We start from the raw sequence: 72,089 nt of genomic DNA on the forward strand, positions 1-72,089 counted from the left end.
CAAAATTCTACAATAGACTTTTTCCAAAATCACATTAACTTGAGCTTAAAGTAGAAATATACAAAACTTCAACTAAGGAAAATAATTATATCATGCATGTGCTATTGGTCCCTATTGTAATATAGCTATGGATTTATAAAAATACAATTAGACAATACTAGCAATAAAGATGCATTATTTATGTATTTTTTCAACTTTTGGTTTTAGGATATTTGAAGAAGCGATCTGGAACAGTTACATAACTCAAATTTGCCCCAAATTTTGTAACTTTTGTTAATTTTAAGTCTTTTAATAAATAATTGAATATTTCCACAATTTCATCTTTCAGTGACTAGTGATTTTATCCATTCTCTTTCCATAGTGGCACCATATCACCTGGGAAACTTTTTAGTCTTAATTTGACATGTACTAAATTACTGAGCTATATTGAGCAGACTTTTTAAAAGTATTTTTGACACTTGAAAAGTGATCCAATATCTAAAGAAAACTTGACTGAGTCTAGTTAGGACATTAGAAATTGAATGCACTTGACTATGTCTGACATAAACTCTTTGTTTTACTGACGAAGCAACAGAGAGATTAAGGGAGAATTTAGTAAATAAATGATACTAGAAGTTATCCGCCCTTTCTTCTCTAATTCTAATTTAATGTGTTTTTCTAATGTAGTTATTTAGTGCTAACAGTTCATATATTTTTTTAAGATTTTATTTATTTATTTGTCAGAGAGAGAGAGGGAGAGCACAAGCAGGGGGAGCGGCAGACAGAGGAAGAAGCAGACTCCCCACTGAGCAAGGAACCTGATGTGGGACTTGATCCCAGGACCCTGGAATCATGACCTGAGCCAATGGCAGATGCTTAACTGACTGAGCCACCCAGGCATCCCTAACAGTTCATATTTTTTAAGGTTCCAAGTTTACTGCCAGCATCTTTTATCATCATGAATGGGTCTTATAAGAAGACAAAGTTATTTCAAACTCTATAACCAAGCAACAATTGTGGAAATTTTTGAAATAGCTTAAAAATGCTAACTCATTTCCACTTAGAAAACTCAATTTTTCATATTGACCAATGATGCTACATTAGCATTATTTGAGTGCTGATTGCCGCTAAATTAAGGGAAAAGAAGACGAATATTTTGAAAAAGCAATGCTAATGGATTATAACTAATATAATTAATGATACTGCATTTTCCATTTATTATACCTATTTTCCAGTTATTCTTTCTTATAAATTGTTTATGAGACTGGATGATCTTTTATTTTTAAGTGCATGGAAGAAATAACCAGAAGGCTTGAGAAATCTTAACCTACTATAGAAAAACAATTCTAAATGTGTGAAGAAATTGTGATCAAATTTCTTTCTATGTCCATTCTAAAATAATGGAGAAAAAAAAACAAAAAACCTCTCTTTTTCTTAACATCTCCAGGCAAATAACAGACCTGAGAGATGAGATTTGGAGCCAAACTAAGGTAAAGGAGAAATATGGATGAAAATACCAGTCATACTCATTCTATTTATTTGAATTTTTTTTTTAAGATTTATTTATTTGAGAGAGCGAGAATGAGAGAGTACATGAGAGGGTAGAGGGTCAGAGGGAGAAGCAGGCACTTCGCTGAGCAGGGAGCCCAATGCAGGACTCGATCCCGGGACTCCAGGATCATGACCTGAGCTGAAGGCAGTCGCTTAACCAACTGAGCCACCCAGGCGCCCTCATTCTATTTATTTGATATTGGTGGGTCCCCATTTTATCATTAATAAAATGAAAACAATTGTTCCTGCTAAGCTACAGTATTATGAAGTTTAACTAAGATAATTTTTGCAGGAATGTTGTCCATACAATTATATAATAAGCATTTTAAATATTGACCAATATTAGATTTGGTATGGTTCTTGGAGGTGACATCACCCAATGCTTTACTTAGCATGTGGCACACACTCTCTGCTTTTAATCATTAATTGCCAATGATTGATTTCTGGTGTGACATACATCATTGATATTTAATGATCTGTGTATGTTTGGCTGTTGTCTATGTTATTATCCAGCTGAATAAAACATTATTTAAGTTTTTATAAAGCTTACTTATATACTTAAAATTTTAATCTCACTTCTATCATAGCTCTTAAAAAAGAATCCATCTATTTACTAGAGTAAAATAATGGTGAGTTAAAGATTACATGTTACTTATCTTAGTATTTCCTAAGTCACCACAGAGGCCAGCACACAATAGGTGCAAACACATGCTTGTTAATTTAGATAATAACATCATAAACTCTTTATAGTGAAATATATATATATAGAGAGAGAGAGGGAGAGCGAGCACAAGGAACAATCAAATTTTTCTTTTAAAAAATCCTGATGAGATTTTTTAGATATCACTGATTGGTTAAAATGGACAATATTAAAAGAGAATATTTACATTATGGGACAAGTTACAAATTCTCAGATGGACTCATGTCATATTGAATTTCAATCTGCAATGTGTTATGATATAGCAGAAGTCCAGGATCTCAAGTGTTCCGTGTACTGCCTTAGCGGATTTTCAGCCAATTAGTGGTCACATGTCCAATTTTTTTCAGAACATAAAAGATCACCAATGGGCTTATATTTGTCCACTATAGTATCAACATGTGGCAAAATGTAACTTCAAAATTCTTTGCATGCATAACAATTTTAATAGTAACTACCACAATTAATGGTTTTAAAATACAAAAAGAAGAGAATGGACAGTAAAAAACTTGAAATTGTGAACATAATATATGGCATGCATTTTATTTTTTTTATGCTGAAATACACTCCTTCTATTGTGGAATAAAAATTTGTAGTTTGCTTATCAGAGCAGAAAGCATTCAACATGAATTGAGAGAATATTGTTAAAAAAACTAATGGTCTAGCTGCCTAAAACTTCAAGAACAACATCTGACCCAAACTGGCATATGACCAAAGCACTAGGACTTAATGGCCCTATATCGTTTTTGTATTTGTTTTTGTAAAAATTGTCTGACGTTCAGTATTCTTTTTTTTTCTTTTTTTAAGATTTTACTTATTTATTTGACAGAGAGAGACACAGCGAGAGAGGGAACACAAGCAGGGGGAGTGGGAGAGGGAGAAGCCGGCTTCCTGCCGAGCGGGGAGCCCAATGTGGGGCTCGATCCCAGGACCCTGGGCCAAAGGCAGTTGCTTAACCACTGAGCCACCCAGGCGCCCCTGAAGTTCAGTATTCTTATTTCACATTGAAATAAAGCTCCATTTTCTATCAGATGAGGGAAAAGATGCAAAGTTATGTTATGAACCATATGATAAATGTGAAAAAACACTCTGAGATTTAACACTGATAGTCTCTCTTATCTACCTAAGTTCTTTTACTGAAAGTAGTATTATTGAATGAAGACCCAGTGAGTCTCATTGGATTTTCCTAAATATAATGGGGCAATTTTTGGAATTTCCTGGGCAAAAGATGTAAGGTTAATTTATTTTAATTTGTATTTCTGTCTTTTTCTTTTTTCTTCCTTCCTTTCTTTTTTTTTTTTAGTAAGAAGTGAGTTCTACCTCAGAATATTGCACTCTGAATTGCTAGCTATAGCAACAATTTTACTTCAGTGCTATCAGAATTAACTTGTAAATCACATACATATAAATGTATGTGATTTATATGTTTTAAAGTGCACACAGTCACACATGCACACAGCCTCGTGGGAGTCAATGCTGAAAAGAAAAATGAGGCTTAGCACTATTCAGAGCTGGAGGGATCAGTTTCATGGACCAAATCCCATCACTTATAAGAATTCCAAGGGGCTCAATAATTCCCAAATGGTTCACTGTTAGGAATTTAACCTGAGGGTTTGATGAGAACCTAGGTTGGTTATTAAGGGAATGTGATTCCAGGATGAGGAGAATAGGGTATTCAAATGAAACAAAATTAATTCTACTTGTTGTAAAGTGGCAGGTAAACACAAATGATGTTGATTAGGTATTTGAGTAAAGAAAGACACACAATGATTGTTTTAGAATATTTCTTATTCCTCTCTTAAAGGAACATTTTAAGAATATTTTTGTTTACTACTTTGTTAATATGTTTGTTTATCAAACATGTACAAGAAAAAAAGAGAGAAAGAAAGGAAGAAATCCTAGAATCTGTAAAATGAAAACTAGAGAGACAAGGTGGAAGTACACAAACTGGCTAAAGAATATTCCAAAGTTATGCATCGTCAAGGAGAAGATGAAGTGATGTCTACTCCCAGCTAATGATGAATAGAAGTCACTGAAGTAAAAGCAATGCTATGAAACACTGAATGATAAATTAAACTAAAAGCTTAAATGTCGCTCATGCCCTGTTGACCAATTCATGAAGGTGAAGAGGACTGTACCTGGACATGTCGTCTTTCTCTTCCTTTCTTTGTGCAGTAACATTTCTGAAACATCCAGCATTCTCATTAGGAACAAGCTGAATGACCTAGATGTCACTTTTCTTTTTCAGTAAGTTCTTAATTAATATCTTCGATATAGTAATGTGGTTAAGAGTATCAGCATCAGATGTACCCAGACTAGAACATCATCTTGGACTCTACTATTTACTGCCTATAATGCCATTTTATGAGTTGTCTGACCACTGGAAACCTCAGTTTCTACCAAAAACAAATGAAGACTTGAATATTTGTGTCCTTGATATTTTAAATAAAATTAACTTCTTTAACAAGACACCTGTTAGCATGGATTAAGTTGTCAATAAATCGCAATCATGATGGCTATTGCTGTTTGTTGTTGGGTTTTCTTTTAATTCTTTCTTTTGTTTATTCTAGTTCATAAGATTTTTTGAAACAAGCAAAGCAAAAGCAAAGGCCTTTCTGATTAGGTCTCTCATGCTAAATATCATTACTGAGGGCCTCACGGTTTACTCTGCAAACTGAGGTAGCTCTTTAATAACTATTGTATTCTTTCTTTTTCTTTTCATCCATTTATTTTTTATTAACATATAATATATTATTTGTTTCAGGGGTACAGGATTCATCTGTATTCTTTCTAAATTAGTTTCCTGTGGATATGTAGCCTGGCTTCTTGCTAAGCAGAGCCCATCCCATTCACAATCAAAAAATCACAATCAAAAACTGCTTTAAAATAATCACAGTTTGTCCTGACTCAAAGGGAAGTACACCATCTACTGAACCTCCAAAATATCTCCTGGAGCACCCCAGGGTTTGGTTAATTTTGCCATTTTCTACTCTTTAGCTTAAGGCCATTACAAAGGTGAGCTGGCAATGAATCAATAGAAACAAACTCCCTGAAATCCTGGTGGAAGAATATTAGGAAATTTAAAATCTGGAATATTATTCTGCAATAATGGCACTTGAAATAATTTTGAGCTATTAACCTTGTATTATTATGCCCATTAACTTTTTGTGCAAGAGATGTTAAATGACATTTACTCTTCTTCTTTGTAACTCATTTCAAGACAATAATTTTTATGTTCTATTAATATCTTGCTTTGACTGCTCGTCCCCTCTGGGCCTGTATGTGGAGTGTGTGCTATGTGTTCTGTGTGTGTGTGCAAGTGTAGGAGACCTATTATTATCAAAAGGCCAGCAGCACCAAGGGATTGAATTGGTGACCTGGAAGGTTAAATTCCACAGCGGTAATCACTAAGCTGTTCTCCATTATAGTTGCATTAAAAAGATTGAGACTACTGACATCTGGTACCTCCCCATCTAAAACCTTTTAAACCACTTGGAAAAAAAGGCTTTATTTAGGAAGTGAACAAAACTCTAGGTGTGTGTCACTTAAAGATCTGGAAATTTCCTGTAAGATACACGGTTCAAAGATGCTCAGAACACATGTGTATTGGGATAAAATGTTAAACCACACTTTTTCATTTCTATGCTTCTTTTCTTGACCTATACAAACAATATAAAGAGTGTATGTGCAGAAAAATCAAGTTTCATGTATTTTGAAAACTTCCTCATAAAAAAAAACATATTTGGTTTGATTGTCAACATCTGAACTCAAAATGACAAAACAAGATTAAAAGACAAAGTGTATTAATTTATATGCAAGAATAATAAGCAATGACTCTTTTTGTTAGTATAAATGTTTTAAGCAGTATTCCTGGTATCCTATGCACTTAATTTCAAAAATGTTTTACTTAATATAAATTTCTTAATTGGATTTGCAAGTTCGAGAAAATATTATTAGCAAACAATAAATAGTCATGAAAATTCACGATGCATTTCTCAGTTTAAGGTAAAAAAGCATTTTATTAAAAATTAATTCAGGGGCGCCTGGGTGGCTCAGTCGGTTAAGCGACTGCCTTCGGCTCAGGTCATGATCCTGGAGTCCCGGGATCGAGTCCCATATCGGGCTCCCTGCTCAGCAGGGAGTCTGCTTCTCCCTCTGACCCTCTTCCCTCTCGTGCTCTCTCTCATTCTCTCTCTCTCTCAAATAAGTAAATAAAATCTTTAAAAAAAAAAAATTAATTCAGTACTTCACTATTAATATTCTATGATATTATAAGGATTTGCCTTTTTTAAAAAAATAGAAAAATTTAGAAATTTACAATAACAGAAGTTATAATCCAGGATATAAATTTCCTCTGAAACATATACATAATTTTACAGCTTTCAAGGACTGTGTTTTCATTTCCCAAAGGTAGGTTAACAGTATACATACACTCACTCTTCTGTTTTGAAATAACAGGATAGATGCCAAAACTCCCAATAAGCAACAATGAAAAACTACCCCTTGCCCTTAATGAACATATTAGAACTTTGCAGACAAAAATATACATGCATAAATTACTTAGGACAACTAACAGAAGCAAATAATGGACAAATGTCAAGTACAGTATAGACAAACAGATGGAATAAATCCATCTATCTGCTATTGTGAGCGATATATTCAAATTATATGCATACGTTGTGTCCTATTTATTCCTTTACTCATTCAACTTATTAATTGAATCGCGATTATATGAAAGTTTGTGTAGTACACACAAACATCAATTTTGCCCTCAAACGGTTCGCATCAAAAAATTATAGAATCATTTAATTTGGGACTGAAAGACAGAACTTGATTCTTGGTTTTGCTCCTAATTCGGGGATCTAAGCAGATTGACCACTCCTCTGGGTTAGAACTAACAAAATTAGTATGATAACCACCTCCTCATGTGGCTGTTTTAGATAAAGAATGAGATGTATATAAAAGGCTTTTATAAACTGAAGCATTCTGTGTACTTAAAAGCTATTCTTGTTCTTGACATAAATAATTACATTAGAAAGTAAAACATGCTTTAATTAAGAGAGACAGTAAAATAAAATGTAGAGATAGAAAGGCAAAGAGTTTTTTTTATCAAAGAAGAAAAGTAAATGCTCCATAGAGAAGGAGCATTTTAGCTATACCCTGAAGGATTTCTATTTACATCTAACTTCAGAGAATGACCACCATTAGGAAGATTATTCTAAGAGAAAGTTATTCAAATGGAATTTTGAATGAGATAAAAAAAATATGGCCTATTTCATATGAGGAGAACAAAATTAGATTCGAAATAATACCATGTTCAAAGGGTTGAGAAAGAATCTTCCAATTCCTGTATAGGGAATGGCATATAAATGTGCATGGTTCAATATAAAGGGGACTTATACCCTTTAAAAATGGGTTGAGACTGAAAAAAATACAAGGAATTTATTCAACTCCTTTAGAAGAAGTGTTTTTTTTTTTCTAATTTTTTCCTATTGAGCAATTTTATAAGGATTGGAAAAATTAAAGGTAAACACGGAGTGAAATATAATATTTATCATTTGCCTCACTAGAGATATTCAGAAGTCTTAGCATAGTTGGGAAATATATTTTATAGTTATAATGTATGAAAAAAAATTCATGAATTCTACACCATGGCTATGGTAAAGAGAAGAACAAAAGTTAGAGGAAGAATGAAGGAAGTAAGGATCACTTAAATGTGGACTTTAGAGTCTTTCTGTTCAGGAATCAATGATCCTGGTGTTACTTGTCTATTTGGTCAATTCATAACACTCTTCCAATCCTCCATTCTCATTAAATTTACCCTGTGGTTTGGACTGGAAAGCATGAGTTTCCCATTTTCCTGGGCATAATTAGACACTTGGAACATTTCAGTATTATTCTTGTATTAATACTCATCTTACTCAAACTCAGTTACTTACTTCCTAGCTTCTATTTCCTCCGTAAAGAAAAGATGTCTTACGCCCTAGTAGATTTAGATCTGTTTTCTCTCCAGTGCCTCTCTGTCGTAGTCATGAATATATTCAGCTCAGTTTCAAGAAAGAACTTGTCAATCAGCTGTAAGGAGTACAGTTAGCTGACATCATACAGCTGTCGGCTTTCAAGATCTACCGACGTATTTGAGCTGAGACCATCTACACTCTTCTCTTGCAGCCTCCTGGCAATGCCTGAGCACGATGGGGAATCTATGATCTGGTCAATTCTGCCCTCTGTGGCTCCCTTGTAGGAAGTCCTTTTGCTGACGTTCCCCAGGGGCTTATAAAAAATCTCTGAGAGCAGATTCAAAGAACAAGGCTCTTCCTCACAATCTCTCTTTCTTCCTCCTCTCTTTGCACACTGCCCTATAATCTAATAGATTTCCCAGCCTACTTCTGCTCTGCTTTTGTCTTTCACAAGCATTTCCCTCAATAAATCTCTTGCAATTCAAATTCCGTCTTAGCATCTAAAAACCCAACTGATACCTGAAACTTACTTAAAACATTTTTTGTGAAGTAAATGGATAGATGGATGGATGGGTGGATGGATGGACCAGGAGAATAGCTACAGGTTAGGAGTTTATTTTTGGTGGTGTTATTTCAACTGAGATCTTTCACTGAGACCTATAACATTATATTAATTTCAGGTGTACAGTATAAAATGATTTAATATATGCATCACTTGGGAAATGGTCACCACAATAAGTCTAGTTAACATAGTTAAATTTTTTTCCTGTGATGGAAACTTTTAGGATCCACTCTTTTAGCACCTTTCAAATATACAACATGGTATTATTAAGTATAGCATGGCATTATTAAGTATTATTAAGTATAGCTGTATATTATATCCCTGGGTCTTACTCATTTTATAACTGGAATTTTATACCTTCCATCACCTTCTCCTATTTCTCTTGTCTTCACCTCACCCCTCCCACCCTGGCAACTATCAATGTGTTCTCTGTACCTGTAAGTTCAATGTTCTTATTGTTGTTGCTGTTTTTAGATTCCACATCTAAATGAAATCATATGGTATTTGTCTCTCTGACTTATTTCACTAAGGATAAAATTTTAAACATGAAGAAAGAAGTGAAAAGATCAACTTTATTTACTTGCAAAACTTGGATAATAATAACCTCATCCATCGAAAACACCCAATCCCTGTTTCTACTACTGCTTATTCTTTTTTTTTTAAGATTTTATTTATTTATTTTAGACAGAGAGATGGAGAGAGGGAGAGAGAGCACACAAGTTGGGAGAGGGGTAGGGGGGTGGAAAAGGAGAGAATCTCAAGCAGACTCCTCGCTGAGCAGGACTCCAAAAAGGGGCTCGACCCATGACCCTGAGATCATGACCTGAGCCAAAATCAAGAGTCATTTAACCAACAGAGCCACTCAGGCACCCCCACCTATTCTTGATAGAGAGGTGAAAAATAATTCATAATATAAAAGATCATAAAGAAAATATACAATGTATAATTTCCCCATATTCTTGCAATTGATAGCATATATACATAAGCACCATATAACATGAGATATAATTTAATCTATACAACAAATCTGGAAAGAAATTGAAACTCAGAATTTTTAAGTAACAAGCCAGAAGTAACACAGCTAGCAAGTTGAAGTGATGGAATTTCTTTCTTCTCTTTGATCCCAAAGATTCAAGGGCAAACCTCTTAATAAGGCACATTTCAATGCTTTATGGTTTAAGTTAGAAATTAACCACAGTAAAGAAGATTGGAGTATGACTATATCTACATGTGTTGACTTCATTCACCAGACTACAGGGACTCTCATCTGTTAAAAAGAATTGTAGGGAAAAGTCATCTTATTTTCTTGTTTTGCCGCTAGTAACACTTTAGAGACATTGCCATTTATTGCTAGGATATCTTTGTGATTTCCCCCCTACTTACATTGTTTCTGTAACATGACAAATGTCTGTTTTATCACCTGTCCACTTCAAATATCTCAAGGTACAATTTTTAAAAGAAATACCCCCACATTTGTTTTGGAATACCACATCACCAAAACAAACACTGAGAAATTAAAGGACAATGTGATGGATGGCAGTTGTTTCTAAGTAAAAGAGTCTTAAAGCTAATGTAATTACACAAATGCTCATTTTATTACACCCTGTGTTCCTGAATTTTTGAACAGATGCAATAAACGGTCAATTACTTCAGTGACTGGTAACACAAAGTAGCAGCTATGAAGGAATATGGACTGTGTTTCTCCAAGCAGACCTTTGCCTCCAAGCTGAAAGTACAGGCAGCACTCTTGCCCTATTTACTATTTTTCAATTAATCATATGTTAATTGACTTAGTAAGAAACGTGTTGGCCGTCTAACTCATTTTGAATTATTTTCCAGAGCTGCTGGTGAAACCAAATGGCTCTTCCCTATCACATGCATGCTTGATTAATCAGTAAGTCAGTAACCGTAGCCTTGCTGATGACATAAATGTGTCAGTTTTTTCCATGTTGTTTTAGACAGACACTTGAAATCTGGGGAGATAAACTGGTTTAAAAAAATGCAGGAGACTGATGCGTTTAGTTTAGAAGCAATTCCTTTTTTCTGCCTTTGATTGTATTAGACTTTAAAAATAGCAAAAGTCTATTGAGTGCCTGATAATAAGGGGATGTTTGCTGATTACAAACAAGAGATACTGGTTTTGTGTCTGTTTTTGTGGGTAGCACAGTTCTATTTATCTCTCCATGCTCCCCTTAAGTTTGAGAATTTTCTATTTCTCCAAAATAGTCACAGATGGAGGCAGACAATTACATGATAGTAGGTTTTCCTAAGCAAAGTCTTGGAACGCCAAAACTTACGCACTGACTTGCTGAGTGACTCACCTTGAAGGGCTATTTTATTTGATATTCTGTGACCCAGAGTCTTGACATGGCTATAATTCCCAGAGAGTGTGAGGGCACCAGGAATCCGTCATTCACATCAGCAGTAGGCTGGCCTGCACTATATTAAGTCACATTCTTCTCTCTTGCTCTCTCTCTCTCTGTCTTTTGAAAGTTATTTTATAAGAAAGAAAAAAAATCATTGAGCTCAGGCAAAAGGTACTTTCAAGACATTTTCTCTAGTTATGACATCTATATGTTTTAAGAAAGTTAAATCGGAGAACATGATTAAAACAAATGTTAAAATAGTATATTGCCAGCAGGTTGATTTGGATAAAGAACAAATTATATCTAAGTCAACAATGTAAATGTGTCATGTTTTAATATTTCTATTTGGGATGTACATGCAAAACCATGCTCGTTAGAGGTGTCTTTGCTTATAACAACAGGTTCGTTTCCATGTACAATAACAAAGAGCTACTCAGTGTTTTAAAGTGATTAACCGAAGGACTACATTGATTAACCAAAAGAAAAATGGGAGTACTTTCTTGCAATATAGTTAAGCAATTCCCAAAGTAGTTTATGATAGATGCGTTCAAGGAATAAAATCAATTCCTTAATTAACTTAATTATGCACGCTATTGCACTTGCTGCTAAGAGGGTGACGGCAGGAAGGTAAGTAATGCTTTTTGCCTTTCTTAAACATAAAATTTGGATACAGAAACAATGTATACATGAAATTTCCAAAAACAAACATAAACTCCAGGAACCTGATACAGTTCACTTTTTTTTTTTTTTTAAGTTGGTCAGGGAAGGCTTTAAAGAGAGGGTAGGTGATGGATGAGAAGAAAGATATTCTGGTACTATTCCACAGATGAAATTTAGCATGAATACTGTGGGATATATATGTGTGTACGTATATGTATCCTGATTTGTAAATTTTCACTCAAAGATTTAAAACCTTGTATACGAAGGGGCGCTTGGTTGGCTCAGTCGTTAAGCGTCTGCCTTTGGCTCAGATCATGATCCCAGGATCCTGGGATCGAGCCCCGCATCGGGCTCCCTGCTCAGCGGGAAGCCTGCTTCTCCCTCTCCCACTCTTCCTGCTTGTGTTCCTGCTCTCGCTATCTCTCTCTGTGAAATAAATAAATAAATCTTTAAAAAAATTCCTTGTATACAAAACACATGTGTGTTCACGTGTGTGTGTGTACATGCAGATACACATATATGTCTTTAATAATGGGTGTGGCAGACCAGGTATATAACATTAAAGGTATTGAAAAAAAAAAACAAAACCCAATTTGGATATTTTTCCCTGGCTGATTGTTGCTCTGTAATAGAATATGATCAATGCTACCAAGTTTTGATTTTTTTAAACCACAAACGTGCAGTCTGGTTAAATCTCATCTGTAGGACATTATAGTCATCTCTACTTTTTTTTTTCATTTTGCAGTTAAAAATAACCAAATAATTATCATTATAAAAAAATCTAACTTGTAGCAAAAATTGGCTTCCAATATTGGAAAGACTAAGTTACAGAAGATAATGACCAGTCAGGCTATAAATCTGTGGAAGGAGCTAGCATTGAAATTGAAATTGCCTCTTGGTTTAGACAAGAAGTAGCATACACAACGAGTAAGAGCATGGACTCTGGAGTCAGAGGGCTTACAAATCCAGTTCTATCTTATCCTAGATTTGTGATCTTGAAAAATGATTTAATGTCTCCTTTCTTATACACAATGGAGATAATTATAGTAGCTCCCATAGGTTTGTTCTAAGTTTAAATGGGTTAATATTGCTAAAGAGTTGAGATAGTATCTAGATCAAACATGTGTCTGGCTGTGCATGTCTTTGTAACATAAAAATACATCTCAAAACCCTTGATGTCCACATAAAGGTTATGAATCTCCAACAGAGAGATGGAGTGTTCACTATTTCTCAAACTTAGTTGATCATACAGTGTATTTTTGGATTACAAGATTATAAATCAAAGGTGTTCTATTGTACAAGTTTGGAAATACTGGGAAAGTAGATAAACCATGATTGCTTCACAGTTGTCTTCCCAAGTTTACATTCTAGAAAACCATGAAAAGATAAAAAAGGTAACAAAGAAGATACTACTAAGGGAATGTGATCAAATATCAAATATATTGCAACAATAGTGCCATGCTTGTAACTCTCAGTACTATCACTAATTTCCTCTTTCTTTCTTATTTGTATGTGTTTTAAAAAATTGAATTAAGAACTCTTAACACCAAGATTCTTATAGCAGACCTACTTATTGAAACCCAATGACCAGAATATCAAATAGAACATTATCTCAAACAAGTTTAAACTTCTATTTATTTGGTCACCCCAGGCAGTCTCTCAATAATCCTGTCTTTCCCTTGAATATTTACCTTACACAAAGTATTACAAAACATGAATGTTCAATGAATGGTTAGTATTTACTTATAAAGCTCACTGTGTACACACTGTATATATTATTATACTCATAAAAATCATTAAAGGACACAAATAATACAAAGAGTGAGGCACATATGAAGGTTAAAATTCCATAAGATAAGTCTATTCTGGGGCGCCTGGGTGGCTCAGTTGGTTAAGCGACTGCCTTCGGCTCAGGTCATGATCCTGGAGTCCTGGTATTGAGTCCTGCATCGGGCTCCCTGCTCAGCAGGGAGTCTGCTTCTCCCTCTGACCCTCCTCCCTCTCGTGCTCTCTATCTCTCAAATAAATAAATAAAATCTTTAAAAAAATAAGTCTATTCTGTAACAACTTGGTTGAGACAGCACAATTCTAGAATCTCAGTTTTGAAAACCCAGGGAAAGTTTTTTTTTTTTTATTTTATTTTATTATGTTGTATTAATCACCAAACATTACATCATTAGTTTTTGATGTAGTGTTCCATGAGTTATTGTTTGCATATAACACCCAGTGCTCCATTCAATACGTGCCCTCTTTAATACCCACCACCAGGGTAACCCAACCCCCCAACCCTCCCCTCTAGAACCCTCAGTTTGTTTCTCAGAGTCCATAGTCTTTCATGGTTCGTCTCCCCCTCTGATGCTCCCCTTCATTTTTCCCTTCCTAATATCTTCTTTTTTTTTACATATAATGTATTATTTGTTTCAGAGGCACAGGTCTGTTATTCAACAGTCTTACACAATTCACAGCACTCACCATAGCACATACCATCTCCAATGTCTATCACCCAGCCACCCCATCCCTCCCACCCCCCACCACTCCAGCAACCCTCAGTTTGTTTCCTGAGATTAAGAATTCCTCATATTGGTGAGATCATATGATACATGTGTTTCTCTGATTGATTTATTTCGCTCAGCATAACACCCTCCAGTTCCATCCACATTGTTGCAAATGGCAAGATTTCATTATTTTGATGGCTGCATAATATCCCATTGTGTATATATACCACATCTTCTTTATCCATTCATCTGTCGATGGACATCTTTGCTCTTTCCATAGTTTGGCTATTGTGGACATTGCTGCTGTAAACATCAGGGTGCACGTAACCCTTCGGATTCCTACTTTTGTACCTTTGGGGTAAATACCCAGTAGTGTAATTGCTGGGTCTTATGGTAGCTCTATTTTCAACTGTTTGAGGAACCTCCATACTGTTTTCCAGAGTGGCTGCACCAGCTTGCATTTCCACCAACAGTGTAGGAGGGTTCCCCTTTCTCTGCATCCTCGCCAACATCTGTTGTTTCCTGACTTGTTAATTTTAGCCATTCTGACTGGTGTGAGGGTGTATGTCATTGAGGTTTTGATTTGGATTTCCCTGATGCCGAGCGATGTTGAGCACTTTTTCATGTGCCTTGGCCATTTGGATGTCTTCTTTGGAAAAATGTCAGTTCATGTCTTCTGCTCATTTCTTGATTGGATTATTTGTTCTTTGGTTGTTGAGTTGAGACGTTCTTTATAGATTTTGGATACTAGCCCTTTATCTGATATGTCATTTGCAAATATCTCCTCCCATTCTGTCATTTGTCTTTGGTTTTGTTGACTGTTTCTTTTGCTGTGCAAAAGTTTTTATCTTGATGAAGTCCCAGTAGTTCATTTTTGCCCTTGCTTCCCTTGCCTTTGGTGATGTTTCCAGGAAGAAGTTGCTGTGGCTGAGGTCGAAGACATTGCTGCCTGTGTTCTCCTCAAGGATTTTGATGGACTCCTGTCTCAATTTAGGTATTCCAACCATTTGAGTCTATTTTTTGTGTGTGGTGTGAGCAAATGGTCCAGTCTCATTCTTCTCCATGTGGCTCTCCAATTTTCCCAACACCATTTGTTGATGAGACTTTTTTCCGTTGGACATTCTTTCCTGCTTTGTTGAAGATAAGGTGACCATAGAGTTGAGGGTCCATTTCTGAGCTCTCTATTCTGTTCCATTGATCTATGTGTCTGTTTTTGTGCCAGTACCATACTGTCTTGATGATGACAGCTTTGCAATAGAGCTTGAAGTCCGGAATTGTGATGCCGCCAGCTTTACTTTTCTTTTTCAACATTCCTCTGGCTATTCGGGGTCTTTTCTGGTTCCATACAAATTTTAGGATTATTTGTTCCATTTCTTTGAAAAAAGTGGATGGTATTTTAATAGGGATTGCATTAAATGTGTAGATTGCTCTAGGTAGCATTGACATCTTCACAATATTTGTTCTTCCAACCCATGAGCATGGAATGTTTTTCCACTTTTTTTGTGTCTTCCTCAATTTCTTTCATGAGTATTTTATAGTTTTCTGAGTACAGATTCTTTGCCTCTTTGGTTAGATTTATTCCTAGGTAGCTTATGGTTTTGGGTGCAATTGTAAATGGGATCCACTCCTTAATTTCTCTTTCTTCTGTCTTGTTGGTGTATGGGGATGCCACTGATTTCTGTGCATTGATTTTATATCCTGCCACTTTACTGAATTCCTGTATGAGCTCTAGCAGTTTTGGGGTGGAGTCTTTTGGGTTTTCCACATAAAGTGTCATATCATCTGCAAAGATTCAGAGTTTGACTTCTTTTTGCCAATTCAGATGCCTTTTATTTCTTTTTGTTGTCTGATTGCTGAGGCTAGGACTTCTAGTACTATGTTGAATAGCCATGGTGATAGTGGACATCCCTGCCATGTTCCTGACCTTAGGGGGAAAGCTCTCAGTTTTTCCCCATTGAGAATGAATTTCACTGTGGGTTTTTCATAGATGGCTTTTTCGATATTGAGGTATGTACACAGGGAAAGTTTAATGGATAATTTAGATGAGTTGAATTTTGAAAAAACAAAAGTACAATTTAAGTAAGAAAAACATAAAAGAGAATAGTGGGCTTTGAAAATAATCAGTTTACATAGGTGAGGAAATTAAAATGTTTGGGAAAGTATAATATATAACTCATTCTAAAATAGATTGTTAATATAGAACTGAAGATAAATTTGATGTTATAATGGAGTCAGAGTACAGTTTCAACACCAGTAGTTGTCTGTGTACTAAAGATTTACAGTGTTGAACACCTTTTGTGTGCAAGGCACTATGGTGGGAATTTTATAAAACAAAACAATTAGGTGTTCAAAATGCAAGATTTTTTTTTTCTCCACAGCTCCTAAAATCACACAGCAATTCACAAGAAATTTACCTTGATTTGGAAGAAACAGACACATTATTGTCACTGCATTTTAGATCATTACATTCTTATGTTCTGATTAGGTTTGATTTATGAATGTGGGTGAGAAACACTACAATAGGATAAAGAGTAGCTCAAGATGGTCATGTATTTTATTTAGACAAGCTTTGGTTAAGGTTTCAGTGGCAGGTAACTTTTGCTCTTCATCAATGTCTACTTCATAGTCTTCATGTTCTCTGGTGACAACAGTCATAGTTCCTGTTACACTGACCTTTGAAACATCATTTGTTCACCACACAATACTCTGAAAGTGAGATTGTCTTATCTTTTGGGATTGGTACTGGTGTCTCAATTTGTTGACTACTTTTTCATAGAGTGTCCAAAAGCTTAAATGGTGAGAAAAGGCAAAGAGTTCTTTCATGTGTTAACCTTGGTTTACCATGCTCTCTTTCTCTCTTGCTAGTAATTTAGATGCCATTGGTAACATAGTCATTATTCCATTTTGGGTAAGGAGACTCAAGGATAACTCAAATTATTCATTTTATAAAAAATTGTGTTTTATTAGCAGATAAACTTTATTTCTATGGTGTATGTTTCTGCCAATGTTGTTTATTAACCACATTATCATTCAGAATATCTGATTAAGTTATTTCTCATGGGCTGCATATATAGGTAGAATATGTTAAAAGATATAGTTCTCCCTCCCCTGTTAATTTGAAAGGCAATTTGTTAGACCCAATAGGAACTTGAACCTCAGAAATATTAAGACAAGGAGATTTCTTATAGATGAAAGATAATATTGTGCTCATCATTGGAGAGTAATATGTAGAGAAAAAGTTAGAAAAAAACAAAAGCTATTATTTATATCGGTAAGATATGCACATATGTTTCTATTAATAAATTGGCATATGCTAGTTTCTCCTACACATATTTTCCTAACTTTGAAGTGCCATTACAGATGGCCAAAGAAGTGGTTACCTTATTTGACAGTCCATGGGTCTGCTGAGCTTTGCTGTGCTACCCGTGTTGGGTGAGCAGTCACTCAAAGACCCCATCACTTGGGTTGTTAAAATTTGTGCTTTTCCAGGAAAGAGAATGTTTTCAGTATAAAGCTGAGAGCCATTATCTTTCATGGAATATCCTTTATTTCTACAGCTAATATAAAAACCAGAAAAAGATGTTAAGATTATAGATAAGAAAATGCAGTGGAGGGGTGCCTGGGTGGTTCAGTCAGTTAAGCCTCTGCCTTCAGCTCAGGTCATGATCCCAGGGTCCTGGGATCAAGCCCCACATTGGGGTCCCTGCTTGGAGGGAAGTCTGCTTCTCCCTCTCCCACTCCTCCTGCTTGTGTTCCTGTTCTCGCTATCTCTCTCTCTGTCAAATAAATAAAAATCTAAAAAAAAAACAAAAAAAACAAAAAAACAAAAAAACCAAAAAAAAGAAAACGCAGTGGAGTGGGTATCAGGAAATTTTACATTTACCTAACTTTTGTCATTAACCAAATTTTTAACAGCGGATGTGTACCTTAATCATACTGGGTTCCAGTGTTGTTATGTATAAACTAAAGACATTGTAAATAATATATTTTATATATATATATAATCAGAGGAGAAGACGAACCATGACAGACTATGAACTCTGAGAAACAAACTGAGGGTTCTAGAGGGGAGGGGGGTGGGGGGATGGATTAGCCTGGTGATGGGTATTAAAGAGGGCACATACTGAATGGAGCACTGGGTGTTATACACAAACAATGAATCATGGTACACTACATCAAAAACTAATGATGTAATGTATGGTGATTAACATAATAAAAATTATATATATATATAAATAATTTTAAAATCCAAATTACATGACATGTTTGTTGTAGGTTGAGCTGATATTGACAAACCAACCAGAAAAGTAATTGAGATTTAAAGAAATACATTCGCTCTTGTAACCTTTGAGTTATCTGGAAGTGGATTGTTACACGCCATTTGGTATATTATTAAATGCAAAGGCTCCAGTCTAACTTATCCAGAAATCCCAAGACTTCCTGAAGATATTCCCAAACTTGTTCTTGCCTTGTATGCTGTTTGGAGAATATATTAATCTCAGAATAGAGCAAAACTTAGATTCTGATATGAACTATGGAAAAGCCAAGAAGAGAATTTATTTTCTCTATTAATTTTCATTTTCTAAGGCACACAGAACAATGGAAAATTATAATACATTTTCAGAGAACCACAAAGAGGTAAGTGAAAATTAAGGAGTCATTTTTTTTTAAATCCATGGACAATAAACATTCCTCTTACATAGAATGTTTCTGCTTGAATTAATGTTCTATGTCTCCATTTATATTAACCAAATACGAAAACAAAACAGAATGGAAGAAAAACAAAGGGGAAAGGAAATGAAGGAGGGAGCCAAACAAAGAAGGGAGGGAGGGAAGGAAGGCAGGAAAGTAGGGAGGAAGGAGAAAGAGAAAGAGAGAGAGTGCTTTCAATCTGCTTAAAATAAATCTTACTTGAAACTTCTTACCCTATATATTAATGTTAAGAAAGTTGATCTCTCCTTTTACCAATACTAAAATTATATTTTTATACATATAAATAATTAAGAAAGGAATAAAATAATATTTTATTTTCTGGTAATATTTGCTTAAGTAAAATATATCCATTAAGCTGTATTTACTAAGTCTGCTATATTCAGAATGCTGTAATGTTCAAAGATTATTGCGGTGTGTTGCATTTTGCATTCCCAAGATAGTATTTTTTTCCACAAATGCCCTTTTTAAGCACAGCATATACTCTGAGGGCCCCTATAAGAATATAAATGAGAATTCTTCAGAAGAAATAGTGTTGCAGAGTATTAACATTTAAACCTCTACTAATCCCTGAATAGCACCAAATATCTTTTCTTTTGCATCAGGATACTATATTATTCCCAAAGAAAGCAAAAATGAGCAAGTAGCTTGGAAGGCATAAATATAAAGCATTTGGGTAATTATAGAATTCTAGTCATGTCACCACAACAGAAGTTAATCCAGCTATAGGATTTTGGTTATAAACTCTGATTTTCCTTTGGCATATGACCTGAAAGCTACTTTTTTTCAACTGAGCTGAGAATTGTCATAAAGAAACTTAACTAATAAGATATATATCATTAATTTCCATTCCTTTTTTTGTGGAGTGGAGACTGATTCCTAACATTCAATTTGGGGCTATTAAATAAAAATGAATTACTAAAGATGTAATACATTACAGTGTTTGCTCTTTAACTCAAAACATGGAATCATTTTTTTAAAATGAAACTTAATGTAAATAAATGAACTTTTAATGGTCTTATTTATAAAGTTCACTAGGAATGGCTTATATTTTAACAAATAGAGATACATAAAATATTTACATTATTAAATATTTTGAAATAAGCTATTTAGAATATGGTTTAAATGTAATCCCCCCTCCTTAATATACTACAGTCCAGAGGTAACTTTCTCCCATTGATATTTTAATTTCAGTTTTTGTTGCCGATGTACCTTGAAATTTGAGGAAGTCTAAGAAACATTACAAATATTTGTATCCTTTGTTTTAATGTCATTATATTTGATATGAAACTGACAAGGGATAATATTACTATGTAGAAATATACAAATTCATATAATCATAATGCAATAGGAACAGAAAATATATGCAATCATTTCTGTGCTATTACTCCATTCGGCAATGACACCATTGAGATAAAATTCAAAGTGAGTGCTATAACCAGAGTAGAAAGTCTTACAATGCTTTCTGAAATAAATGTCACAAAATTCGATATATGCAACACATACTACTCGTATGTAAATTAGCATATGGGGAGTATGTGTGAATCACTACTTCTGACATTTATTTCATGATGCTCTATAAAATCTTTCAACTCTGCTTATTGTTCTTTTTTATTTCCTTCAAATGAACAAATCTTTCTCAATTATAGGGATAAGTTCACATTAAAAATACTGACACTCTGCATGTCTCATTTGTTTGAAGTGGTCTTAAAAGATTGTTCTAGCTTTCATTTCACTAAATTTTATGTCTTAAACAATTTTATCTTTTGATTAATTATTAGTTTTAAATCCCTTTGTTATTTCAGTATATAACATTGTATCATTTTTTAAAAGATGTATTTATTTATTTTAGAGGGGGGGAGGGGCAGAGGTAGAGGGAGAGAGAAACCCAAGCAGACCCTGTGCAGAGTGTGGGGCCCAACACAGGGCTCGATCTCATGACCCGAGATCAGACCTGAGCCAAAAGCAAGAGTTGGATGTTCAACTGACTGTGCCACCCAGGCACCCCAACATTGTATCGTTTTTAAGTTTACTGCCTACTTACTCAATGTTAGTCAAAATTCCCTTTTAAGAAGAAACATGTTCTTCTTTTGTTTTGTCCTTAAATAATTAATCATCTCATTATCTCGTACATATTAATTGCTTTTATTTTATTCAATTCATTAAAGTTATATTCCAAAAACTTTTTGTGACAGACTTCTTCTCATAAGACCCGGTGTTATGAGACAGAGGAGACTTATGTAGAGAAGAAAGACATCCTCCCTTCTCAAGGATCTTGAGATCTTTTGTAGGAAATAAGACAAGTATTTAAATTATAGAAAACAAGGAAGAGTGATCTATTTCCTCAGGTGATTACAGTGAGCTGAGAGGTCTGGAAAGGCAGTTATTACAGAAGAACTTAGAAAATGAATAACATTTTGATTATGTGTTACTTTTTTTCTAAAATATAAGGAACATGGAATCATGATAGTAAAATTCTGGGAAAAAAACTAAATAAGAGATTAGAATAATGCATAATAGTTTATACCATGTACATATAAAAAACTTTAAAAGTAAATTTTGGATGATACGGAATAAAGTAGTTTGTTCTCTTTTTGTTCACCATAACTTTTAATAATGGCCATGTCTAATCACAGAGACTTGAAACAATGAAGAAAAAGTGTTCTAAGTGAAGAAAAATTTAAGTAATGTTGAGGAGGCAGAAAATATATTTAGAAAAGTGCAATTGGGCCAGTTTGTACAAGTTGAGGTGTAGTAAGATATGAATGGGAAGGAAGTTAAGGCCATAATTTGGATGATTTTAAATGTGGTACAGATAAAATATATTGAATACAGATAGATATGAACAGCCAAAGGAGGAATTTTTTTTTAAAGATTTTATTTATTTTTCGAGAGAGAGAGAGAGAGACAGCGTGAGAGGGAACACAAGCAGGGGGAGTGGGAGAGGGAGAAGCAGGCTTCCTGCTGAGCAGGACCCTGGGATCATGACCTGAGCTGAAGGCAGACGCCTAACGACTGAGCCACCCAGGCATCCCCCAGTGAAGGATTTTGAGTATGATATAATATTAGAAAAAATATAATTTTAGAGAATTAATATGATATCAGTTTTTAAGATTCATTTGTTTGCCTGAAAAATATGAAAGCTGCTAAGCAGCTTTCAAGAGTCCAGAAGAGAAACATGGATGAAGGATTCAAATTTGTGGTTGGACCATAAATAAAGGGAGAAATAAATTAATTCATCTTATGTAACAATATGATCATAATAGTATCTGTTTTAGTTTTTATGATGATGCTATGTTTTGGAGAATGTTTAAAAATTGTACGCCTTGCACATAGAAAATGAAACATGAATTTTTCCTTCATTTTCAAAATGTATTGTTCTTGTTATTTTAATAGTTGTAATGAGAAAGAAGATGCTGGTGATTTTAGGAGTAGAAAATATAGAGTAATACATTGGTCTAATATTGAAAAATGTGAAAAAAATATTTCAAGGCTGTGCGGGTGATTAAAGAATGTGCCATTAACAAATAATGAAGGCAAAAATGGACTTATTTTAAAAATGGACTTGAAATCAATTTTTGGGGCATCTGGGTGGCTCAGTTGATTAAGTGCCTGCCTTTGGCTCAGGTCATGATCCCAGGGTCCTGGGATGGAGTCCTGCATGGGGCTCCCTGCTCAGCGGGGAGTCTGCTTCTCCCTCTCCCTCCTCCCCTGCTTTTGCTTTTATACTCACTCCTTGGCTCTTTCTCGCTCTCAAATAAATAAATAAAATCTTTAAAAGAAAAGGAAGTTCAATTTTTGATATGCTAAGTTGGAGACAAAATAATTGTATAGAAATTGAATTTTTTTAGAATTTCAGGTAGAAATGTGGATCTGGTACATACCACCGCTGTTCATAAGGATTTAACACCCCTCTGAGGAAGAGAATTATACATCCCAGTCTTGTTGAACACAGACATGACTTCTTTTAGCTTCTAGATCTTGTGGAGAAGTGGCATGTAATATTCTTGGGTGGAAGCTTTAAGAACCAACGTATGCTCCTCCATTTTTCCTATTGAAGGATGCTCTGTCAATCCAGATTCCTGAGTGAGGTTCACCACAGACAGAGCTAAAACTGAATCAGATGGACATTTAGGAAGAGGAGATAGAAATCTGACTTGTGACACAGTGAGGTATTAGCATTGTTGTTCTTGCAGCGTGACTTAGTCCTGAGACAAGTACTCAGGAAGAAGTACTTGAGAGATAAGAATTTTAAGACTGGGGCACCTGGGTGGCTCAATTGGTTAAGCGACCTACTCTTGGTTTCGGCTCAAGTCATGATCTCAAGTTTGTGGGATCAGGGCAGAGTCTGCTTCAGATTCTCTCCACCGCTCCCTCTCTGCCCGTCCCCAGCTCACACTTGCTCTCTCTAAAATAAATAAAATCTTAAAAAAGAAAAAAAAAAAAAGAACTTTAAGACTAAAATGACCAACATTGTCAAATACTGCCAGCTCTAAAAAGATGAATCCTGAAGATGATATTCAGCCCGTACGAAGTGCCAGTTGTCTGAAGAGTGTGATCTTACTAGCCACATGGGTGACAGATTGCAAGTGTTAAAGAGTGAAAGCATGTCTTGTCTCATTTCCATTGTTACTAATTAGAATGCAGAGGTCATTCTGAGACCTGTTTCTTCAGTTTGTTTTATTTTTTAATCTCTGGATTTTGAAGAGGTTCTTTCGGTTTGCAACGCTGTAAAATTTCATTATATGATTTTCTTTGGGTGTATTCCTAGTATTTAGATGTTGGAACTCCAGAGCTAATCTTCTCAACTTTGTTTTAAATAATATTTGATTTTAAATTTTGCACTTCTCTTTCTATTTTTTGATTAATTTGTACTCTATTTTTGGTTAGTCTTCCCTCAATTATAACTTCTAATTATTTTTTTCTCATTCAATAATAAATCCCATTTAGGGAGAAAGTATTTATTTATTTATTTATTTATTTATATATTTTTTTATTTTTTTATTTTTTTATTTGGGCACATGATATGATGAGCACTGGGTGTTATACACAACTAATGAATTTTTGTGTTATTTTTTAGCAGTGCTGTAATTTTAATTATATAAAGTCTTTTTAAAAATTGTCTGAAAGATGTGTATATCTTTCTTCTTTCTTGGATGTAATGTATTGATTTAAGATTTCCTGGAGTCTTAATGACAACCCTTGTGGAATCTCTATTCTGATAGCTGAACATGAGAATGTTGGTTTAGAAGTTGTATACACTTTCCTGAGCAGTTTTTTTTTTTAAAGATTTTATTTATTTATTTGACAGAGATAGAGAGAGAGCACAAGTAGGCAGAGAGGCAGGCAGAGAGAGAGGGAGAAGCAGGTTCTCCACCGAGCAGGGAGCCCGATGCGCGACTCGATCCTGGGACTCCAGGATCATGACCTGAGCCGAAGGCAGTTGCTTAACCAACTGAGCCACCCAGGCACACTCCTGAGCAGTTTTGACTGCTAGTCCAGATACCTTGTATTTGAATGAGTTTCCAGTTATCTCTGGAATGTGGATGGAATGATTTCCCAACTGATAAATTGAGGAGATCTGGATATCCAAGTGTGTCTTAAACTCTAAAACACTTCTTTAGATTTAAGACGATCTTCCCTAACATTTTGGGTGTATTCCAGTTCTCCCACTTCTTGAAGTTTCTGTGGGCAAATCAGTTAATTTTTTGGCTTTCCTCACTGCTAGCTCAGATTCAACATCCTTAACTTCACTGAATAATTTGCGATTTTCTACCTGCTTTCCAGATCCCAATAATTTATTGTAAAAGTCTCTCACATTTTTCTTTGTCTTTAGAGTTTATAGAAAAACAAATTATAAATTATCACTCTTTACTGTACTTTTTTTTTTGGAATTTCAAGAAGTAACAGTATAGAAGTTTTCTTTTTCTTTCTTCTCAAAAACAACTGTACTGAGATATAATTCATGTCTTATACAATTAATTTATCAAACCAAATCAATAATTTTTAGTATATGTGTGGAGTTGAGTGACCATCTGCACAATCTAATTTTAGACATTTGTATCAGTTATTTTCTTTTTAGGGAATTTCTGTGTGTGAGCATAAATACACACACACATACATACTCACATTTTTATATATTTGTATATACGCATGAATAAATACTGATGTATACACATATGTATATCTCTGGATATATATAGACACAATAAATATATATTATTCACATATAGGCATTTATATGTGTATATACAAACTCATTTATTCCACATTAATAATTAATCTCAGCAGATTTTATTAGCTAGCTATTTACCTAAGCAAAAAATTTATTCCAAATTTTAGTGGCACTCATTGACTTTCAGGCATGCAACTTATTTTTAAATTTGCCTGATAACATTATTGTGTTAGAATCCTAACTTATATATCCATGTGTATGAGTGTATGTGTGTATGTGTGCCTATCTATACTTAATTTTACTTTTGTTCTAAGAAGTTTATGTTGATTTATTTTCCATTTATGCCAAAAAGATGTTTCCTTCAAATTGTCATTTTTGTTTCATTTTTAGGGCAGTCTTTTGAAAATAGATTACTTTACCAGGTATGTATTCAATCTTAAGAATCAATCCTTTTCTTAAAAGTTTGGAAAGACCTTCACAAAATTAATATTAAATTATTACTTTATGATATCAGCTTTATATTTTAATTTTTATGAATTTACAACTGACAGGTTTATGACATTAAAAAGTTTGCATTCAGTTCTAAAATATTTATCAAAGTTTATTTTTCTAATTCTTTCATGAATTACAAACTAATTTAATTTTGAATATGAAACCAAATCTTCCATTATTTATTCAATCTGGATATGAGTTAGCCATTAAGATTTCCTATTTTATTTATTTTTATTTTTTTATTTTTTTTAAAGAATTTATTTATTTATTTGAGAGAGAGAGAGAATGAGAGAGAGAGAGCACGAGAGGGAAGAGGGTCAGACGGAGAAGCAGACTCCCTGCTGAGCAGGGAGCCCGATGCGGGACTCGATCCCGGGACTCCAGGATCATGACCTGAGCCGAAGGCAGTCGCTTAACCAACTGAGCCACCCAGGCGCCCCAAGATTTCCTATTTTCAAATAAAGATATATACCTGTTTATATAAAGTGACTCATGCTAAGAGATTCAACTGTCCTTAATAACTCAGTGTATTTTATTAACCATGCCTTATAGCATAAATGACATTTTATATTTTTGGTGTCATTAGCTGACTTTTAGTTGGGTAACTTAGGTTTATATCTAGCTTATATGTCTTATTGCAATCCTTCCTCTGCACTATTACATACACTATAACATAATATTTGGAACTCTAAATTGGAAAAGTAAATTATAGCCAACTGTCTTTATCTTCTTTATAATAAGAAGAGCTTACATAAGTTGTTGAAAAAATAATTAAATGATGAACTCATGCTTTAGACTTTTTAATTTTAATTTTCTTTTAGTATATAAGGAAAAAAAAATAGAACTAGCTGATTTGTCCAGCCTACATGTCTTGGATCTGTGGGTGATGGCAATCATTAATGCTATAGTCAGGGAAGTGTTTGATAATAAAGTCTGCTATACTCTTTTGGAGAAAAAGATCTTGAGACCAAGGAAAAGAAGTAATTTCTTTGGAAAATTATTTGTTGATAGAGGTAATAGAGCAGCATGTGGAGAAGCAAAGCAGACTATCATTGCCCTATGGTAGTTTGTACCTTTTGATTACTAAGAACTTAAGATGGAAGGATATAAAGTGTTTGTATTAAAGAAAAGTGCTAAAATAAATTAATAAAATGTAGTGTATCATATCAAAACATTTAATAGACAAGTATATTTTAACTGATGGTATGTATGCTTTTCTAGAAACATTTTTTTTTCAAATATCCCTAATCTAAATGTGTTGATGCTATTAATTTTAAACTGAAGGAGAAAATAGTTCTCTTGCAAAATCTGCCTGATTTGTGACTTAATACATAATTTAAACCGTAAAAAAGAGTATTTATAATCACCTACTAATTTTAAGGCACAATGTGGGTACTGCATTATTTGTATTCAATGAAAATGTGTGTACAAATATAAGATAAATTGTGGACAAGCTTTAGACATGCACTGGTTATAGTCAAAATGTAGACTAATTTCATTTTAAGAGATACTTGTACTAGTTTCAAAGAGATCATCAAGAATGTTCTGAGTACATTGGAAAAAGAATAAATACCCTGCAGAATTCATTATTCTTTAACTTCATTCTCAAATCTTTGTGCTTATTGTTCAAGTACTAGCTATATTTCTGAAGTGCAGCTTCTGGAAATTCCATCAAGACCCACATCTGTATAGTCATAATATATGTTCATTGAGGGAAGAGATTTTTAGGAGATTCATGAACCTTTGGGAATTTAACACAAAATTCTTCCTGATGGTAGAAATGCACTTTTCATAAATGAGCACTGAGTAGATGAAGCAGTACATCATAGCAGATCAATAACCAGCATGATGTACTATCTCACGGCAAACTTTCTCTTCTGAGTGTAACATACAATAGATCAATAGAAAAATAATTCCAAGCAAAGAGTCAGTGGCAAATAATTATATTGAATTATTTCCATTGATATTTTTTCCTCTGATATTTTAGTTCAGTTCAAACACACACAGAAAAAAAAAAGAGCGATAAAATTTAATCAGGCAATGGGGAGTTTGGAATATACTTAACCTATTTCCCATAAAAATACTAACTTATCAATTATTTAGTTTAAGATATTTTCCCTCTCTCACTCCTAGTAATTGTGTTTTCTTCTTAGTTAGTACTAAATCCAGACCAAGAGCAATCCAGTGAAATATGTTTACCTTTCAAATTTTACTCAGTTACACAGGAGGCTTTTAAAGAGCAACTTGTTATGTTTCAGACTTAGTGTGAGGTGCTGAGGTTACAAATACAAAGGAGATGGGCATCACTGTTCTCAAGTTGTGAATGCTCTAGAGAGAGATACATCCCTAGAGTATGCAGTTAGTAGCTTCTAAGCATTAAGAATGACTTTGGAAAGAAGAAAATTCTAAAGTGGTATTAGAAGAAGGAATGAGAAGTATCAGACATATCCCAAGAATAATGGCAGATAGAGGGACAGCAAAGGCAAATGCAATGGATGGCAGACAACTAGATGTGTTGCAGAAACTTCATGTTATTTATGTTAGAGGCTCAGCAAAACTAGGCAACTACCTTCTTCTTAAAACTCAGATTGCATCATATGAAGTCTTAAAATTCTCATGGCCAGATACTTGCCATACCTCGGTCCTTGAAAGAGAATCAGAACCTTTCAATTTAGTTGTATTGGAAACTTAATTTTTTAATTGTATTGGGCAATCATCATATGACTAGCTGTTTGGTATCCAAATGATACCCATTTTGTGTTTGGAATTTTTCTCACTGTATGAGTATTGTTGTGTAGCAGAATTCATCTCTCATGATAGTAGCACTCTCAGCCAAATATTTATGTTTGCTTGGTGCAAGCACATGACCTGAGTCAGCCAATCAGACACATCTACCTACCATGGTTTATTTAATAACTAGTAGAATAAGGATGGTGGAAATTCACTGTGTGGGTAGCTATGGAAGTGGTGGTAGCAAAATTCAGTTAGCAAGAATACTTTGCAAATGGTGCTGTCAAGTCATGGCAGCATCTACACTGTAAGCTGTGGTACATGATACCAGTCAGTGGCAATGGTGGTTCTTACCAAATGGTTCTAGTTAGGCTGATTTGTGCAGGGTGGGTTATGTTCCTAGTCATGTTCTGCATCTGCCCAATTTCTTAGGCTTGTTTCTCCACCACGCCTATATAAACTACCCTAAAATCCTTTCAGTAAATTCCTTCTTTCTTTAAAATTATCAGAGGAGAGATAAACACTTAGCAATCTGATACATGCACATAACAGTGTGTTGGCACACAGTGCTCAGGGCTTGATGTACAATTTAATTGACTTGTGGCATAAATCACATACACAAACCTTATACAAATGCTTAATCCCACCCAAAGGTCCCTATCTGGCTCAGTTCCTTTGATACTGGTTCTCAAATGATACCATACATGATACATAAAGGCATCCTCATTACTTCTTTTTCTTTTCATATCATTGAGGAAGAGTCAAATGCATGTTACAGGTTTGTGTAGGTAAAAAAGGTGGATGGAAGCCATCACATATAACAAAGTCAATTAGATTGTCTACCTAGGAGGTCAGTATGTTTGGAGAACATGGTATACAAGGGCAAATCACTGGAGATGAGGCTGGTAAAAAATGTAAGCAAAGGTTAGAGCATGAGGAACAGTTTTATTAGACTATGAGATTTGATTTAAATCCTTTAGACCAATGCTTCCTAAAACTCAATTGACTATAAATCTCTTACAATTGTAAAAAAAGAAAAAAAGAAAAATACAAATCATTGATTCTGAACTCTAGTGATTAAGATTTAGTTAAGATTATGCAGAGAAATATGCATTTAATTTAAGCACCTTGAATAATTTGAAATAAGTAATCTAGCAACACATTTTGAGGAACTTCAATTAGGTTTTATGACAATTCATTTATCCACTCATTTATTCAATCATTCAACAAACAATTATTAAAATCCTAGTATGGTTCTAGGCATTGGGGATATGGCAGTTAATGGGTGAGGTAGACACTAGCCCTCATGCAGCTTACTTTCTAGTATATTGAATGCACTGGCAGTAGAGGGGAGAGGAGAAACATTAAAAAAATTAAAAAATAAAGTGAATATGGTTTATAGAAAGTAAAGCAAAGTAAGAGTGATTTAGGATGGTTGGACTTCATATTTTATGGTTAATCAGAAAAGGGCTTCTTTGTAAGGAAACATTTGAGAACAGATAGTAAATGCATGAGGGATGAAACCATAATATACTCAAGAGGACAGCACATGCTTGGACTTTGGAACATATGGTGAATCTGAAGATTGGCGAAGAAACCATTGTGGAGACAGGGTAGACAAAAAAGAATTTCTGCTAACCAGGGACCAGATCTAGTCAGTGTACCTTGGGAATATTGAGGCACTTTGCCTTTATTTCTATTGAGATGGGAATTTAACAGAAGATCTTGATCAGAGAGTAGACTTGATCCTACTGTCATGCAATGAAATCATGGACACTCACTACTTAGGCCACACAATGCTCAAGTGGAGAGTTTGACTTGGGAAGATGGATTATATTCCTTTGTGGTATGGAAGAATGGGATAATTTACAGATATAGATGAAAATAGGTTGGTAGATCGAATTGATGAGATCATGTGGAAAGTTTCTTCTGAATGATCCCCTTTTCTCAGAAAAATAGAAAACAGTATTACTATCGAGTATGAGGTTATACCTGAGAGTGTGTTGTAAGATTGAAGAGAAAAGTAAAGCACTATTCTTGTCAAGAGGAATAAGTGAGTAAGCAGATTAGGGGCCTACAGTAAATTTCTTTTGCAGCCCTAAGCTGAGTTTGTAATTTGAAATCATGAATGCCAAATGGTGCCAGTTAACATGTTTGTGATATTTTCCCCAGCAAACTTCCGCTCTGCCTCTGTAGGCACACAGTAGGCAAAGACGTAAATTTAACCAGGTTGATTATTTTTCCAGATAAGGCAAATGATATGGGAAAGATACAAGGAGTTTGAACATACATAAAAATTACTGATTTTAATAATAAACCTTTTTTTTTTTTTTTTAATCTCTGAAGCTTTGGGGACACCATGAATCTGAACAGGGAGAAAATGATACGTAATGCCTATAATATAAATACTGATGGGCAAAGGAATTTTAGAATTTAGGATTCTGAAAGTATTAAATTGGACATATTTGAGGTGTTGGCTTAAGATCCTGATGCTTGAATATGAAATTATGAAGATTCTAGTCACTATTTATGTGAAAGTCTGAGCTATGACTATGGAAAGTGGTGGCTGATGGAGAGGGTGAAATCACAGGAAGAGACAGGGTAGCAAGCACCCAGGGAAGTTGAGGAATTATCTATGTGGATAATGAAATCACCAAGAATAATGACAGGACTAATACCGGAGAGCGGGACACTGAATCAGAAGTAAAATCTTGAAGGAATGAGGCAGCCCTTTGACCAAAGTCTGTAGATAATAGCAATGCAGATAAAAGCCACATTGCTAAGGGAACACTATATACAAAATCCTCACGACCTCACATAATCCCAGTAAGTGTTTAAGTTAATTTGAATTATAAAATGTTACTGCTCTTGAAAATTAGGGATTGAATGCCATTCCTAAATCTTTCCTGCCAGTGAATAGCAAACTCAGAAAATATTTTAATTTGGGGTACAAGCCCACTAAGGTGAAGGATAAGATCTGGATACTTTAAAGATTTTTAGAGCTTTAGGAAAGTAGTTGTTTATTAAATAATGTCCATATTAAGGGGTTAGTTTTTTCTGGAAAAAAATTATCACTAGTTAAGAGTTTCAGTAGAGAGTAAAGAGAAAGCTAATTGAAGGAAAGAGAAAAGTAAAGAAGTTAGGAAGAAATAGGATGAGGAAGAACAGAGAGAAGGAAATGTGGCAAAGGTAGACACTTAAACCCAGGAAGGGATGTTTTCCACAGGTAATTAGGCAAGAATTGGAAGAGACAAGGAGAGGAGAGAGTTAATTGGTATGAAGTACTCACAAGAAAGGATATTCTGAGATGGAATTACCTGAACTCTGAGCAGGAAGAAGCAGAAGAAAATAGGTACATGACATAAATGTGATGTCAGGACTGGCACAACATGGGAAAGGGTCACTAGATTGACAGCTTCCCACACATGGCATCACCCCAAACAGCTACTCAGGGACAGCTTAGTTGCCCTTGATTCTGCTGGGACCATGGGAACGCCTGTGCAGGATTTCCAGAAATCAGATTTCTGTAACTTCAGGAAGTGGTTCATATAGCTGAAAATGTAATGTTTTTTTGTTTGTTTGTTTTTTGCATCAGTGTCAACAAGAGTTCACAATTGAACAAAGACTCTATGTGACAAACTGTGTTTTCTGTAACTCATCTTCAAATTGTAATATATTACCACAATCTGGCATTGAAAGTACAGTGTAATTCTCTTTAACATTGCACACAGTGCTCAGGGCTTGGTGTACATGCAGGAATTTTACAGGACAATGTCATACTTATCTATGATTTTGTATTTTAAACATATTTTAGACTGTTTTTGACACAGTGTATGGAAGGTTTATATAAGTGAGTCAAATAAATGGAAGGGAATTTTTTGAGGATTCATGCTGAATATGCAAGAAATGAAGGTCATCATTTTTAGCTTAATGACCCTAAAATTACTAGCACTAACATAATTTAGAAAAATAATTGAACCACAGAAGAATTACCTGGGAGACATATATTGATTAGGGTACTGGTTTGTAAGTTCTAAGAAACTAAAATGTGGCTAAGCAAAGGGATTTGGGGCAGTTCATAGAAAAGACATGGAGCTCAAGAACCAGGTTTATAAAGGACAGGAGCTCAGATGCTTTTGGTGGCCCTCATTACATCCCCTGGGCTAATCAATGATTTCTGTCACAGCTGTACATGCTGACTCTGTCCTGCCCCAAGCTAGTACTCCACAAGTACCTTCACTTTTGTGCTTCAGGGCTTTCTCTGAAGCCTTGGGAGCCTGCTCAGCTTGCAGGGATAGCCTAGAAAGGCAGGGAAGTTAATGGCCTCTAGAGCAGCCCCCAATTACTGTGTGATAATTGCAGTGGATAGATGTCCCAGTCCTCAGACACACCAGTGTCTAAAGCATTCTACATGTTTCTCTAGCACCCGCTCCCTCCTATGTCTAATCTAGAGACCCAGATTAAACATTTTTTACTGGCTTTTCCTCCTTCCCTATTTCAATTTCTGTCTTTCTTCATCCTGTTACATGCAGTCAAATTCTTGTTCCGAGCTCTGGTTTTAGAGAAACCAAAATTAAGACAACAGGAAATAAGAAAATGCTGGTGATTTCGCTAAAGTAACATTCTTTCCTCAGGGTATTATTGTCACAGATTCAATTATTGTCCGCCTTGAGCTACCATGTCTATTGTCCAAGGAGCAAGTATCCTTTTGCTTTACATTGGGTCATGGTTCCACTGATTAACTAGCGGACACTGTATTCATTTCCTATTGCTGCTGTAACAAACTACTGTAAATTTAGTGGCTTAAACACGATAAATTTATTATCTTAAGAGTTCTGGAGGTCAGAAGTCCTAAATAAATCCTACAGGGTTAAAATCAAGGTGTCAGCATGGCTGCACTCCTTCTGTAGAATCCAGGGGAGAAATTGGTTCCTTGACTTCTCTAGCTTCTAAAGTCCACCTACATTCTTTGGCTCATGGACCCTATCTTCTTTGTCAAAGCATATCTCCCCAACCTCTTCCATAATCATATCTCCTTCTCTGATTCTCATTCCCCTATCTCCTTCTTATAAGGCCTTCTGTAATCACATTGGCCCATTCAGGTAATACAGGATGATTTTCCAGTCACCAGATCCTTAACTCAATCATATCTGCAAGGTCTTTTGCCTTGTAAGGTGACTATTTCTGGGTTCTGGGGAAGTGGACAGGGACATCTTTGCTGAGGGCATTATTTTGTCTACAAAAGTAGAGAACCCAGGCTGCCACTGACAACAAGTTTTACCCACTAAGGGGAAGATATCTCTGTGAGAATAAATGTGGAGTGCTGAGAACCAAAGGTGGATAAGGATGCCAGAAATCATAAGCAACACACGTCATTACAAAAAAGTTGCGCTTATATGTGCTTTATTCTTTTCACCAACTGTTCTTTTGAAAACACTAATTAAGTCTACTATGTATCAGTTACGTTAGGACTCAGATGAACCTAACAATATCCCTACCCTCTAATTACCTTGCAAATCTATTGTATTCAGAAAAAATAAGACAAGGATCAAGTTTTGAAAATGCATTATTTTTGTCTAATAGTAAATTGGAGTTTGTATTAAATAATTTAGGTAGACAACCAGAGACCAAATATAACTTCCTTTAAATAAACTTAGACTTCTCAAATTTAACGTGTCCTAAATACAACTCAGCACCTGACCCCTACAATCAACACTTAAACAGTAATACTCACATGCGCAAACACACACTGCTAAACTTAAATATTTAGAGGCAGTCCAGTTTTGGCATAGTCTGGGAATTGTTGAAAAGCGTGTGCTAGAAGAAAAACCTATCATAATTGTGGAGGCTGCCTACTTTTTTTTTTTTTTTTTAAGATTTATTTATTTATTTTAGAGAGAGAGAGCAAAGGAGAGGGGCAGAAGGAGAGGGAGAAAGAGTCCCAAGCCGACTTCATGCTAAGGAGGGACTCAATGCCGTGCTCCATCTCATGACCCTGAGGTGGACCTGAGTTGAAAGCGAGTCATTCGCTTAACTGACTGAGCCACCCAGGAGTCCCTACTTTTCTAACATCTTATTTGGTTTCTTCTTCAACTTAGCAAGCTCTTGTCAGGGGATTTATCTATTGTAGTTGTTAAAGATTGAATGTTTATGTTCTCCAGAATTCATATGTTAAAATCCTAACCCCTACTGTAATGGTATTAGGAAGTAGGGCCCTTGGGAAGTAATTAGGTCAGGAGAGTAGATTCCTGACCTAATGGCATTAGTGCCCTTATAAAAGAGACTCCAAAGTTCTCTCTTGTTCTCTTTCTACCATGTGAGGAGAAAAAGGAGAAGTCAGCAGTCTGCAATCTGAAAGAGGGTCAACACCAGAACTTGATCATGCTGGCACCCTGATCTGGGACATCCAGCCTCCAGAACTGTGAGAAATACATTTCATAAACCACCCAGATTATGAGACTTTGTTACAGCAGCTGGACCTAAGACATAGTCAACCAAACCTGCAATATAATTCTTTCCTATTCGGCCCACTGTTGTATAAAGATACCCAATTTTTATAGGTGAGTTCTCTGAGATCAAGATCTAACACATTGTCTTCTCAAAATATAGAGTTGTAATAATGATTTTAATAAATTTTACTGAAATGAATTGAAACTAATTGAAGCAAAAGGCAAAATATTGTCCGATTATGGAACATTTATCAATTAGGTTTTTTTTTTAAGCAGCAAATAGCAGAGTTACAATTCTAAAAATATTAATCTGCAAAGAGTGCAAACAGAGAAAGAAAGAAAAATTGGGATTGGAAGTAAGATTCTAATAGAATTCAGGTGAGAAAAAGAAAGAGACAGTATTAGCATTATGGCTTTGCAATGAGATATTGCTAACTTTGAGACCATCTTTCCATTTAAACTTTTACAAACTATAATTATTCTTGAAAATATTTGCTTAGGTCAACTTGTTCAAGAAGAGTTGTATCCCAACATATGGAGGAAAAGAAAAATGTTCTCCAGATGTCAGTCTGCACAGCAGCAACAGAAGAATCTTTCTGCTGTTACTATGTTTAATTCTTTTTCATAGGACTCCAATTACATTTTCTAGTTGTTTAATTTAGTCTAATTTTATGAATTTACTTTAAAATTCTTTCTGGGAGTTCTCCAGGCAGTCTCATGCAGTCTATTGTAGCTAATGAGCGATAACAAAATCATTTGTTGTTATAGGCGACAAGAGTGTTTTTCAACATACTGTTAGGTTCAGTGATGTCATCACATTTTGATTATTTGATTCCACTTGGTCCTTATAACTGTCACCATGGAGATAGGAACAATATTTTGATTGGTTAGAGGAGTATGTAGGAGAACATTGTTTCTTTCTAATTTTGTTCTTCAGCCAAAATGTGATTGAAATAATTCTTAGCACTTGTGTCATCTCTCATTTTTAACTCTTCACTAAAGTAAATAAATTAGATCTTATGCTATTTCTGGAAAGTAGGTATTTCCTGTGTTTCAAAAATCATATTTGCTTTTTTTCCCTTTTTTATTTACTTATATTTTAAAAGATTTTATGTATTTATCTATTCTAGAAAGAGAGAGAGATGGTGGGGTGGAGAAAGTGGGAGGGACAAGCAGACTCTGTTCTGAGGGCAGAGTCCAAACGCTGGCTTGATCCCAGAACCTGAGATCATAACCTGAGCCAAAATCGAGAGTCAGAAGCTTAATGACTGAGCCATCCAGGTGCCCCATATTTGCTTTTTTTCTTTTTTATATAGTTTAATCTACTGTTGACTAAAGCAGTGCTAGAGAAGGAAATGTATGCCTTAAACAAGCTTTAAACCTAGAAGCAATGCTTTTTGTAAAATAAGGATGGATTATATTTTGGGAAATTTATATGAAGTTCAACTGAGTGTAATGGAAAAGTTTGTTAATGGATATGTATTTTCCACAATAATAACAATACTAAGTTTGCTTCTCAGCTTAAATCCTGTTCGAATTTCTTTCACGTGAAATACCAGCTAATAATTGTAAGAAGAATAATACAATTTGAAAAATCCCCATTTCACAAAAACCATTATAAAAATTTATTCAGGAAAGAATCATGAATTGATGCTAAACAACTGAGCCAGAAATTGTTGAACAGGCTATTTACATAGTTTCAAATTATTGCCTCACAAATTAATCATTCATTACAAAGGGAAATTGTCTATCTTTATGATATAACAATCAGACAGATAATACTTTAATTAAGTGATGAAATTTAACATCACCAATAATGAAACAAATTGACATCACATGCTCACAGTGTGATACCTTGAGAATAACGTAACATTACCTATAAGAGATGCCTGGAAAAAAAGAAGCTGAATATAATTATGAGGAAAAAATCAAGTCAGCCAAATTGAGGGGTATTTTGAAAAACAAATGACTGGGGACTTTAAAAATATAGCAATGCTATCAAAGCAATAAAATCAATCAAACAAGCAAGCAAGCTGGTAAATGATTCTAGATTTAAAGAGATTCAAAAGAGATGCCATTGATTTGGTCCTGGTTTGGATAAAGAAAAAAAGGCTTAAAAGACATTATTTAACTGATTGGAACTTAGGATATGGACTCTAAATGAAATAACTGCATTGTTTCAATATTCAATTTATTAAGTGCATTCACTCTGGTCCGAAATCAGTGTGGAGTGTGTGACTTTAATACAGAGAGACCTTCCTTGGCCTTGTATTTATTTCTAGTTACAAACTCACCTCTGGGCTTTATTCCATTCCAAATTTCTACAAAGTGGTGTACTTCCCTTTTACTTTGCAACCCACTGAAATTTAGTTTCCAATGCTACAACTTCATGAGTCTCTTGCCATTCATCATAAATCCAATGGAATTATTTCCATGATTTTCATTTCTCTCCTCCATATCCAACACCTCTTTTAAACTTCCTGTTCTTAAATTCTGGGATGCTATTATCTCTTCTGCCTTTTAGTTGTCTGTTTCTCTCTGGTGCTCTGGCTCTGTTTCTCAGTTTTTGGCTATTTTCTTTGTTCATTCATAAAAGTGGATATTTCTGAGGATTTTTTGACTTCACCCCATGTTTCTTCTCACTTTACATATTCTTCTTGGCTTTTTTTTTTAATTAGGCTCCCACATTTGTACTCTTACTTTTGTAAAAATAATTCTCGATCGACATAGATACCTCATACTTACCTTTAGATCTATACATATAAATATCCACCAGCAGTCTCTACCTGAATATCCTTGGATTCCCCTCAAGTTTAATAGATCCAACATTGACTTTGTTATTTTATTCCCACATTGACTTACCTTTATTTATTTTTGATTCACATAAACATTCTTCCTATTTACTCAAAGTTTTTGGACTCATCATAATTTTGTTGTTTTTTATTCATCAAATTTATTAAAAATTGATTACCTACCAGATTTTCCCAACTCACCCTCCACTCACTTTAAATTAATCTCTGATCCCTCCAATTAAGTCTAATTAATTCTCTACCTTCTTTGGACAACAGTAATAATTTCCTTATGTTTGGACCCACCTACTCCTTTAGCCCCAGTCTACCACAAGACTGATCTTTCTTCCATATGTATCTTATTTTTCACTGCCCTCATCAATATTCTACTTTTGCCCCTTATAGTCTTCAGAACAAACACCTTTTAAATTTCTATGCATAGCATTTTACATGATTCTTCATCTGCCTTGTTAATACTAATCCAGACTTATTTTCACCTGTTCCATCACTCTTTACCCTTGAGCAATAATTGTGTTTCTTTGAACAAACTATATTTTCTCATGTCTCAAGTCTTCACATTTGTAGTTGTTTCTTTTCTCTTTTTTTAAAATGCTTTATTTATTTATTTGTCAGAGAGAGAGAGAGAGAGAATGCACAAGCAGGGAGAGCAGATGGAGAAGCAGCTCCCCACTGAACAAGGACTTGATCCCAGGATCTCTGGGATCATGACGTGAGCCTAAGGCAGTCAGTTGACTGACTGAGCCACCCAGGCATCCCTTGTAGTTGTTTCTAGTTGGAAGTTCTTTTCCTGAGTTTTCGTCTATTGAAGATTTCCTCAAATTTAGGGTCAGAGGCTGTCTCCTCTGAGAAAACTGTCTTGGCTTCCATGGGCACATTTCAGCACTACTTATTTCAGTGTTCTTATGCCTTCTCTGTATTTCCATGATTCCAGAAAATACATTATTGGATTATAGTAATTTTGCATATCCATTTCCTCAGCTGAGAACAACTTATATAAAAAAAGTAAGTCTCTCCTTCTTTCCTGTAGTCCCAGGCCTAGTATGTCTTGTACTGTTGGCATCCAAAACAATTCATTAATAAATAAATACATTAAATGTTAGTTTTTTACCTGCCCTGAATTTATCATTGGAGGTCAAGTTGTCTGAAATAGTTTTTCAGCGTTTTAAGAAGTTATAACAGTAGTAGTTACAGCCTAGTGTGAACTGATTGGTGTCTTCTGGAGACACGCGATGGATTTAAGCTGGCAGAGAATATATACAAAATTATATGCATTGATAGGATGCACATTCATAGGAGTACAAAGGAATTCATTGGATATTGTTCAATCTCTGTTTTATTCATTTATTCAATCAGTTATTATCAGCCTTGTTTTAGACATAGAATCAAAAGAACAGAATAACTTTTGCAAAGTCATGAGTTACCTTTAATCATTTAGAATCACAACACAAATCAGGATTGCTATGAGAATAAGGCATTCTACTTTAATTTAATGTGTCTCTAAATCTCAATAGCTTCCCATCTCATCTGTTAGAAGCAATTTATAAAGATAGATTCTATTGGTCATTTTGACAGCCTACTTAGTTTTTAAATTGCATGAATGGTGTTATTACAATAACACTTATTTTTATGATGATGGTAATTCATGCCAAATGTAGAACTTTTGCTGAAAGATTTTAACCAAGAAGATCACCTGAAAGATAACTATTAACATTTTGGTATGCTTTCTCAATTTTCTTTTTCAAGAATCTGTACTGCAGTGGAAAAACAAATGGGCTTTGTAGTCAAAAGTGCATTTTAATCTTGGATCCAGCTGCATGACATTTGGGAAGTTACTTAGCCACTCCATGACTTGGGTTTCTCATCTGTAAGATGGTGATAATAATAATACTTACATCACAGATTTATTTTGGAGATTAGACAAAATTATATATACATGTAAAGTGCTCAGAACAGAGTCTAGTGTGTAAACAATCAATAACTACTGGCAGCTTTTGCATAATTTTAAAATTTTTGGTTATGGTCTGCATATGATATTTTATACTGTGATTTACTCATTTTAAATAGTAAACTAGGCTTTTTCATAGACCATGAGCATGTTCCAGCATTTGGAACACTTTTAGAGATATACGTCTCATCAAAAATAAAATAAAACACTCATTCTTCCTGAAATATTCTCCATATACAGCCATTAAAATTAAGTTTGACAATTCAGTTTATGTTCTACAATTTGATAAATGCTGGTTTGAAAAGAAGCTTTAGCACATAGACTAGAAGAGTCTCTTTCATAATATTTGTTTTCCTTTTTTAATTTTTAAAAATTCTTACTCAATCTGAACACACACACACACTCTCTCTCACACATACACACTTAAAAATATGTGTACTCCAAATTGTGTGCAGCATGTTTAGTGATATAAAGATGAATTTACAGTCTCTGCCACCAAAACTGCTTAAAATATAGTGAAATTTTGATGTGCATCAATAACAATAACAATAATAAATACTGTGCATTATGTTCCATTCATTTTGCCAGATCTTTATGTATATATATTATCTAATGTAACTTTTAACATTAAACTTCTAGTGGAGTTGGTATTAGTTTACCAAATAAAAAAAACAAACAAACAAATAACAAAATTAACCTGTCCATAGTTGTATACCTTAGAAAGGAGTTACACGTGACACCAAAGTCTGTCAAGTTAGCTCTACTGTGTCATTTTGGTAGATTGAGAGGGAGCCTACACATAACAGAAGTATTATTTGGTTGCCAGGGAACCCTGAGAAGGGAGCATCCAACCATGGTGAAGGAAATTGGGAAGTCTTCATGTATGCAATAGTATTTTAAGTTATGTAGCTAAATAGGGAACAAAAACAAGAAAAGGTATTCCAGGAGATTCTTGCTTATTAATTCAATTGGTAGAATTGTTATATACTTTGGTTTCCTAAGAAAAGATTTAGTAAACAACATAAAGATTTAAAACCGTATCTGCATTTCCTGATATGGAATTTCAAACATTTTAGCTGGTGTAATATGTAAAAATGGAGGGTTTACCTAAACAATGTGTAGTGTAGGACCATGGTAATAACTTAGACAAATCAAGGAAAATCATATCCATATTTGTCTACTTTGATTTCACTGGCCTACAATATCTTGAGAATTATGAATCTATTTAACTTCAACTTGCTCATGCAGGCATGACTTGCCCTAAATGAATGGAACTTTGTTTGGGAAGGAAGAATTCAATTTTCTATATTTGGTTCTCTCAACTGAGAAATGAAACTATATAATAAAATGTGTTGCACCTGATATTTAGAGAGGAAATTTGTTTAACATAAACATTTTTCTGGGCCAGTTTTGTATGTTAAATTAGTGATCACACATGTTTTATTGCCAAGTTGGTGTAACAAATCTCTTAGATGCCAATACCATCTGGCCATCCATGCCCACTTGCGAATTTCATGTGTCATTTTGTACCTGCCATAGTTCCATACTCATGCTGCTCGGCATCTGCCCTGAGTTAAATGCTTCCTTTACAGATCACAATTAATAGAAACATCCTGAGTTGTGAGTAAAGAATTTGTGAAAAAAAATTGTCACACATCCCAAAATATAGCCTGAGATATCATTGAACAGATGTTGAACTGAAGTTAAGTGTGATAATATAAACAAAAATACTGTATCTTGCTGAGTTGACTAGGTTCATTTTATTTCTATTTCCTATTTCCATGATAACTGTTTAAGAACTTTTTTCATAATGCATTTTAGGAAATAACAGTGGTATAAAAAGTGTAAGTGGCAGTATAAAAGTACAATTGGAACACAAGTTTATTTGCTTTCTAAATTAGGCAAGAAAAATTTTCAGAATCGCTGGCTCATGCAGTCCTTGTTCCTTGCCTTGGAATATAGAGACATTTTTGTGAGTTCTTTGTAAATGTGAAATATTTTCATTGGGTTCTAAAGCTGGTATTTCCACTTTTAACTTGTTAAGTAGCAATTCAACAGCCAGAATCATTTAATTAGTACCCACTGTATACAAATCATTTTCAAGGTTCAAAAAAGTATAAAATATATACTTTATCTAAGAGCTTACAAAATGTAAGCATACTGGAAAGTTAACCATCACCAAATACAAACCATGATTAATATGATTCCTGAAGTAAAACTCTACAGATCAGAACTACAAAGTCAGACTTATGCTGGGTGCACATGATGGCAAGTTAAACTGTGAGTCATATGTTAAAAAAAGTCAAATGTGAGCTTGGGCATAAATAATTATAAATTCAGAAAGTATACTTAAGATATTAGCTCCACTCATCCTCTTTGAAATTCTCCTTCAAAAAGGTAAGGCCACCTGGTAAAGGTGGTGTGTGTCAAATTTTTCCATGGAAACCTTTTCACGACACCCAGACACCTCACAGACAAAGGCACAATTGTGCTGTTTTTGTGGGGAAAAAATGTATTTTACAGGAGGAAACATTAGGCAAAACCAGGTCGAGGAACATTCTGAAAAATAACTGACCAATACACTCAAAGAGGGTCAAGGTCATATAAGAAAAGAAGGATTAAAGCATAACTCAGTGCAATGTGTGATCCTGAATTGGAGCCTAGGTTAAAAAGAGACTTTAGGCGGCAATTGGTGCAATTTTGATAAGGTAAATTGACTATTTATGATATTTTATCAAAGGAATTTTGCTGGTATTGACAATTATTCTTTGGTTAAGTAAGATATTAATCATTGGGAGAGCTGGGTAAAAAGTTATATGAATTTTTTGTACTATAGTTTTTTGTAATTTTTTGGTAAGCATATTGTTTTGCAGTAAAAAGTGAAATAGAGAAATAGAATTAAAACCATTATTGAAGCATTTCATTTTATGTAAATTTTAAATCCAAACTTAAAAAGATTTAAACAAATATTGAACTCTAGTTAATAATTTGCATGCTAAAATATTTAAGGAGATTGTAGTGATCTGTGATGTACCATATATATGGTTCATACACACACACACACACACACATATATATACACATACATACGTATATACACATACATACATACATATATATATGTCATAGTGGCTTAAGAGATGGAGAGAAGAATGGGCAGTCATGTAGATGTTAATAAATCAAGTGTAAATATTAATGGTATAATCTACATGGTTTGTGTAAAGATGCTCCATGTAAGATGTTACAGTCTTTGTTATGTTTTTTAAATTATCATAATAAAAATTTGGAGAAGAGGATAATAGTTATAATATTGAAAAATCCAGGGGCACCTGGGTGGCTCTGTCGTTAAGCGTCTGCCTTTGGCTCAGGTCATGATCCCAGGGTCCTGGAATTGAGCCCCGCATCAGCCTCCCTGCTCTGCGGGAAGCCTGCTTCTCCCTCTCCAACTCCCCCTGCTTGTGTTCCCTCTCTCGCTGTGTCTCTCTCTGTCAAATAAATAAAATCTTTAAAAAAAAAAAAGAAAAATCCAATACCAAACTGGAAGTTAGATTAATTCATGCAAAGGATATAATTTATTTCATTTCACTGCATTTATCAAAGATGTTTTTACTTTGTTTTGTCTTTCATGCTTGGTGGACACAATGTATTGGTTCACCTGCAAATAAACATCTTCATAGAAGAAGGAACTCACTTTATTCTAGTCTACATCACTGTTAGGAGTTCGTTCTCAACATTGTCCTTTATTTATTTTCCCCCATTGCTGACCTACTTCAACAATATTATATTATCTCCTGAACCTTGCATCATACCTACCTATAACACTTGGAAAAATGTGCTCGAACTAGTGAGTGTATGATTATCCAGAGCAAATCTTTTATATCTTTATTTATTAGAATAAAATTGTGGACAAGTATGAAAGTTATAAAATAGTCTCTAAAAAATCCCTCTGGTAAGTAATTAAGTTTATTTACTTGAATATTCAATTTTCTTATTACACAATTTAAACTATCAGTATAAAAATGATTTGATCATCATTATGCAAGTTACTAAAAGACTACGTGAAAAAATTATCAGAGGAAAATTTCAATATATTTTGCAAACACATTTTTAAAGGAATTTTTCAAGGCTGACCCTGGGGTGATGATTTGGTTTGTTTTGTAAAATATATCGCTTTCGATAATTTGGGGTTGCACTTAGAGTCTAAATTTTGTGTAATGTTTATGTAACCTACTGTGACTAGTCTCTTTGTCAAACCATTTTCAAGACTTGGTATTAAGCATACAAGCTCACATTACTTGGGTTTAAAACACACCTAGCCCTGTTCTAAGAATGTTACATGACTTTTTTCTTTACTTTGTACCGCATATGGGGTGGAGGGAGGCTGGCTATTATCTCCATTTTACTGGACTCAGTTTAAAGAACTTTTTCAAGATTCTAGAGTCATTATTTAGCAGAAACACACTTTTACACCAAGTCAATATTACCCTTGAACTCTTAAATGCTGAGTAGGATTGCTAGTTCTTGAAACTTTCTTCTCCATTTTTTTTCCTAAAACATTCCCATACATGTTTCTCAATCATTATTCATCTCTTTGCAGAACAGTATGTTTTCAGATAATCATGCCAGAAAGGGTAAATGGCAATACATCTTACAAATCCTTTTATATTTTATAATATTGTTCTATTGCTTTTCCATTTGAAGAGATACTTGATTATTATAATAATACTGACATTGAATCCTACTATTAGTATAATAACAGGCAATTGACCTGTCTGAAATCAGTTTTCATCTACAAATGATAAAACTAATATCTATCCAACCCATAGGATTGCTTTAAGAATTTAATTATATATATCCTTATAAAAAAGACATGTAATCAACTGTAGATTACAATAATTATTTTTCCTATGTATTATTATCATCTTTGTCCATAAAGTAACACAACTGTTGTTGTCATTATTTTAATACCTTGGTAGAGAATTCTTCAGTTATCCCTCAAAACTTTCTAAAGTTTCTCCATTTGCTTCAGGTAATTTAAATAATAAAATTCTGAATCCTTTGGTTTCTTTTAAAGATATCTTTGTCTCTACTCTCTGTTCCCTGGATACTACCTATAGAAAATTTTTTCCCTGTTTTTATTTTTTCTTTCTTTCTTTCTTTATTTTTTTCCCACCATGATGTATTTAGGTATGGCTTGTTTATAAATTTTATATTGAATATCTTTACACTACCTTCTGAGGACTATTACTTTTAGTTAAAGAAAATTTTCTTTTATTATAAGTATCATGATTGCTTCTATTTTATTTGATATAGATGCTTCTCATAAAACTCTTCACAGGCTGGATTTAAAATTTCTCACCTGAATATCTGGCACCCACTTTTTTTTTCTTTCCAAGTTTTTATTTAAATTCCACTTAGTTAACATACAGTATAATATTCTTTTCGGTGTATAAATTAGTGATTCACTCACTGATATACAACACCCAGTGCTCATCACAACAATTATGCCCTCCTTAATCCCCATCACCCATTTAATCCATCCCTCCCATCCTTCTCCCTTTCAGCAACCTTCAGTTTTTTCTCTATACTTAAGAGTCTGTTTTATGGTTTGCCTCTCTCTTTTTTCTTTCTTGTGTTCATTTGTTTTGTTTCTTAAATTCCACATATGAGTGAAGTCATATGGTATTTGTCTTTCTCTGACTGACTTATTTTGCTTAGCATAATACTCTCTAGCTCCATCCACATCATTGCAAATGGCAAGATTTCATTATTTTTGATGGCTGAATATTATTCCATTATATATATATATATATATATATATTATATATGTATATATAATATATATATAGACAGAGAGAGAGGGAGGGGGGAGAGAGAGAGAACTATTCAATTACATATATATACAAATATATAAATATATATATGTGTCTGTACAGACACATACCACATCTTCTTTATCCATTCATCTGTTGAAGAACACCTGGGCTCTTTCCATAATTTGGCTATTGTGGACATTGCTGCTATAAACATTGGGGTGCATGCGCCCCTTCAGATCACTACATTTGTATCTTTGGGGTAAATACCCAGGAGTGCAATTGCTCGGTCTTAGGATAGCTCTATTTTCCACTTTTAGAAGAACCTCTGTACTCTTTTCCATAGTGGTTGAACCAGCTTGCATTCCCACCAAAAGTATAAGACGGTTCCCCTTTCTCCACATCTTCACCAACATCTGTCATTTCCTGACTTAATTTTAGCTACTCTGACTGTTGTGAGGTGGTAGCCCACTGTGGTGTTGATTTGTATTTCCCTGATGCCAAGTGATGAGCATTTTTTTTTATGTGTCTGTTGGCCATTTGGATGTCTCCTTTAGAGAAATGTCTATTCATATCTTCTGCCCATTTTTTGAGTGGATAATTTGTTCTTCAGGTGTTGATTTTGATAAGTTCTTTATACATTTTGGATACTAGACCTTTATGTGGTACATCAGATAGTTCATTTTTGCCTTTGTTTCCCTTGCCTTTGGTCATGTGTCTAGCAAGAAGTTGCTGTGGCCGAGGTCACAGAGGTTGCTACCTGTGTTCTCCTCAAGGATTTTGATGGATTCCTGTCTCACATTTAGGTCTTTCATCCATTTTGAGTCTATTTTTGTGTATAGTGTAAGGAAATGATTCAGTTTCATTCTTCTATATGTGACTGTCCAATATTCCCAACACTATTAGTTGAAGAGATTGTCTTTTTTCCATTGGATATTCTTTCCTGCTTTGTCAAAGTTTAATTGACCATAGAGTTAAGGGTCCATTTCTGGATTCTTTCACAGAAGCAGATCCTAGTTTCATCGATCTGTTCTACTGTTCTTGTGGTTTCTATTTCATTGATTTCTGCTATAATCTTTATTATTTCTCTTCTCTGGCTGGGTTTAGGCTTTATTTGCTGTTCTTTCTCTAGCTCCTTTAAGTGTCAGGTTAGGTTGTGTATTTGAGACCTTTCTTGTTACTTGAGAAAGGCTTGTATTGCTATATACTTCCCTCTTAGGACTGCCTTTGCTGCATCCCAAAGATTTTGAATAGTTGTGTTTCCATTTTCATTTGTTTCCATGATTTTTTTTTTAATTCTTCTTTAATTTCCTGGTTGACCCATTCATTCTTACGAGGATGCTCTTTAGCCTCCATATATTTGAGTTCTTTACAACTTTCCTCTTGTGATTGTGTTCCAGTTTCAAAGCATTATGGTCTGAAAATATACAGGGAATCATCCCAGTTTTTTGGTACCAGTTGAGACCTGATTTGTGACCCAGGATGTGATCTATTCTGGAGAATGTTCCATGTGAACTAGAGAAGAATGTGTATTCTGTTGCTTTAGGTTGGAATGTTCTGAGTATATCTGTGAAGGCCATCTGGCCCACTGGGTCATCCATAGCCCTGGTTTCCTTGTTGAGCTTAGATATGTGTCCATTTCAGTTAGCAGGGTGTTTAAGTCCCCTACTATCATTGTATTTTATTGATGTGTTTCTTTTATTTTGTTATTAATTGGCTTATGTAACTGGCTGCTCCCATGTTAGAGGCATAAACATTTACAATTATTAGATCTTTTTGTTGGATAGACCCTTTAATTATGATATAGTGTCCTTCCTCATCTTTTATTAATATCTTTAGTTTAAAATCTAATTTGTCTGATATAAGGATTGCCACCCCAGCTTTCTTTTGATGTACATTAGCATGATAAATGGTTTTCCACACCTTACTTTAAATCTAGGTGTCTTTGGGTCTAAAATGAGTCTCCTGCAGACAGCATATTGATGCGTCTTGCTTTTTTGTCCAACCTGATATAGTCTTTTGATTCGGGTATTTAGCCCATTTAGATTCAGAGTAATTATTGAAAGATATGAATTTAGTGTCATTGTATTACCTGTAAAGTTACTGTTTCTGTATATTGTCCCTGTTCCTTTCTAGTCTATGTTACTTTTGGGCTCTCTATTTGCTTAACATATCCCTTTTAATATTTCTTGTAGGGCTGGCTTGGTGTTCACAAATTCTTTTAGTTTCTGTTCATCCTAGAAGCCTTTTATCACTCCTTCTAGCTGTATAAAGTATTCTTGGCTGCATATTTTTTCTCATTTAGCACCCTGAATATATCATGCCAGTCCTTTCTGGCCTTCCAGATCTCTGTGGATAGGTCTACTGTCAATCTAATGTTTCTACTCTTGTAGGTTATGGACTCAGCTGTTTTCAGGATTTTATCTTTGTCGCTGAGATTTGCAAGTTTCACTATTATATGTCGGGGTGTTGACCTATTTTTATTGATTTTGAGGGGGGTTCTCTATGCCTCCCAGACTTGGATACCTCTTTTTTTCCCCAGATTAGGGAAGTTCTCCACTATAATTTGCTTCAGTATAATTTCTGCCCCTCTCTGTCTTTCTAATATTGTTTCATTTAATGTTATCACTTATCTCTCGAATTCTCCCTTCATGATCCCGTAGTTGTTTATCTCTCTTTCTCAGCTTTTTTATTCTCCATTATTTTGTCTTCTATATCACTAATTCTCTCTTCTGCCTCATTTATCTTAGCAGTTGGAGCCTCTATTTTTGATTGCATCTCATTAATGGCCTTTTTGATTTCAAATTAGTTAGATTTTAGTTCTTTTATTTCTCCAGAAAGGGGTTCTCTAGTGTCTTCTATGCTTCCCCAAACCCAGCTAGTATCTTTATAATCTTTATTCTGAACTCTAGTTCCAACATCTTACTAATGTCCATATTGATTAGGTCTCTGACAGTCAGTACTACCTCTTGTTCTCTTTTTTGAGGTGAGATTTTCCATCTTGTCATTTTATCTACAGAATAGATGAATGTAAAGAAATATTATATATATATAAAATTATATATAAATAAAATTAAATACATTGAAAGGATAGAATATAACTATAAAGATGAAAATTAAAAAAGACTTTAACAAAACAAAAAAGAGAATATGATCAGACAGGTGAATAGAACAGAGTCATACACTAGATTTTGGGCATATTTTGGTCTGTTAGAAGAAACTGCATCCCAAAATTGTAAAGAAAGAAAAACTCTTGTGTGTGTGTGTGTATATATATTTATACACACACACAGAAAAATAAAATTAAATACAATGAAGGGATAGAATGTAACTGTAAAAATAAAAATTAAAAAAGAGTTGATAAAATAAGAAATTGGTTGAAAAATGAAAAATTAAAAAAATTAAAAAAATTAAAATTGGAAGACTAAAGAGTCACGGAAAGAAAAAACAAAAAACAAAAACACTTGAATTCTATGCCCGGTATTCCCCTGGAGCTGGAGTTTTGCAGTTCGCAATAATCAGTAAACTTTGTCTTGGCTGGATGTTCTTGCTGATCTTCTGGGGAAGTAGCCTGTTGCTTTGATTCTTGAGTGTATTTGCCCCAGGTGGAATTGCACCACCCTTTCCAGAGGGCCAGGCTAAGTAATCTGCTAGGGATTGCTGTATGTGGCTTTTTGTTCCCTGAAGGTTTTCCACTCCACTTTGGAGGATAAGGATGAAAATGGTGGCCTTCCAATCTCCAGCCTTGGAGCCAAGAGCTCAGGTCCCACTCCTCAGTTCATCCTCAGAGAAAAGCAGTCAATCACTCTTGTCTCCCTGGCCTCTGGCCACACTCCATGCTCACCCAGCCTGTGACCCCAGTGTTTCTATCTCAGGCACACGACCCTGTTTTGTGTCTCCTGGAGACTCCTGTGGTGCACTCCCATGCTGCTCCTCCTCTTGGGGGTAAAGGGGGGGGTCTTGCCAGTTCTGCCACTTGTTGGGCCCCTGCTCAGAGAGCAGGGGCCTTGACTGTGGAGGTTCATGGTTTAGGGCAACCCTGAGCTGAGAGCCCATTCCTGGGCTCACAGACTGCAGCCAATTTCCCCTCTCTGATGCCTGGGAGCTCTGCCATGCTCAGGCATCCCCCATCTTCCTGTGACCCCAAGAATCCTGAGACCACACTGCCCCAGCTAAGTTTCTGCCCCCATTTAACCACCTGAGCAATGTCGCTCACTGGAGCAGAATTCGAAAAGTTCCGATTTTATACTCTGCTGATATATCACTTTCTGATAGCCAGCTTATGGAGGTTCCCTCCCCCCCCAGTCTATCTTCCCATGTATTGCCCGAAATTCAGTTCTCTGCACCTCCTGCCTTGCAGAAAGTGGTCACTTTTCTATTTGTAGAATTGCAGCTATTCATTTCTTAGTTTTCTGGTTGATTTCACAGGTGTTCAGAATGATTTGATAGCTATCTAGATGAATTCCTGGTACCAGACGAAACTAAGGTCTCCTACTCCTCTGCCATCTTGGACTCCTCTCCTTAATTTTGCTATTGTTGATAATGCTGCTCTAAACATCAGGGTGCAAATCAGTATTTTTATATCCTTTGGGTCAATATGTAGTAGTGCAATTTCTGGGTTATAGGGTAGTTCTGTTTTTTACCAGTGGTTGTTCATTTTGAATCTCTAGGAAAATAGTTTTCAGTAATGCAGTAGAGTTTTAAATTGGCCCATTTCTACTTTGTTCTTTCTTTAACAATTAAAAATATGTTACTGCTTACATAATGCTTATCACATGCCAGATGGTATTCTGAATGTTTTGTTTCTATTAATATAGTTTAACACCTAGCAAGAAATAGTAGATTAAAACCTTGAGTTTATCAGTATACCAGGTGTGTATACTGCTCTTGTCTCCTTTCAATGTCCACTTAGCTTTTGATAAAATGATAAAATGAGCTATTATATAGATTTCATAGTCAGAAGACAATTGGTAGAGTCTGCTTACCTATTGAGGTTTGTGTGATTTAGACTTTCTTTTCCCTTGCAAATTGATTCACTCATTAAAAATAGAGAATTTACTTATTTATTTGTTTTTTTGTTTATTTAAAGTGTTTATTCTGAATTTATCTTAGATTCAAGAAAGCTGCAAAAACAGTATAGAAAAATATCATGTACCACTCTTCCTTAGTCTAAGAATAGCATCTTACAAAACCTTAGTAAAATGATCAAGACTAAGAAATTCACATTGATTCAATACAATTAACAACACTACGGACCTTATTGAAATCTCAGCAGTATTCCTCATAGTGATTCTTTTTTTGTGTCATGATCTTATGCAGAATACTATAGTCTATGTAGTTGTTGCCTCTCTTTGGTTTCTTTCTATTTGTCACAGTTTACCAGTCTTGACTTGTCCTAAATAATCTTGTTATTTGTGAAAAGCAGTAGTCAGATATTTTGCTAAATGTCCCTGAATTTATGTTTGTATGATATTTTCACCTGATTTGGATGAAATTATTTATTTTTTGGCAAAATTACCATAGAAATTATATTGGATTCTGATTGGTGCATCACATCAAGGTGTTCACAGTGTGACTGCTTTTTATTACCTGTGATATAAACTTTTATCTTTGGGTTAAGGTGGCATCTGCTGGTTGAGAATTTATGTCTTAAAGTATCTGAGATGGGAAAATATTTTTCAAAAAATAGGACTTTAAAAGTTTTCTTTCCTTGTCCCTTTGTGCTAGTTCACCTCATTTTCACAGTGGGAATGAGACAAGATGCAACATACAAGGCTATTACCATTATCTCCACCTTAGAGCAACACTTCCCCATCTTCCACACATTTTATGCTGTCTTTATTGTGAAACCAAAGCCACAGTAGAGAGAGCATGAAGACAGAGTATTTCTGGTTAGGCATGGAGGCATAAAAGAAACAAATGTATATCAAAGGTGCCCAAAACATGTTATGCATGAGAATCACTTAGGGAAATTTTTGAATCCAGGGTCCTGAGTACATTGCATGGATATCCATATTCATTTCATCTGGTCCCAGATCTGAAAGTCACCCTTCTAATTGGAACTGCAACAGCTTAAGAAAAAAATACCAGTGCTATGTGGTGAATAAGAAAATAATAGGGGAAGGCTTCTGGTTTCCTGGCCGGTGCAAATCCTTTGACAAATACAGTGTCACAAGGTTGTGTATTGCTGAGGGAGGAAGAGATCTTCCTCTATGAACCCTATTTATTTCCTTGATTTTGGCACTAATCTTTTTTCCCCATTATTTTTAATAGAGACTTCAATTGGTAACCTTCATAAGATTTGAACTTTATTTTGTTGACCAGAAAGTTGCCATAAGAGATGCAACAAATGCTGTTAGTTGAGATAAAAATCCTCTGGGAGAAAAGATAGAACTTTATAAACACCCATATAAATTATTTGTTATTTCTGAATAGAGCAAACATAAATCCATTAGTGCATAACAAACTTTGTCTTCCAGATTTGAGTTGATGCTAAATACAATAATTGATGGTCTAAAATCTCACTATAGCAATACAAAAATCCTCTCAGCTTAAATAAGGTATGCTTTCTTCAAATCTGGTTCAGGAATTCAGTTTGTATAGGTCATAGGCATATCATTAGGACTAACTGCTTAAACAGAATCAAAAAAGGGAAAAGGAATAGTTAGAACTAAGCAAAATGATTTCTGAGGGCAAAGAATGTTTCAAATGAAAGTCAGAGTTCAATAACATTATATTTCTGAGAATTAGAATAAATGTAATTTTATTAAAATATGTTTTATGATTTTAAAGTAAATAACTCCATCTATTTATTCTTTTTCAGACACACACACACACACACACACACACACACACACTCTTCCACTAAGTGTTTCAAAATAAGAAATGTTTCCTTAATTTTTACCAAGTTGGGAGTTGACATAAGGAATGAAAGCAAATTGATAATTATAATTTATCATTTTTATTTATAAAACAATTTCAAAGTGTTCAATAATAAATGGCACTCAAATTTTTTTTATCAAGTGAATTATATATGGATAGAAATATCAGTACACAGAAGCAATTATAAAACATTATTTTCCATTATTTTAGTGCAGATTAACACTATATACAACTCATATTTTCCTTGTACACCTGCCCATTACTTTTGAATATCTATTTGCTAAATTATTATTACATTTCCAGGTTTTTTTCCTCTCTTTTGAACTAGTAGAACTAATTATTTTATGTCTCTTTTAACCATATCTTTGTTATAGAATCAACTTTAGGCTTAAGGTATCACAAAATAATTTTTTTAAAAGATTTTATTTATTTATTTGAGAGACAGAGAGAGAGAGAGAGAATGAGCAGTGGGGAGGGGCAGAGGGAGAGAGAGACAGAAGCAAACTCCCTACTGAGCAGGAAGCCCATTGCGGGTCTCCATCCCAGGACCCAGAGATCATGGTCTGAGCGGAAGGCAGATGCTTAACTGACTAAGCCACTCACTCCAGTGATTTTTTTTTTAATGAAAGATTTTATACCTTAAAATGTTTCAGCATATCAAATATATCTGTCCTTTTTCTTTTCCCCATACTAACTTCTTCTGTTTAACCCTAGTGAAACATCTTCTATGATACAGAAATTGTCTTACCAGTTCAAATGTGTTTAAGAATACCTTCATTTTTATTGTGAGTCATGATAATTTTTTTTTGTCGTTTGTTCCAGTTTGTCCCTGAATTATTACTAGATCTTGGTGATTAGCCCAATTAAGCTCTTCTCCTATAATGAACAAGTCTAGAAGATTTACTGGAGGGAATCTTCTACACCCTTTATGCTGACACTTCCTGTGTATTTTGAAGTTTTACTCTAGATTTCTCTTAGTGAAACATCAGTAAAGTATAGGGAAAAATACCTTGATTCTGTTAGAATTTGTTCATGTCTTCACATAACCACTCATTGCTGTGTGATTTGGTGTAAAGGGCTTACCTCTCAGATCATTTGTTTTTGCAACTAAAATATTTGTTATGATAATTGAGATAACAAATGTAAAACTTACAGCATAATATCTAAGCCATAGTAAGTGCTCAATAAGTATTAATATATTTTCCAGGGGCGCCTGGGTGGCTCAGTCATTAAGCATCTGCCTTCGGCTCAGGTCATGGTCTTGGGATGCTGGGATCTAGTTCCACGTCTGGCTCCCTGATCCACGGGAAGCCTGCTTCTCCCTCTCCCACTCCCCCCTGCTTATGTTCCCTCTCTCGCTGTGTTTCTCTCTGTCAAATAAATAAATAAAATCATATATATACAAATATATATATATTCCAGATTATTTCAGCTGCTGAGGAGCCTAAAATTCAATACTATGAACAATGAACTACAAAGAAACACAGAGTGCAGCAACATATGTAATGTTCAACAATTGTGGCATGCAAGGAAGCAATGTCGGCAAGCAGTGTGAAGTTGTGTGCAAGCCATGAAAGTTGTGCTGATGAGCTCTGGAGATATGGCAGTGACCTAGGTAAGGCCTTTCTTTAAGCAGTGAGCTTTGCAAAGGTTGGGTATAGAAAAAATCCTAAAATCACAAGGAATAAAGTTCAAAATATATAACCAACTTTCTTACATACTAAACTCTTTAAAAGTATAAAAATATGAAGTATAGTTTGTAAACTAGATGAACTTACTTCAAACAACTAAACTCAAAAATATTTGTTACATCCCTACACTATAAAGGGCACCATCCACAAGAAACCTGAAAATTTTCAGATTTAACAAAATCCTTATATAATCTCTTCTGGATTTATCACCGGTTGCTTTCCTCCAAGAAATCTATGTTTTATTTTGCCTTTAATGTTATATGACTGTATTTAACTTCTATTGCTTTTGTTCAAACTGTCCAATTTGCTCTTTTTCCTTATTTCTCTTGGGAGAAATCTTGTCATCCTTTAAATTCCAATTCAATTCTCTCTTCTCACAACTGAAAACCTCATAACATTTTGAGCAGAATAAATTTCTCAATCCATTGTATTCTCCTCACACATCTCACCTTTTATGAAGGTTCACAGTAATGTAGGATGCCTCCTTAATGTATAGAGAGCTTCTTAAAGGCAGTAGGCAGCTGAGATTATTCATTATGACTCCCAGTATCCCAATATCCCTGTACTGAACAGGGCCTGATCATGGTAGATATGATATAACATGCCCAGGATTGTGAATGATAGCTCTGTTCTCAATCATTGAGTTCTACTATGTAATGGGTGGTAGAGTGGAACAGAGGTTTCAAGTGAATATTTCTTTGCATGCATATTACATTATCTTTGTCTAAAATCTCTCTCCCTTGTCAGAATGGCTGGAATCAAATAGACAAGAAATAACAAATGTTATGAGAATATGAAGAAAAAGGAACCCTTGTGCACTATTGGGGGGAATGTAAATTGGCACAGCCACTGTAGAAAACAGTATGGAGTTTCCTCAAAAAATTAAAAAATAAAAATACCATATGATTCAGTAATTCTACTACTGGGTATTTACTCAAAGAAAATGAAAACACTAATTTGAAAAGATACATGCACCCCTATGTTTATTGCAGCATTATTTATAGTAGGCAAGATGTGGAAGCAACCCAGTGTCCATCCATAGATGAATGGATAAAGAAGAAGGAGTATATATATTCAGTGGAATATTAGCCATAAAGCAGACTCTTAAAAACAGAACAAACTTATGGTTGCCAGATGGGAAGCAGGTGGGAGGATGGGTGAAATAGATAAAGGGGATTAAAAGGTACAAACTTCGATTTCAAAATTAAAAAAAAAAAAACCACGGAGGAATATAGTCAATAAGATGGTGATAACATTGTCTGGTGATAGATGGTGACTACATTTATCGTGGAAGCACTGAGTAATATATAGAGGTATTGAATCATTATATTGTACACCTGAAACTAATATAATACTGTATATTAATTATACTTCAATAAAATTTTCCCCATAACCTTGAAAGGTCATGAATGATTAGAATGTCCTTAACATTCAAAAATACCATGATAGGCTTTTGTAAAACCATCGGGTGGTATAAAAAACAAGAGTTTACAACCCAAGATAGAATAGTTCTTAATGTGTCTGAAAGAACAAGAATGGATTTTCTAACTATAAAGGTTCTGATATATTTCTGCTTTTGTAGACATTGACAAACGGACTACGTGTGGGGGGGGAAAGCAAAGAATAAGAGAGGGAGAGGCAAATAAAAGTATTTGTGTGTGTGTGTATTTGTGTGTGTGTGTATGTACACACACACATGTGTGATATGAACATAGAAGTGGAAAAATACAGAACAAGCACCATGGGTAATAAAAAAATACAGATGTGATTACTTCACATTGAAATTAATGCCACCTTAAAGTATATGTATAACATTTTTTGGTTTTAGTTTCTCAATATGTGAAAAAATAATAATGTTTAACATTTATACATACATAGATTTATACTAACAATTTATATATGGGGATCAACTAAGTTAATGTTTTCTAAGTAATGAGTCTTATTAAATAGTCTAAAAGTCATAGAATACATTTAATTCATCCATGGGATTTTAGAAATGTTTGCTCAGGCAGCACTTTCTTATATTTAGTTCATTTTATTTAGTAAGCCAATGTGTCATAAAAATAGATTGTTTTGGTCTTTTTGGCTTGTAATTTTAGAAAGAAAGAAGTGGATTGTATACATTTTCAAATTATATAAACAGAAAAAAACTGTTGTGTGTGCAATAACAAATATCTCTGCTATTCTCAGTTTTCAAAGGAAAATCTTATGATTAAATATCCTGAGGCATTTTTTCCCCACAGTTATCCACTGTTTGTTTATTTATTTATTTATTTGGCTCTTAGTATATTGTAGCCCTATGTGTATATGTGTACATGAATTTTGAAATTGTTTTTATCCAGGGATATAAACTCATCTCACAATATTTTCTGAAATGTTAAGTAATAATTTAAATTGTGATAAACTATAATAGTATATCAAGATATGAATTGTGAGTGTTGACACATTATTTAATGATGTTTAAGGAAGATATACTTTCATTTTACATCTGACAGTGTTGACAATAAGGTAGAATATAATCAACCTGGAGTTTAGGGTAAGAGTTGAAGTCAAACATTTAAAAAATGCTTACATGCAATCAAAACACAACATGTATGCTACTCCAGCTGATAACTCAATATTTGCCTCAGAAAGAGCTCATGTAAATTCAAATAAATACATTAAATTCTATGGGAATGAACAATGCATTTATAGGTCAAAGGAGAAACTGCATAGTTAATGCCTGAAATAAAATAATGGTCATTTTTTCTTACCATATAATCTCAGATAAAAGTATAAAATATAAAATTTATCATAAAATTTGTATCAGATGATACTTAATGCCCCATGCCTTCTTATTTAGTTTTTCCTTTACTATAATCCTATGTTGTTATTTCTGTATATTTTATAAATTATAATATCCATCACAAATTTGACGGCATTGGAAAAAAGAAAAGTTATTCCTAGCATGTCTGGTATAATGTATGTTTATATATGCAAAATGTTTAATAACATTTGCATACATGAGAACACTATAGTTCTGGCAGAACAGAGATATAGATTCAAGACTCACGAACTGTAGGTCTCAATCATTTTCTATATAAATTATCACTATTTTTAAACTAACTTTAAATCATGGAACACAGTGTGAGGAATTCTGCTGAATTATATCATAGTTTTCAAATATAAAAAATATTTCAGGACAAAAACATGTTTAGTTTGATTTTGATTTTGCCAGGAAGTTAATATTTTGGCAAATCAGTAGGCTTGGGATCATTGTTTTTGACTGACAAATAACCAGAAAATTTTATGGACTCAAAACTGCTAATCTAAGTATTTGTATTTCTGTGTGTGTGTGTTTGTGTGTGTGTGTGTGTGTATGTGTACACACACATGTGTGATATGAACATAGAAGTGGAAAAATGCCCTAATTTTGGGCATCTAAAGGGCATTCTTTCACACCCATATGATTAAGAGGGCATTATTATATGTTAATTTCATTTCTTCATAAACTACCTGAAGAAAAGAGATAAGTATCACTTATAGTCTTGTCATATAGGTACACTCTTTGAGGGTCTCATTTGAACAGTTAGACATGTTAAAATGTGAAATAAAGATGAAGGAGTTTGAGGCATACTGAGGTGTTATGGCAAAGGTTAATAATATTGGTGATGATGACCACAAGCTAATATTTATAGCTTTTTCTACTCTAAATCGAATACTTTCCCAAGACTTTTGTCTCCAATATCTCTTTCATATATTCAACTATGTTTTGATATTTTTATTGTTAATTCAATTTACAAATTGTTAAACTGTGTCACTAAGAGGTAGGTCACTCATCCCAGGTCACGCCACTAGTTATTGGTGGAACTGGGATTTGAACTCATGTATCTCTAACTCAAAGCCCCATATGCTTTACCTCATGACAGTACCATCTCTCACTAATTATATGGCCTACTGTGGTTGTAAAATAGAACACAGTCTATTGAGATATTTATTAGGCCAAAATATTTGTTAAAATAATTGTACCATTAATGTGACGCTCTCATTCATGTGTTGTACTATAATAAACAGTACCTTATTGTGGCCAAATGTACTCAGAAAAGAAAGGAGATTATTCTGCAGCCTTTTTTTTATTTTTTAAAGATTTTATTTATTTATTTGACAAAAAGAGACACAGTGAGAGAGGGAACACAGGCAGGGGGAGTGGGAGAGGGTGAAGCAGGCTTCCCAACGAGCAGGGAACCCGATGCGGGGCTTGATCCCAGGACCCTGGGATCATGACCTGAGCTGAAGGCAGACGTTTAACTGACTGAGCCACCCAGGTGCCCCCCTTTTAATTTTTTTTAACAGCTCTATTTACTTACATTTTCCTCATTTCCTGTGTCAAGTTCTGAAACAATATATTTTTAAAAACACAAAAGCTTGTTGGGATTCAAAAGTAATAAAGCCAGAAAAAGGATTTATTAAGTGCCTACTGTGTACCAGGCAATGTGCCAGTTAAATTACTTGTCTTATTTAATTTTCATCAATCCATGCTCTATAGGTAAAATTAACCCAGTTATAAGGCAAAGAAACTGAGACCCAGAGAAGTTCAGCAACTTATACTGAGATTAAATTTCTGCTAAGTGGAATATTCTGCAATTGTGCCAATGCTTATATAATTTATATAATAAATTTATAATTTATAGAATTCCAAACACTTTTACTACTGTCAGTATCACTCAGTGTTGGAAGTCAAATTATCTATATTTGAATTTCCAGCTAAGTGAACCTGATGCCAAAGATCATGCTCTGAACCACTACATATGAAGCCACTCTTCACAAAACACAAAAGCAATATTCTAAAGAACTTCACAAACCTAGTAGAAGAGATAGAGAAAATTAAGTGTATATACATAAAAATAATTTTATAAGGTCAAAGTGACAAATTCTACAATAATAACATAGGTATAATGATAGTGATTTCTTCATTGTAACTCAGATCATTGACATATAAATTCTGAAAAGAATAATGCACAATAAATCATCCTAGTATATGTATTATTTCCTATGGGTCTTAATAGTGTTATTTAATCTATGTGTTTCTGTGCCTTTAAAAACTACTTTATAAAGTTATAAGCATGTTTTAGCTAGAAGAGATGGAAAGAGATGAAGAAGTATAATTACTTTAGATCTTGATGTCTTCCCAGTTCTTAGCTCCCAGTTCTTAGAGTCCAAAATATATTTAGATTTTGGGATATAGTGTTGTCTTGCTAACATTTATTGAACAACAACTATAAGCCAGGTATTCCTTTGAACCAATTATGTAGGAACTGCTGATTTCACGCAGGAGGAAACAAAAACTAAGAGAATGTCGACACTGTGACAAATTTTCCAGAGCAAATAAATAGGAACAAGAATTCAGAAAATTTAGCTCTTATACCCATACTTAAAATTGTTGGCCTATGCTTCCTCTTGGTCTCACAAAATCAATGTTTCTCTCTTATTAATATTGTATATTCCCTTAAAATCAAATCATTTTAAACAAAACAAAATTTGCAAGAAGTATGAGAAGGCTAAAAATTGGAGCAAAAATGACATTGTACTTGTACATCATTTTGACATAAACTCAACATTTTCAGAATGTGCATATATTTATCAGAGGCCCAGAACCATAGATATCCTCTGATGGAAGCACTGGGGACATATGAAGACTGAAAAATCAAAATAATAATAAGTAAACATGATTAAACACATATGTGAGGAAAAAAGAGATCCTATCCTGGTTAGAACACCAGGTTAAATGAATTCTATTTCTTCAGTTTTATAACATACATTTAAAAACATTATTCTGCTATTAGTTTGGAAGACATAATTGACAGAGGTATGTAGAAAGGGGAAGTTGAGATCAGATAGCTAGCCGAAATTACTCAGTGTAATTATAAAAGATTATACTTCTGTACACTCCTTTTGCAGAAGGTACTCCTGAAGACAGTCTTCTCTGAAGTTCTAGGAAAGAACTAGTGGGACTTATTTGTGCCAGATGGGTCCCCTGACACAAAGGGCTAGATTTTAGGGGATGTTGATTCTCATGAAGCTGGCTATATTCCTGGGATAGGTAAATGAGGTGAGATACTGAAAAACAAAGGTTACATCATACAGACTAAGAAGAGATAGAAAATTAAAAGGTGCCTGAATATATAAAGCAAAGGGTAAGATAAAGAAAACACAGTCACATTCAGTACTGCCCTGAATCAGTGAGGTCATCTATGCCGTCATTTTTCCAGCCTCTGATTTTGGGTTTGAGCTGCAACATTATAGGATATTCCACTTCAGTACAGAAAGAAGGAAAAAATGCTCCTTACATGTCCAATAGCTTGGGCTATGTGGAGGGCCATCTTTATTTTAACGAAAACACAGAATGTGTGAAAACAGGGCAGGCATGCAGTGAGTTATCATCAGGGCTTGTGCTACAAGTTCCAGTTTATCAGTGATAGTCATAACTCCGATTCTCCTTATTTTAACTATGAATGCACATCTACACCTCTTCCTTCCTTCTCCCTGTCAGCTTTGGGACATCCCTTCCTAGTGTTATCACCATCCATTCTCATTGAATCAGGTCAAATGAAGCAAAGTTTCATTCATTTGGGGGGAATTTCTGGTCATGGAACTATCTGAAAGGTTATCAATCTTTCGTCCACTCCCTGACTTTTCTGCTGACAGGCTTAATCAACAATGCTGACTGCTTTGTGAATGACAGCTCTAAATTCTCCAAAGGAAGGACATCTCTCCATTCAATGCATCTCAATGTAGCACATGCTCATAGAGCTAATCTTGCCTATCACAGTGAATTCTTTAGGTTACTAAGCTCATAATTAAAAGTCTTCACTAATGACATGGTAATTGTTTTAATAGATTTTCAATGAAGTGTGAAGTTCCCTGCTGATATGTCAACAAAATATGAAGCATTGTAAGAAAACGAGGTAAATCAGAGTTAGAGGAGACCTTAAAAATATCTATGGTAAAGTTTTCATAATAGAAAAGAGGGAACCAGCCCCAGAGAAGTGAAGTGTGTTGCTGAAGGTCACTACATGAAGCGGAAACTGTAAATGTCCTGACTCAGTAGAGTGATTTGTTTCCATCTCACTGCTTATTAATTTTGAACTGCTTTTATTTATATTGTCTCTGTATCAAGAAACCTTTGCCTTCAACGTTTTCATGTTATCAGTGGCAACATTTAAATGATATTAATTAAATATTTAAATTATATCAGTAAAAGGGTACATATAAAACAATTTTTATTACATTACTTTTGTGGGAAGATGGCAAAGGTGACTTTGGAGATGAAAATCTACAGAGCTGAGAATTTCTTGGTTGGTTGCCTCCAGAATAAATATCTTGAGAAGTCAATGAACCAGGAGGGATTTGAGGAAATCTTAACAAAATCTCATAGTTAGAAGCATGGTACATGAAGTAACTAAAATTTGTTTATATTTGTATAATAATAAAATGCTTAAAAACATTTTCAGATATTTTAGTCTAATAACTGTGAGACAAAATAGAACAGATATCAGTACTTTTCAGAGCAGAAAATTGAGAAAAAGTTAAGCAACGTATGAAGCAAAACTGAAACACGGATTCCTCATTTGAAATGTAAGCCATGCAAAGTGACATAGGTTACAGATGTGCAGAACCAATTTAAGACCTAGTTTCAATTCATAATCATTAGTGAAGGAATAAGAATTTCTTCAGTGTGAAATCATATCTCCTAGACCTAAGCAAAGACTATGGGAATTTTATTTTGCTTTGTATTAAGTCACCAAATAATAGTTTCTATTATTGATTCAGAAATGCTTCCACAATATGAGATAGTTTGAGTATTCCTTACAAGCCTTTGGGATTTCAAAATTACAAGTTCAAGTTAAAGGTCATGCAATCATCTATTTCCAAAGTAGGTTAAAATATATTCTCAAGGAATTTACAGATATTTTTAAGTTTCCCAAAGAATTTAACAGGTAATTGGCACCAACTCTAGGAAATACAAGCCCCAAAGAATTAAAATTGATAAACATATTAGCTCTATTAACCTACTCTGAGTTTCTTTGGAAGATAGGATAAGATTCTTACCTATCTTCATTTCAGTAGCATTTTAAGAATGATAATTATCATTAAAAAAACTTTTTGCAAAGTAAGGCAACATTTAAATGCAAAATATTCTTCTTATCACTGAGCCAGTGTGCTAGCTCATGGATAGAGTAAGCAATGTTACTGCTTCTTTACTTATATCTAGTTTTCGATGGTGTCTCATGCTGTTAAGATAACTGTTAGACTGTTTCATTTTCCCACTTGATGAGGGAAAGTGATGTTAATTTTAATTCGATTGCTGTATTTCATTACTTTGTTAATTCTACTCTTTATATTTCTTTTCTGATAGATTTTATCACAAATCAGCTTCAAAATAGACTTTATAATGGAGCTTCTTCTATAGTTTGCCAAAATGTAATATTAAAAGCTTGAAGGATCTGTTGAAGTTCTTGAATGAAACAAAAAGGAAAATGAAAAAAGAATTGTGTTATGTTTGATTGCATTACACAACCCAATAAAGTAGATATTCTCCAAAAGATAAAAGTCCAGTGTCTTTCCATTCTGTTCAATGTACCTTCTTCCTTTTGGCACTGATGGTCCCAAAATGACCAGAAGTACCAGCTACATTCTGGCTGGCTACCTGTGCTTGGTCCTATCTTGACTCACCTTTTTCAAATCCTTTATCTTTATTGGAATTACCATACTGAACAAGTGACTCTATTAAACATTGAGGAGGAAATAACCCACATGATTAAATTTATAAAACAAATAAGAAAATATGAAATACATTTCAAATGTTAAATAATCATGTAACATGTGTATATTGTATTGTCATGTAGTTTCACTCAATTTCAGAGGCATGGGCCTTCTTCTTCTACAATACTAGAACCCTTCTCAAAGACAGGCACAAGGCACTATGACATTATGAGTATACCTCATACACAGAATAGCTGAAAAAGGGCTCAGCAAATTTGCTGGATATGGGCATAAGCCACTTCTGTTGGATGATTCCTAGGCATGTGCAGCAGTTAACATTAGCCCAATTCACTCTTCCCCACCACACACACACACACACACACACACACACACACACACACACACACAGAAAGCCCCTCAATAACGATGTCTAATATTATTTGTAGAACAATGTTTGCTCCTACGTCTTCATTCAGCTTAGGTGTAGCTGCCTGGATTTCCTGACAGAACATGCTGGGCTATAATGACACTGCTCCCTTCATTCTAGAAACTTAAAGTCCTTGTAAGCCTAGGATTGACTCTCCTAGAATAATCAAAACCCTTTTCAAAACATTAAAGACAAATCTCATCAATACACCATGGTTTTTATAAATCATGAGAAAATTTTACATAACTTCTTCATTGTTTTTCATAAACTCTTCAAAGATAATAAAATACTGAAATCCTCAAATATCTTCTCCTAAAGTTTTTCCTCTAATCAAAACCTTTAGCATGTACACTGAACAGAAAGAGAGGAAAGTGATTGTGGTAAATTACAAAAGTGATTGCAATTCTTTGTAGTTTGTCCCTGGAACTTATTTCTTCTCCCCTAGAATCTAAATTGGCCGTGTGTTCAGCTATGGGATGGAATTTCTTTTGTATCAATTCTAAATCTAAACCCCAAAGGTTTGTGTGTCTCTGCTCTCATTCTTTGCATTCTGAGATAGTCATGTGAAAAATAGGCTAGCCTGCTGCAGAGTCATAGACTTAACTTGCAGGTGATCTGTAGTTTACTGCAGCTTATTGAGGGAGCCCAGCCAAGATCCACCAACCTAACTTGGCTCAACAAAAAGCCCAGCCAGGCCCAGACCCATTTTGCAAGACATAGAATAGCAAACTTAAATATTGTTGTCACTTCATGCCAACAAATTTCAGGCGAATGGATGTACAGCAAGATGTAATGGATATGGTGAGTAAGTCCAGATTTCCTAAGGCAGGCACTGTATAAATACTTCAGGTCTCTCAAAGATCTCTAATGTAAGCAAAGAGCAAGGTAAAAATTCCTCTCCTCCACACCCCAAAAAAAAGTAAGTGATGGGTACTTTCTTTCAGAAACAATATTTTAATAGAAATTTACTTTAGGGGTGCCTGGAAGGCTCAGTCAGTTGGGTGTCTTCTTTGGCTCAGGTCATGATCCTAGAGTCCCAGGATTGAGCCCCAAATCAGGCTCCCTGCTCAGTAGGGAGTCTGTTTCTCTCTGTGCTCCTCACCCCTCTCATGCTCTCTTTCTCATTCTCTCTCTCTTTCAAATAAATAAATAAATAAATAAATAATTAAATAAATAAATAAATAAAATCTTAAAAAAGAAATTTTCTTTAAAAATATTTTAAAAATAAAAATAATAAATCAATTTAGAATCTATTGCCTACTAATTTATACTAATGTTCCAAAGATTTCTGAGAGCTTAATCAATTTGATTTCATGGAGGTATAACATTGGACAATGTCACAAAGCAAAAACCTTCACCGTGAGATTGAAAACTCTGTAAGTTAACAGTATACAGCATAATATAAAGTACAAGGAATTTGTACTAATGTACAACAGGAAGTCTAAAAAAAATCAAATGAGAGTACAAGAGGAATTTGGGTGGGGAGACGATTATTATATAAACTACAAGTTACTTATGACAATAGTTTAACAACTCCACTTGCACCAATGGTGTTATGGGATATTTAATACTAAAAAGTGTTCAGAGCTCAGGTTTTATATTTCCTCTGAACAGTACGCTCTCAATTAATCTAACTCCTTGATGGGAAATACCAGTAATTACTTGAATCTTTTGAAGTACCCAACCATCAACTGGCAAAGCTTTCCTATACAAGTGAGAACCAGGAAGAATAAAAATTCTCTGCACTGTTACACTGTAGTGTCTAGATACAATTCTTCCAGAAAATATGTCCCAAATTAACAGCCAACTATAACATTTTATAGGTAGGATAATATGTAGAGGTTGATATTTAAGGATTGTTAAACAAAATGAAAGTGCATCACTAAACCCTGAAAATGACAAACCATTCCATTGATAAGTTCATAACAAAACTTTCCTGAAAAAGAAAAGACTGTTTTGTCATTAAATATAATAAGTTATTGATCAACATATGTATATTTGAATGTCAGCATTTTTAAAGTTTGGAAGTTGCTACTCAGTCCTAATGGCATATAAAAAGCTGAACAGACTGAAAAATTAACAACTCTTCTTGGATCCATAAGAGAAGGAAGGACACCAGGAAAACTGCCAACCCCAAGATCAAAGAGGAAAACAGGTGAGTACAGGGAGTCAAAGTTTAACCAGAGCAGAGCAAAAACCATCCAGGGAATCAGTGCCTGGGCAGGAAAACCTGAACTGTAATTGAGAAGTTGCTGGAAGCTCAGTGCAGATGAGTCTGAGTTAAAAACTCCAGGGGGACCCAGTCATGAGTAAGCCCCCACAGTATTGTGAGATTTACCTTCAGGAACTTGTCCAGGTTCCCACAGTGTATATTAGAGAAAAATCCCTTCATGCTATGGCAGGGGGACAGAAAAGGAACATTTAAAAATATACCAGAGCTCTCTGTTCTTCTTAACAAGGTCTGACCTCAGGAGAAGCTTGTTAAACAAAGTCTAACCTGCTGGAGTATTCTCAGAACTTAAAGATTAGGGCAAAGGGAAATACCAATTCGAGCCCACTCTAGTCATCCTGTCCCACCTAACAGGAGAAAAGATAAATCAGAAAAACTTTTCAACTTCATAGTTCAGAAGCATAAGCTCACTAAAAGCCTGAAATTTAATCATAGACTATAGAACATTTCCCTTTCCCCCACACCTCATCACCACATTACATGTCTATATATCAAGAAAAAAATTTCAGGTCATAACAAAGGTAAAAAAAAAAATACAACTGGTAGAGAAAAAAACATCAGAAGCAGACATGGCAGGGATATTGGAATTATCAAACTGGGGATTTAAAACAATTATGATTAATGTGGCAATGGCTCTAATAATAAAGTAGACAGTATGAAAGAACAGATGGGCAATATAAGCAGAGATGGAAATGCTACAAAAGAACTAAAAGAAATGTTAGAGATAAAACAAAACAAAACACTGTGACAGAAATGAAGAATGTCTTTGATAGGCTTATTAGTAGACTGGACACAGTTGAGGAAAGAATATCTGAGCTTGAGAATATATAAACAGAAATTTCAAAACCAAAAAAATCAAAGATAGCAAAGACTGAAAAAAAGAAAAAAAAAAACAGAAGAGAATTTCCAAGAATTGTGGGACAACTATAAAAGGTATAACATATGCATAGTGAGAATACAAAATCCAAAACCTTTTCATGATAAAAATAATTCCAATAAAATGAAATAAGGGTATTTCCTCAATTGGTGAATAATAGCTACAAAAACCTACCGGTAATATCATACTTCGTGGTAAGAAACTTCCCCATTAAGATCAGGTAAAAGGCAGGAATGTTTCCTTTCACTATTCTTATTCAACATCACACTTGAGGTTCCAGCTAATGCAATAAGTAAAGAAAATAGAATATAGACAACAATATTGTATAATAATAAACTTTCTAAGAAACTAGATTTTAACTCTTCCCACCACACACACACACACACACACACACACACACACACACACACACACACAAATCCCTGATAGTTATATGACACAATAGAGGTGCTAATTTTTGCTACAATGGTAATCATATTACAATATATAAATGTATGAAATAGACATATTTTACACCTTAAATTTACACAATGTTATATGACAAATGTATTTCAATAAAAAAGAAAAGAAATGGTATACAGATTTGAAAGGAAGAAATAAAAATGTCTTTGTCCACACATGACATGATTCTCTGTAGAAAATCCAAAAGAATCAACAGAAAAAATCCTGTAACTAATAAGCGATTATAACAAGGTTTCAGGATACAAGGTTAATATATGGAAGTAAATCACTTTTTTTATATACCCGCGATGAACAAATAGAAATTGAAATTAAAAACATAATACCATTTACATTAGCTCTCCCTAAAATGAAATAGGAATAATACTAATAAAATATGTACAAGATATATATGAGAAAAACTATAAAATTCTGATGAACAAAATCAAAGAACTAATTAAATAGATATTCTCTGTTCATAAATTGGAAGATTCAGTATGGTCAAGACGTCAGTTCTGTCCAACTTGATCTATAGATTAAATGCACCCCCTATCAAAATCTCTCAAGTTATTTTGGGATATTGACAAACTAATTCTAAAGTTTTTTTTTAATTTAAATCAAATTACCCAACATATAGTACATCATTAGTTTCTGATGTAGTGTTCAGTAATTCATCAGTTGCATGTAATATCCAGTGCCCACATCATGTGCCCTCCTTAATACCTATCACCCAGTTGCCCCATCCCCCAAAATACCCCCCGTTCTGCAACCCTCAACTTGTTTCCTAAAGTCAAGAGTCTCTCATGGTTTGTCTCCTTCTCTGATTTCTTCCAGTTCATTTTCCCTCCCTTCCCCTATGATCCTCTGCAATATTTCTTATATTCCACATATAAGTGAAATTATATAATTGTCTTTCTCTGACTTATTTCACTTAACATAATACCCTCCAGTTCTAACCACGTCAATGTAAGTAATAGGTATTCATCCTTTCTGATGGCTGAGTAATATCCTATTGTATATATAAACCACATCTTTATCCATTCATCTATTGAAGGACATCTTGGCTCTTTCCACTATTTAGCTATTGTGGACATTGCTGCCATGAACGTTGGAGTGCAGGTGCCCATTTGTTTCACTACACATTATCTTTTGGGTAAATACCTAGTAGTGCCATTGTTGGGTCATAGGGTAGCTCTATTTTTAACTTCTTGAGGAACTTCCATACTGTTTTTCCAGACTGGCTGTACCAGCTTGCATTCCCACCAACATTGTAAGAGGGTTTCCCTTTCTCCACAGCCTTGCCAACATTTGTTGTTTCCTATCTTGTTAATTTTAGCCATTCTAACTTGTGTAAGGTTGTATCTCATTATGGTTTTGATTTATATTTCCCTGATGACAAATGATGTTGAGCATTTTTTCATGTGTCTGTCGGCCATTTGTATGTCTTCTTTGGAGAAGTGTCTGTTCATGTCTTCTGCCCATTTCTTGACTGGATTATTTGTTTTTCAGGGGTTGAGTTTGATAAGTTCTTCATAGATGTTGGATACCCGCCCTTTATTTGATATGTCATTTGCAAATATTTTCTCTCATTCCATAGGTTGCCTTTTAGTTTTGTTGACTGTTTCCTTTGCTGTGCAAAAGCTTTTTATCTTAATGAAGTCCCAATAGTTCACTTTTCTTTTGTTTCCCTTGCCTTTAGAGACATATCTTGCAAGAAGTTGCTGCAGCTGAGGTTGATCTAAAGTTTTTACTGAAAAAGAAAAGACTCAGAATAGCCAGCACAGTATTGAAGGGAATAAAGTTGGGAGACTGAGGCAACCCAAATTCAAGACTACTTAACACCACAGTAATCAAGACAGTGTGAATTCAGCAAAGGAATAAGCAACTAGATGTATGGAACAGAATAGAGGGCCTAGAAAAAGGTCCACATAAATATAGCCAAGCAATCTTTGAAAAGGGAGTAAAGGAAATATAATGGAGCAAAGATAGTCTTTCAACAAATAATGCTAGAGCAACTGGACATCTGCATGCAAAAATAAATAAATAAATAACCCAGGCCTTACACCTCACACAAAAATTAACTCAAAAATGACCACAGATCTAAATGTCAAACATAAAACTATAAAATTCCTAGGAGATAGAAGAAAACCCAGATGATTATCTTAGATATGACAGTGACTTTTTAGATATGACACCAAAAGAATAATGTAATATGAAATAATTGAAAAGCTGAAATTAAGTAAAATTAAAAACCTCTACTCTGTGAAAGACAATATCAAGAGAATGAGAAGACTGAATGAAAATATTTGCAAAACCACAGAGTGGATGAAAATATTTGCAAAACCACAGAGTGGATGAAAATATTTGCAAAAGACACATCTGATAAAAGACTGTTACCCAAAATATACAAAAAACTCTTAAAACTCAACATTAGAAAACTTAGCAACCTGGATTAAAAAAAAAAAATAATGGTCTAAGGCATCAACAGTCACCTCACCAAAGAAGATATTCATATAAAAACTGAACATCTTTTAAAAAGATATTCAACATCATATGACCTCAGGGAAAATCAAAATTAAAACAACAATGAGATACCACTATATCCTTATTAGAATGGACAAAATCTGAAACATTGCCAATGTCAAATGCTGGTGAGAATGTGGAACAATAGGCACGCCCATGCATTGCTAGTAGGAATACAAAATGCTGTAAGCACTTTTAGAAAACAGCGTTGTATATGGCTGTTTCTTACCCAACCAAACATACCCTTACCATATGCTGTGGCAATAGTGCTCTTTGGTATTTACCCCCCAATTTGAAGACTTCTGTCCACGCAAAAACCTGTACATGAATGTTTATAGAGGCTGCATTCATATTTTCTAAAACTTAGAAACAAATAAGATGTCTTTTAGTAGGTGGATGAATTTGAATTACTGTTTATATCCAGTTGGATATTACTTACAGCTAAAAGGAAATGAGCCTTCGAACCATGAAGAAACATAGATGAACTCTAAGTGCATATTCCTAAGTGAAAGAAGCCAATCTGAAAAATCTACATACTCTGTTTCCAACTACATAACATTCTATAAAAGACAAAATTATGGAGACAGTAAAAGATCAGTGGTTACCAAGGGTTTTGTGTGGTGAGAGGACATGAATAGATTGATCATAGAGGATTTTTAGAGCAGTGAAAGTATTCTGTATGACACCATAATGGTAGATACATATCATTACACATTTGTCCAAATGTATAGAATGGAAAAGACCAAGAGAGAACTATAATATAAACTATGGACTTTGGATGATTATGATGTGTCAATGTAGTTCATCAACTGTTACAAATATACCCACTCTGGTGGGGGATGTTGATAATGCTGGAGGCTATGCATGTGTGGGGGTAAGAGGTATATGGGAAATCTCCCTCTCTCTCTCTCTCTTTTTAATTCATCTATACCCAATGTGGGGATTGAATTTACAACTCCGAGATCAAGAGTCACATGCTCTATTGACTTAGCTACCCAGGAGCCCCTGGGAAATCTCTTCTGCTCAGTTTTACTGTGAATCTTATATACTCTCAAACCAAAACCAAAACAAACCCTCTCAACCTTTGCTTATTGTTCTACACTTCCTGTTTCAGACCTATTCCAAGCCAGGAGTGGCCCCATTCTCTGGCCTAAGCCTAATCGCGACTATGTTAAAATAAGCAATGAGCTAAACAATATAAAATCTGAAACCATCCTTTCACTTCATGTCAAAACAGTTATTAAAATGAGAAAAATGATAAATCAGTCCCTCTTCTTCTAAGAGTTTTTCTTCGTTTATATATTTCCCTCCTTCCTTCTCTCTCCTCTACTCCCTTTCTTCCTTCCCCCTTCCTTCCTTCCTTCCTCCCTCCCTCCCTTTCTTCTTCTCTTCCTTATTTTCTTCCCTCCTTCCTTTTTCTTCTTTTCTGTGTTATCTAAGAAGTTCTGGATCTCCACACTCAGGGAGGTCTAATACAGGGACTAAAGTTTCATGTTTATATATATAATATGAAATACATAATGATTATATGTATATAGTTCTACGGCATGATTATTTTGTTATAGTTTTATTACATGATCAGATAATTTTTTAATTCTTAAAAAAGAAAAATACATATCTATATGTTTCTGTGAGAAAGAGGTTTTTTGGGGGGATTCTTTTTGAGCTAATAAAAAAGGTTTATGAGAACATTCACAAAGGGCAGCATCCTCCTCTTTCTTACCTCTTCCATTAGAAAAGAAAGTTTGATTTTCTTTTTTTTTTTAGAGAAAGAGCAGAGGAGGGGCAGAGGGAGAGGGAAAGAGAGAATCTTAAGCAGGCTCCATGTTCAGTATGAGCCCAGTGCAGAACTTGATCTCAAGACCCTGAGATCATGACTGGCGCTGAAATCAAAAGTCAGACCCTTAACTGACTGAACCACCCAGGTGCCCTAGAAATGAAATTTCAAATCAAAATATGATAATCTGAGCTGGTTCACTGGATCTGTTACCAGTTCTGCTGAGTAACAAACAGAGAGCAACATTTAATACTCCTTGTACTTTCTCTTGTAATTCAGCCAGGCTTCATGTGGGAAAGAAAAGAACCAAATTTATCTCAAGAAAAAAGAATGGGAAGGGTGTTTATTGTTTCTACCTGACAAAACTAGAACCATATGAAAAAGAGAAAGGACATTAACTCAGTATGGGGTAATTGAATGACTAAAGACAAAATGTGTGTCCCTGAACTTGTGCTTATTTCATAAAGGGAATAACTTTCACTGGTGGGAAGACTGAGTAAGAATTGGGTAACTTGTATTCAATCTCCTTCTGGAAGTGCTTATTCTCTTTGAGTTCAAGAAGTTTGAGAAGAAAATATACATAGTTATATGGCCCAAATTGGAGGAAATGCTCAAAGTAACAGGAAACAAGGAAAAGTCAAGAGGTAAAAGTTTTTCGTGGGAAGAGTTAGAGGTTTCCTCAAAAAAAAAACTGAGATAAAGGTGCTGAAATATGAAAGGACCCTGTGGGTGGGGAAAAACCAGAGAAGAATGAAAAAGGTCAGGATTGTGAATTGAGAATTCCGTCATTGCCAAAGCATAAGACTGGAGATCTCTCTTTATTCTGCAAATGGAATGGCAAGTGGAGTTGTCTACATTATCAATTTATTGATGCTTGATTCTTAATACATACTTTTGTGATAACCTTTGCCTTTCTATGAATAACTTTATATTTATAATATATGTTTGACATAATCTGGAGCATGAAGTCCTATGGAAGTTGTTGGGACAAGAGGTGGGAGGTAAGATAATAACTCTAATTTCCAGGAAATATTTGAGGAAAAAGAAGAAGATGATACAACTTTGCCTCTTCTCATTCGATATAACTTAGCAAAATCCAGTGTCATTT

Source organism: Zalophus californianus, chromosome 2 (assembly GCF_009762305.2).
Source record: "Zalophus californianus isolate mZalCal1 chromosome 2, mZalCal1.pri.v2, whole genome shotgun sequence".
NCBI lineage: Eukaryota > Metazoa > Chordata > Mammalia > Carnivora > Otariidae > Zalophus > Zalophus californianus.